Source organism: Lactuca sativa, chromosome 4 (assembly GCF_002870075.4).
Source record: "Lactuca sativa cultivar Salinas chromosome 4, Lsat_Salinas_v11, whole genome shotgun sequence".
NCBI classification, from domain to species: domain Eukaryota; kingdom Viridiplantae; phylum Streptophyta; class Magnoliopsida; order Asterales; family Asteraceae; genus Lactuca; species Lactuca sativa.
In genome coordinates, this window is record NC_056626.2 from 273,917,659 (window position 1) to 273,989,747 (window position 72,089).

The window sequence follows — 72,089 nt, forward strand, 5'->3', positions numbered from 1 at the left end:
ATAAAAAGAACGTCCAAATCTGACTTCGGATGAGGAAGTTATGAATTTTGGAAGAAATTCCTTAATCACGTCATTTTAATAAATAAATAATAAAAATAATTTCGGAATTTGCCAACGGAATCTAAACGAAAGTTGTAGATCATGGTCTCACCTTCGTGTGGATATAAAGAACGTCAAAAACGGAGTTCGTATGAGGGAGATATGAATTTTTGAAGTTTATTTATAATAAATATAAATTTAATTATAAATTCCCGGTAATATCCGAAGGGGAGTCATCGGATTGGACCGAAGTACGCCCTGCGTACCTTCGTACGCCCCGCGTACTGAGATCGAGGGTCTCGGATCGTCCACGTCGCACTATCCGAAGAATTCTAAACCGTCCAACCCGTCCGAAGCTCCGACCCATCCGACCCGCTGTCCCATCCGACCCGCCGTCCCATCCGACCTGCGTACCCAGCAACCCGTCCCATCCGAACCGAGGCAGTCGAGGCTTCGGTCATGCATGACGTACGCGTACGCGCTGCGTACGAGCGTACGCCCCGCGTTCGGAGGCGGTTCAGCCTTCCTATAAATAGGATGCGAGGCTTTCCAAAAATGTTGCTCATTTCTCTTCTCTCTCTCACAACCTTGCCTCGTTTTCCATGCCCGTTATAACCCGAAGCTCTGGTCTTTTTGCTCAAGTCCCGAGGGTCGATTTTACTCCCGAGATTCCCGAGAATCCCGAGAAAAATCCGTTTTCCGAGACGAAACTCTGCCCGGTTTTCCATCTCGCTTTCTTCAATCAATCAAGTGAGTTTCATACCCCTTAATCAACCTGTTAAATATTCTAAATGCTTTTATATGCTTTCAAAGGGGGGGAATACAAGTTAAATACTTATAGTTATTGTTTCAATCACATGTGATTGCACTAATCACATGTGATTAATAACTAGGGAAATCAGTGATTTTATCACTATTCAAACTATCTATCAAACTGTTTTACTTCTAAATGTTTTCCAAACCCATTTACTTTTCGAATTTACACTGCAACTGTGATTTAAACAAATGCTCCTTATACTTAATCTGTTTTAATCAAATCTACGCCTTCAGATTGTTTTATAGATTGACATCAAGTCAATCTTTCTTTAAAAATAATACTTATGTTTCAAATGTCTTATAAATACTTATTTATGTTTTTATATTATAAATTGCATGCCCATACATGTATAGATGTATAAATAATGTTTAAAGGGCTTAGGAAGGCCATCCACCCTATTTCCTTTTCCTCGATTTGGATGTGGTCTGGTGGGATTTTGGGTGACCATCCGAAGGTCGATTCCATGTTAAGTATATATCAAATATACATATATAGACATAAAAGTACTTCCATAATCATACGTACTAAACGCACCGTTAACAAGTTACCATCGGGGTAACACAGAATCATACTATTTCAACTGCTGGATCAATGAGTCAGTTCATTCATGAGTCTATACTAGGAAGAGAATATATACAACTATACTACAACAAGAAACATTTCATCACATATGCAAGAATACGATAACAAATGTGATCCACTGTATCGGAGCATGCCTTAAATGTCATGGCCTGAGTTGTAGCCAGAATTCTCTTGGAGGGAGAGCGTTGAGTTTGCGTATAGATCTATACTGGATTGACTATCCTACACCTTGCTGCTAGCTACAGCCGGACCTGCAGGTCTGCGGGTGCCAAACGTCATTCCGTTATTACGACCGTTCTTTATGTCGTTGTTATCAGTCGATAGTATGGTGCAAATATCACATTATACCTTAATATAAATCCGGTTTAAGGTAGTAGTAATTAGTACAACAGTAGTTCTTATTATACAAAACTACAGTACTAAATTGATTTACCCATTACATGTTTTGGTGATAATCTCACTTAAGCATTAATGTACAAACTATATTTTATCAAATGATAGTTATACTTGGGTAATTACACACTTTTACAACAGACGAGTTCAAAAACATTTAAGCCTCGGTAGAAGGTTACTTTTATAGAAAATATAGGATTTTCTGAGAGATTCAAACTTTTGCAAACACTTTTAAACATTTACTTACATTTTTACAAACTTATACATTGTGACAGGTTCAAACGTTTTTGACAACGAACACTGACACTAAAATACTTATGAACTCACCAGCTTAATGCTGATAAACTCTTTCAAAATAACTTGTATTCTCAGGTCATCAGTAGACAGGTACCGATGCCAGCTTTTGAGATGATGGAGCGTACTCAAGACTCATCATTTTATTATTTTGATTTACGTTATATTTTTGGTGTCTAAAACTGTACAGAACACGCATGTATTAAATTTATATATTTAATGCAATGGATGATGTTGTTTGCCTATTTACATTTACTGTGTTGTGATTACCTTACATGACGTCCTCCGCCCCAGAACGTTTCCGCCGTTCTTGGTTTTGGGGTGTGACATATTGGTATCAGAGCATTGTTTATAGTGAATTGAGTATATCAACCCATAAAAGATATACTAAACTATAAACCCATTAGGGTTTAAACTCTGACCAAGAGTCTATACTTTAAATAATAAAATATTTAACTAAGTATACTAGTCTGCATTCATACTAAAATAAGTGTCACAATGACAAGAACAAAAGTATTATGATTGTTAAATATCACAAGTGAGCTCGGGGATGTATGGTCAGTCCTGGGAATGGCATAGCCTGATCAACTATGCTGATCCTAGGACTGATTAGCACATGCCTTAGAATGGTTGTGATAGGTTAACAAGTCTAAAAACTTACCAACAATACCACAAGAAGATCAATAGAACTTAAACTTAAAATACTATAGGAGTATTTTGCGCTACTAGTTACACATATACTATATTCTTATACCTCTATTCTCGCGTAGATCTTGATGGCTAGATATCCACCATGGCGACCCGTACTTTCCCATTGAAGGCAATGCTGGGTGGATCAATGAAGAGCCCGAAGTTGAGCATCCAATCCCTTTGGATGATCACCTTGCAGAAGGCTTTTCAGATGGATCCGACTCCGAGCCTAAAGTCAACAACCTGAACCGCTGGAGTAGTGATCAGGGTCAACCCTTACAATACTTTGGGGACCGAACCTTTTACAACGTCAGCGATGGTGGCTCTACTGACCGGGCTCTGCCTGTCATTATCCGCAGAATAGCTCGTATTGTCGAGCAAGGTGGAGCAGCCGTCGACCGGGTCATAAAGATTGATGCCGACTCAGGTATCAACACAGTCAGCATCCGCCGTCTTGAAGAAGACATGGAACGGACCCGGAGGACAAATAAAACCCTGCAGTAGCAGTTGGCTGCCTCACGAGCTGAAATATTGGAACTTCGAGCTCGTCAGAGGACTCAGGATCGACCCATTCAAGAGGTGTTTCGTCAAGTATCCGACCGCAGTACTTGCCTGGGACTTTCCCATCGCCGTTGGTTGATGTCTAGTACATCTCCGTCTTTTAATTAAAGGATAGCCTTTAACATCTGTGCTCCAAGTAGCACTTGTGTGTAAAATGTTTCTAACTTTCCTTACTCAAAATTTGAAATCTAAGGACTATCAAACTTTTCTATATGGTATGATGTATGACCTACTGTTAGGTCGATTTTCCCTGAACTTATTACATCAGTAATACCAGTATTTTTGAGATCTATCTATCTGGGAAAAATCTATACACTTTTGTTTTCCTACTAATATTCCTTATTATGGTTTCAAACACTCTTTCAACTGTTGGACTATGGTTAGTTAGTCCATGTGTCACTCTCACGTTGCTTACAAATTGATTCTTACCATCTTTCTTATCTTTATAAACTTTTAGCTGAAGGATGCCTCCTCGCAAGTCTCCCAGGAATAGGAATAATCCTGCACCTCCACCACCTCCTCCGCCTCCGGTCATCGATACTGTAGCCCTGAATGCTGTCGTAGCTGCAGCAGTGGCAACTGCCATGGCTCAGTATCACTCTTCTGATGCCAGCAGAGGTGGAACCCCTGTGGAATCTATTCCGATCGAAATCCCTGTGCGCTCAAGGGAGTGCTCTTACAAGGATTTTACAAACTGCAAGCCGAAGCCTTTCTATGGCACCGGCGGAGTCATTGCTCTCTCACAATGGTTCGAGAAGACTGAATCAGTCTTCGAAATCTGTTCATGCCCTGCTGCGTGCAAAGTGAAATATGCCGCATGCACCTTTGAGGGTAAAGCCCTAACGTGGTGGAACGGCCACGTCAAAGCCCTAACTCTCGTCGTAGCCAACGACATGGGCTGGGAAACAATGAAAGACCTCATGACTGAGGAATACTGCCCGAGGGGCGAGATCCAGAAACTGGAGCAGGAACTCTGGAACCTGTCAATGAAGGGCACCAATGTGGTCGCTTATACTGCCCGCTTCAGCGAGCTGGTGGCCCTCTGCCCCAATATGGTTCCCACCGAGGGGAAGAAGATCGAGAGGTACATTTGGGGACTAGTGCCTCCGTATCAGGGGAATGTGCTAGCGTCAAACCCCGCTACCTTCGACAGTGCCAAACGATTGGCACAACGACTCATTGACCATGGAGTCAAAACCCCTGCAACCACAACCACCCTAGCCATCCCGGAACCCTCCAAACCCGCCGATACTAAGCGGAAATTCTGGGATGAAAGGAAGAAGCAGCAGGCTGCCAAAAAGCAGCAATTGGTGGCAATTCATGCCGCAGTAACCCCTACTGCTACTACTACTGCTCCGGTGAGTCGGTATGCTGGAAGTTCGCCCAAGTGCAACAAATGCAGCAACCACCACAACGGCCCCTGCCGTGAATTGCAGTGCTCTAACTGCAACAGGAAAGGACACACCGTCCGATTCTGTAAGTTCCCGGCACAACCTATCAACCAAGTCCCTGGCTCTGGCGCGAGCCCAACCTGCTATGGATGTGTTGAAGCAGGCCACTTTAAGAGGGACTGCCCCAAAGCGAGGAATGCGGGAGGAGCAGGGAGGGTACTAGCTATTGGCCACGGGGAAGCAGTTGCTGACCCAACAGTGGTGACCGGTACGTTCCTCCTCGATAACTCCTATGCATGCATTCTGTTCGATAGTGGAGCGGAGCGAAGCTTCGTAAACCATAAATTTGCTCGCATGCTTAATCAACCACCGCACGCACTCAAAGAACTATTCACAGTAGAAATGGCTAATGGAAAAACTTAAAATACGAGTAACATATACTTAGGTTGTACCCTAACTCTAGATAACCATTCATTTCCAATCGACCTCATGCCAGTCTCAATAAAAAGTTTCGACGTTATCATTGGCATGAACTGGTTAAGCCTTCATCGTGCCGACATCATGTGCTTCGAGAAAGCAGTCCGTCTAAACCTTCCGTCTAACGAAACTCTTATAGTCTATGGCGACAAACCCGGTGCAAGTCTTCGCATCATATCAAGTATTCAAGCACAGAAATACCTGCGTAAGGAATACCACGCATTCCTTGCTCACGTCGTCGACACGAACCTAGAAACGAAAGAACTAAAGAACCTCCCAGTAGTGAGCGACTTCCCCGACATTTTCCCAGAAGAACTACCCGGGTTACCTCCGCAACGACAAGTCGAGTTCAGAATCGACTTAGTCCCAGGAGCTACCCCAGTAGCCAAGTCGCCCTACCGCTTAGCACCAGCTGAGATGCAGGAACTCTCTGGTCAACTTAACGAACTGCTCAGCAAGGGCTTTATAAGACCGAGTTTCTCACCTTGGGGAGCACCGGTCTTGTTCGTTAAGAAGAAGGACGGATCCTTCCGTATGTGTATTGACTACAGAGAACTCAACAAACTGACGGTCAAAAATCGTTATCCTCTACCACGCATAGATGATCTATTCGACCAACTGTAAGGGGCGAACTATTTTTCTAAGATTGATCTGAGATCCGGATATCACCAGTTACGAGTGCTAGAGGAGGATGTGCCGAAGACCGCCTTCCGAACTCGTTACGGACATTACGAGTTCGTGGTGATGCCATTCGGATTGACCAATGCGCCCGCAGTCTTCATGGATCTGATGAATAGAGTATGCCGACCCTACTTGGATCAGTTCGTCATCGTTTTCATTGACGACATCCTAATCTACTCCCGAAGTAAGAAAGCACATGGCGATCACCTACGACAAGTTCTAGGGACATTACGAAAGGAGAAACTTTATGCGAAGTTCTCGAAATGTGAATTTTGGATCCGAAGAGTCGAATTCTTAGGACACGTGGTAAGCGAAGAAGGAATCCACGTGGACCCATCCAAAATTAAGGCCATTGAGAACTGGTCAGCACCGAAGACGCCTACAGAAATTCGACAATTTCTAGGTCTCGCTGGCTACTACCGCAGGTTCATTCAGAACTTCTCATGAATAGCGAAGCCTCTTACAACCCTAACCCAGAAAGACGTGGCCTTTGACTGGGAAGAGAAACAAGAAAGAGCGTTCCAAACGCTCAAACGAGCCTTGTGCACCGCACCAATACTATCCCTTCCCGAAGGAATAGAAGACTTCGTAGTTTATTGCGATGCATCGAATCAAGGGCTCGGATGTGTTCTGATGCAGCGAGGTAAGGTCATTGCCTACGCCTCGAGACAATTGAACACACACGAGGTTAACTACACGACCCACGATCTTGAACTAGGAGCAGTAGTGTTTGCTCTGAAGATCTGGAGACATTACTTGTATGGAACGAAGAGCACTATCTTTACCGACCACAAGAGTTTACAACACATTTTCGATCAGAAGGAGCTCAACATGAGACAACGACGGTGGGTCGAGCTACTTAGTGATTACGAATGCGATATTCGTTATCATCCGGGTAAAGCCAACGTAGTAGCAGACGCCCTAAGTCGGAAGGAATATTCTGGTCGCAAAGTCAAGTCATTATCGATAACCATCCATTCACACCTGACTAAACAAATTCAGGCGGCTCAACTTGAGGCCATGAAACCTGAAAATGTGTCAAGTAAATCCCTTAGAGGAATGGAAAAGAATTTAGAAGCCAAGGGTGACGGAGCTTTATATTTCATGAACCGGATCTGGACACCGAAACACGGTGGTTTCCGAGACTTGGTCATGACCGAGGCGCACAACACTTGGTATTCTGTCCACCCAGGTTCAGATAAGATGTATCGGGATCTTAAGAAGCTATACTGGTGGCCTAATATGAAAGCAGAAATTGCTACCTTCGTAAGTAAATGCCTTACTTGCGCGAAGGTTAAGGTCGAGTACCAGAAGCCCTCTGGCTTACTGCAACAACCAGAGATCCCGGAGTGGAAGTGGGAGCGGATCACTATGGATTTCATAACCAAGTTGCCCAAGACAACGGGTGGACTTGACACCATATGGGTCATCGTTGATAGATTGACCAAGTCTGCACACTTCCTGCCTATCAAAGAAACCGACAAGATGGAGAAACTTACGAGAACATACATTAGGGAAATCGTACGACTGCATGGTGTACCTATGTCCATTATCTCCGATAGAGATAGTAGGTTCACCTCAAGATTTTGGCAATCACTACAACATTCCCTAGGAACGAGGCTGGACATGAGCACAGCCTACCATCCTCAGACCGACGGACAGAGTGAGAGGACCATCCAAACTCTGGAAGATATGTTGCGAGCCTGCGTGATTGACTTTGGGAAGGCATGGGATACTCATTTACCCCTTGTCGAGTTTTCCTATAATAACAGTTATCACACGAGCATCAAGGCTGCTCCATTTGAAGCTCTCTACGGCCGTAAGTGCAGATCCCCTCTGTGCTGGGCTGAGGTGGGTGATACCCAATTAGCCAGGGGGCAAACTTCCGACAGTACTCTCACCGGTCCGGAGATCATTCGGGAAACAACTGAGAAAATCGTTCAGATCCGTGAACGATTGAAAGCCTCTAGAGACCGACAGAAGAGCTACGCTGATAAACGAAGGAAACCTTTGGAATTTCAGGTGGGAGACCGAGTCCTCCTCAAAGTCTCACCTTGGAAGGGCTTGATACGCTTCGGCAAACGTGGAAAGCTTAATCCGAGGTACATAGGGCCTTTCGAGATTCTTGCAAGAGTCGGCCCCGTAGCTTACAAACTCGAACTACCAGACGCACTTCGTAACGTACATTCTACATTCCACGTATCTAACTTGAAAAAGTATCTATCCGACGAGACTCTTGTAATTCCACTCGACGAGATCGAAATCAACGAGAGCCTCAACTTCGTGGAAGAACCTATAGAGATCATGGACCGTGAGGTCAAGCAGACAAAGCAAAGCCGTATCCCTATCGTGAAGGTTCGCTGGAATGCCAAGCGAGGACCGGAATTCACTTGGGAACGTGAGGATCAGATGAAACTGAAATACCCTCACCTTTTTGCTTAGTTATTTGTAATTTCTAACTTGCTTAAAAATTCTAATTTCGGGACGAAATTCCTTCTAACGGGGGGATGATGTGACAACCCGATATTTCGAGTCAATGTAATGTAAAACCGATCAAATTTAGGTCAAAATGTAACCTTCCAAAAATCTTATTCGGATTAAATAAAGTAGTAGGAATCATATCAAGGTTTGCGTACATAAAAAGAACATCCAAATCTGACTTCGGATGAGGAAGTTATGAATTTTGGAAGAAATTCCTTAATCACGTCATTTTAATAAATAAATAATAAAAATAATTTCGGAATTTGCCAACGGAATCTAAACGAAAGTTGTAGATCATGGTCCCACCTTCGCGTGGATATAAAGAACGTCAAAAACGGAGTTCGTATGAGGGAGATATGAATTTTTGAAGTTTATTTATAATAAATATAAATTTAATTATAAATTCCCGGTAATATCCGAAGGGGAGTCATCGGATTGGACCGAAGTACGCCCTGCGTACCTTCGTACGCCCCGCGTACTGAGATCGAGGGTCTCGGATCGTCCATGTCGCACTATCCGAAGAATTCTAAACCGTCCGACCCGTCCGAAGCTCCGACCCGTCCGACCCGCTGTCCCATCCGACCCGCCGTCCCATCCGACCCGCATACCCAGCAACCCGTCCCATCCGAACCGAGGCAGTCGAGGCTTCGGTCATGCATGACGTACGCGTACGCGCTGCGTACGAGCGTACGCCCCGCGTTCGGAGGCGGTTCAGCCTTCCTATAAATAGGATGCGAGGCTTTCCAAAAATGTTGCTCATTTCTCTTCTCTCTCTCACAACCTTGCCTCGTTTTCCGTGCCCGTTATAACCCGAAGCTCTGGTCTTTTTGCTCAAGTCCCGAGGGTCGATTTTACTCCCGAGATTCCCGAGAATCCCGAGAAAAATCCGTTTTCCGAGACGAAACTCTGCCCGGTTTTCCATCTCGCTTTCTTCAATCAATCAAGTGAGGTTCATACCCCTTAATCAACCTGTTAAATATTCTAAATGCTTTTATATGCTTTCAAAGGGGGGGGGGGAATACAAGTTAAATACTTATAGTTATTGTTTCAATCACATGTGATTGCACTAATCACATGTGATTAATAACTAGGGAAATCAGTGATTTTATCACTATTCAAACTATCTACCAAACTGTTTTACTTCTAAATGTTTTCCAAACCCATTTACTTTTCGAATTTACACTGCAACTGTGATTTAAACAAATGCTCCTTATACTTAATCTGTTTTAATCAAATCTACGCCTTCAGATTGTTTTATAGATTGACATCAAGTCAATCTTTCTTTAAAAATAATACTTATGTTTCAAATGTCTTATAAATACTTATTTATGTTTTTATATTATAAATTGCATGCCCATACATGTATAGATGTATAAATAATGTTTAAAGGGCTTAGGAAGGCCATCCACCCTATTTCCTTTTCCTCGATTTGGATGTGGTCTGGTGGGATTTTGGGTGACCATCCGAAGGTCGTTTCCATGTTAAGTATATATCAAATATACATATATAGACATAAAAGTACTTCCATAATCATACGTACTAAACGCACCGTTAACAAGTTACCATCGGGGTAACACAGAATCATACTATTTCAACTGCTGGATCAATGAGTCAGTTCATTCATGAGTCTATACTAGGAAGAGAATATATACAACTATACTACAACAAGAAACATTTCATCACATATGCAAGAATACGATAACAAATGTGATCCACTGTATCAGAGCATGCCTTAAATGTCATGGCCCGAGTTGTAGCCAGAATTCTCTTGGAGGGAGAGCGTTGAGTTTGCGTATAGATCTATACTGGATTGACTATCCTACACCTTGCTGCTAGCTACAGCCGGACCTGCAGGTCTGCGGGTGCCAAACGTCATTCCGTTATTACGACCGTTCTTTATGTCGTTGTTATCAGTCGATAGTATGGTGCAAATATCACATTATACCTTAATATAAATCCGGTTTAAGGTAGTAGTAATTAGTACAACAGTAGTTCTTATTATACAAAACTACAGTACTACAATGATTTACCCATTACATATTTTGGTGATAATCTCACTTAAGCATTAATGTACAAACTATATTTTATCAAATGATAGTTACACTTGGGTAATTACACACTTTTACAACAGACGAGTTCAAAAACATTTAAGCCTCGGTAGAAGGTTACTTTTATAGAAAATATAGGATTTTCTGAGAGATTCAAACTTTTGCAAACACTTTTAAACATTTACTTACATTTTTACAAACTTATACATTGTGACAGGTTCAAACGTTTTTGACAACGAACATTGACACTAAAATACTTATGAACTCACCAGCTTAATGCTGATAAACTCTTTCAAAATAACTTGTATTCTCAGGTCATCAGTAGACAGGTACCGATGCCAGCTTTTGAGATGATGGAGCGTACTCAAGACTCATCATTTTATTATTTTGATTTACGTTATATTTTTGGTGTCTAAAACTGTACAGAACACGCATGTATTAAATTTATATATTTAATGCAATGGATGATGTTGTTTGCCTATTTACATTTACTGTGTTGTGATTACCTTACATGACGTCCTCCGCCCCAGAACGTTTCCGCCGTTCTTGGTTTTGGGGTGTGACAATATACAGATATACGAGAAGCAATACATATACATGAATACGATATCAATTGTGATCCACTGTATCGGTGCATGCCTTAAATGTCATGGCCCAAGTTGTAGCCAGAATTCTCTTGGAGGGAGAGCGTGAGTTTGCGTATAGATCTATACTGGATTGACTATCCTACACCTTGCTGCTAGCTACAGCCGGACCTGCAGGTCTGCGGGTGCCAAACGTCATTATTTTATTACGACCATTCATTATGTCGTTGTTACCGGTCGATAGCATGGTGCAATTTATCACGATATACCTTAATATAAATCCGGTTTAAGGTAGTAATAATTAGTACAACAGTAGTCTTAATATACAAAGCTACAGTACTACAATGATTTACCCATTACATATTTTAGTGATAACCTCACTTAAGCATTAATGTACATACTATATTTTATCTAATGATATTTACACTTGGGAAATCACATACTTATACAATGAGCAAGTATACAAAATATCAAAGCCTTGGTAGAAGGTTACTTTTATAGAAAATATAGGATTTTCTGAGGGATTCAGACTTTTACAAACACTTTCAAACATTTGCTTACATTTTTACAAACTTATACATTGAGACAGATTCAAACGTTTTTACAAGAAACATTGACACTAAAATACTTATGAACTCACCAGCTTAATGCTGATAAACTCTTTCAAAATAACTTGTATTCTCAGGTCATCAGTAGACAGGTATAGAGGCCAGCTTTTGAGAAGATGGAGTGCATTCAAGACTCATCTCATATTATTTTGTGTTTCATTATTTTTGGTGTCTATAACTGTACAGAACACACTTGTATTAAAATTATATATTTAATGCAATGGATGATGTTGTTTGCTTATTTACATTTACTGTGTTGTGATACTATACATGACGTCCTCCGCCCCAGAACGTTTCCGCCGTTCTTGGTTTTGGGGTGTGACAGCCAGCGCCCGAACGGTGAACCCCCAAAATACCCTTACATTATGTGTTATTAGATATGATATGGTATGTTATGCATGCTAGAGTAGGCCAAGTATTCATATTAGGATTAGAGTGGCCTGATTTGTGATGCCATAGCCTAGGAGATTACTGCTGCTATGAGATGCCTTGAGAGTGAGTAGGTAGCAGTGAGGAGCTTATGAGAGGTCTACCGGAGGGTAGCTAATGTATAGCGAGAGTAGAGTACTTGTGATCCGGGATCCAAGGAGGAGGACTTGGGGTGAATGCTGATGCGGTGTGTTCGGTAGTATAGGGCTCGTACTACTGAAGACACCGGATTAGTGAGCAGTCCAAGTAAGAATCCTTAGGATATTGGAGGACGAGTAGGGTTGCGTTATCGAGTGCGAGTATGCTCGAACAAGTATCTGATGTTTTTATGTTGTATTTCAGAGACATCATGGTTGGGACATGACACACACCTGAGAGCAGCGGTGTCAGCAACGAGGAGATCCGTCGGTTGATTCATTAGGAGGTGGCTACGAGCATATGAGCTGAGATACCAGAGATGTTCGGGTCTATCAAGACCATGTTGATTGAGACTTTTGATGAGCGGTATGTCGCTCTTACTGATGATGTTGTTGTTGCAGCCACCGCAGCCGTCGCTGCTGCCAGGCCGCAGGGAGGTGATTCGTTGCTGTACCGGGAGTTCAGCAACACGAACCCACCAGAGTTTGATTGGACACAGGATCCAATCGCTGCGATGAGATGGATTGCAGATGTTGAGGGATGTTTCTACACTTGCTCGTGTCCAGAGTATTTGAGGGTGCGGTTCGCGCTGAACCAGCTTCGCCTGGGGGCGAAGGACTGGTGGAAGTTTGTATCAGCAAATTTCACCCCAGCTGAGCTTACTGCGGTGACCTGGGAAAGGTTCACCACCATGTTTCGTGATGAGTACGTTCCCCCTGTGGAAAGGAAACGACTGGCTCAGGAGTTTTTGACCCTCAAGCAGGGTACTAATTCAGTTACTATGATTACACGAAAGTTTAATGAGAGGGCGATGTTTTGCCCTGAGCAGGTGTCTACCGAGCAGGCATGCATGAGCCGTTATCTGAGTGTTCTGAGGAGAGATATTCGGGAGTTCATGGCGAACTCGACTTACCGGACATTTGCCAAACTCTAGGAAAATGCCCGGAAAAGGGAGATCGAGTTGGAGACTCAGGCCAGGGAGGAGGTGGAGTCTCACGGAAAGGATCGGCGGCCAGCACAGTCTCAACCGACAATCAAGCGGGCAAAGCCCGCTGATTCGAGATCTGGGGGTGCGAAGGGCCACACTTGTGGGAAGTGCGGCAAGAGACATGAGGGGACGTGCAGAGTGGGAGTATGTTACAAGTGTGGGAAGGAGGGGCATATCGCTAGGGATTGCCCCAAGGAATTTTTGGTTTGCTTCCATTGCAACCAGACCGTCCATCGGAAGGCCAAGTGCCCTCAGCTGCATCAGGGATTAGCGCAGGGATCTGAACCTGCTGCTAGGGCTACCGAGGTTCGTCCAGGAAGGCCGAGGCGCCGAAGGCTCGCGGGAGAGCCTTCTAGTTGACAGCGGAGGAGGTCCGCGCAGCACCCGACGTTGTGGCTGGTATGTATTCTCCCCTCTATTTATTTTGAGTCTGAGATATTATGCTTATATTATGATATGCGTAGGTACTTTTCTTGTGAATTTTATGCCTGCCTTGGTGCTATTTGACTCGGGAGCGAGTCAATCTTTTGTGTCGTTAGCTTTTAGTCGTCATATCAGTATTTGTCGAGAGGCATTGAGTCGACCTCTGTGAGTTTCTATAGCTAACAAGTGAGCGGTGTATGCCACGGAGGTGATTTGAGGATGTAGACTTGAGATCTTTGGTGTGGGGTTCCCGATTGCAATGGGGGACGTATGTGTCATAGTGGGCATGGATTGGTTGAGCCAATTTGGAGCTATTATAGACTGCGAGCGTCAGTTGGTGACGATACGAGACCCTAGTGGGGGAGTACTTACTGTGTACGGCGAGGGTACCCGTCCTGAGTCAGCATTTTGTTCGGCTGCTAGGGCGAGGCAGAGTCTACAGCAGGGCTGTAGTGGGTTTGTGGCCTATGTGATGGACACGCGAGTGGCTGCTGGGAGGCCAAGTTCGACTGATGAGGTCCCAATTGTGTGGGAGTTTCCCGATGTTTTCCCCGAGGAGTTGCCTGGTGTGCCTCCCGAGAGGCAGGTGGAGTTTCGTATCGATTTGGTACCGGGGGCGGAACCTATTGCCAAGGCACCCTATCGCCTTGCGCCACCCGAGATACAAAATTTATCCTTGCAGCTTCAGGAGCTACTGGGGAAGGGGTTTATTAGACCGATTAGCTCACCTTAGGGAGCGTCGATCCTTTTTGTTAAGAAAAAGGATGCTTCACTTCGAATGTGCACTGATTACCGGGAGTTGAACAAGTTGACGGTTAAGAACCGTTATGTAACACCAAAATTTCCAAAAACAAAATTTTTATTTAAATAATCAATTTAATATTAAAAACACTTGTTTAAAATCGTATTCACATTCGAATTACAAAACATGGTTTCATTTTCATTATAATAGAAGACCAGGATCCTCCAAAACACAACTCTTTCTTCGGTGTGTACAATCGAACCGTTGCCATCCCGCGTTACTGTGAGAACCTGAAACAACGTAACATAAACAACGTAAGCACGAAGCTTAGTGAGTTCCCCAATATACCTTACGCACATACGCCATCCGGCCCGGACCGTTCGGTCCACATAACATTGCCTTCCGGCCCGGATCTTTCGATCCACGTAACATTGCCCTCCGGCCCGGATCTTTCGATCCACAAGATAATTGCCTTCCGGCCCGGATCTTTCGATCCACAAGATAATTGCCTTCCGGCCCATACACATATATAACACATAATACAAATACTCTAACACATAAAGCACATATATCATATATCATACCTGACCTTTCTGTCACATAATACCTTGCCTTCCGGCCCATATATAAGCATGTATATCACGCGTAGCAACTAACTTTCCATTCATAGCATATAAACATAACACACAACATACTTGACCTTCCGGTCACACAATCATACCCTTCCGGGTGAGGTATAGTGAGAAGACTCACCTCGCGAACACTGGAAGATAGCAACTCCTAAAACCCCTTGCACTTGATCCTCCGAGCTACAAGCTCCCTGTAACATCATATATCCCTTATTAATACTTCTATCTTCCCCGTTAACTGACTCTAAGAATCACACCAGTCAACTCTGGTCAACAGTCCAATGTCAGCTCGACTGGACTCGGCGAGTTCCCTGGCGACTCGGCGAGTCTGGTCGTCCTTCCATCCTCTGAGATTCCCCTTCTACTCGTCGAGTATCCTCTTTGACTCGACGAGTCACTCCTGGTAGAATCGCGGGGCCACCCCGACTCCACTCGCCGAGTCTGAAGAACAACTCGGCGAGTCCCAGTGAATCTTCAAGCTACTCGCCGAGTCTGATCATCCGACTCGGCGAGTCCACGCCATGCAGTCGATCCAACTGCTTCCTGAGATACGTTTTTCCCGAGATACACACTCATGGGACTTCTGGACCTCTAATCATCCTATTACTAGGGTAGAAACCTTTGTATAACAACATACTAATCCATCAAATCACCAAATGGGTTTCATAAACCCTAAATTCGTGTACACATCAAAATAACAGGAATGATCCGAAACCTTACCTGAAAACATACTCTCTGTGTCCCCAAACCTCAGAACTCGACCTCCTTGCTCTTCCTTTGGCCAAAACCCTTCCTCTTCTTGCACCACAATTCCTTCAAAGTCAATAATGGCCTTCAAGTTTTGCTCCAGATGCCACAGTCGTCTAGGGATCTCCACAATCGGCCAAAAGACGTGAAATGACGACATACAACCCTTAAATACGACCCAATACGAAACGGCTAGGGTTTCTGCTGAACAGCGTCGACTCGCCGAGTCCATACCTGGACTCGTCGAGTCCAGTCGCGAACCCGCGACCAAATCTGCGACCCTACTCGGCGAGTCTGGCTCCAACTCGCCGAGTCTCCCCTTTAAAACACCCCAAAATGCAATTTAACAATACTTGAGATTTTGGGCTGTTACACGTTATCTGTTACCGAGGATCGACGGTCTGTTCGATTAGTTGCAGGGAGTGTCTTGGTTCTCCAAGATAGACTTGAGGTCGGGATATCACCAGATGAGGGTTCAGGATGAAGATATCCAAAAGACAGCGTTCAGGACTCGTTACGGGCATTACGAGTTCATGGTGATGCCATTCGGGCTCATCAATGCACCAACAGCGTTCATGGTTCTCATGAACAGAGTGTGCAGGCCGATGTTGGATCGTTCGGTGATCGTATTCATCGATGATATATTGGTGTATTCGAGATCCAGAGAGCAGCATGAGGAGCATTTGAGGGATATCCTCAGAGTTCTGAGATCGGAGAGGCTTTACGCTAAATTCTCCAAGTGTGATTTTTGGTTACGAGAGGTCCAGTTCCTAGGGTACCTCGTTAACCAGAATGGGATATTGGTCGATCCGGCCAAGATCAAGGCAGTGATGACTTGGGAGGTGTCGAGGTCACCCACCGAGATTAGGAGTTTCCTAGGGTTGGCTGGTTATTATCGGAGATTTATTAGGGATTTCTCCAAGATCTCCGTGCCACTCACCAAGTTGACCCGGAAGGCTGTTGCTTTTTCATGGGGTCCGGAGCAGCATACCTCGTTTGAGACACTTCGTCAGAGATTGTGCGAAGCCCCGGTGCTCGCTCCCCCGGAAGGGATGGAGGATTTCATGGTGTACTGTGATGCATCGATATTAGGGTTGGGAGTGGTGCTTATGCAGAGGGGGCATGTGATAGCATATGCATCGAGGCAGCTGAAGCCTCATGAGACGAGGTAACCCACCCATAATATGGAGTTAGGGGCAGTGGTGTTCGCCCTCAAGATCTGGTGTCACTATCTGTATGGGGTTCGGTGTACCATATACACAGACCACAAGAGCTTGAAGTACTTGATGGATCAGCCCAACCTGAATATGCGCCATAGGAGATGGTTAGATGTGGTAAAGGATTACGACTGCGAGATCCTGTACCACCCGGGCAAGGCTAATGTTGTAGCCGATGCCCTGAGCCGTAGGGCGGAGAGCGCCCCGCTACGAGATGTTTGCATGAGATTGACAGTGATGACTCCAGTGTTGGACACCATTCGAGGGGCCTAGGCGGAGGCCGTGAGACCGGAGAACCGCAAAAGGGAGCGAGTGATCGGGCAGGTATCATAGTTCGTTACCGATAGTCGAGGACTTATGACCTTTCAGGGTCGGGTTTGGGTACCGTTTGTGGGCGGAACGCGTACCATCTTGATGGAGGAGGCGCATAGATCGAGATTCTCGATCCATCCCAGGGCCACTAAGATGTATTTGGACCTGAAAAAAGAGTATGGGTGACCCTGTATGAAGAGGGATGCGGCATGGTTCGTAGAGAGGTGATTGACCTGTCGCAAGGTTAAGGCCGAGCACCAGTGTCCGCATGGTAAGTTGTAGCCATTGGAGATTCCAGAGTGGAAGTGGGAACAGATTACCTTGGATTTTATCACCAAATTGCCGAGGACTGCTAGGGGTGTCGATGCAATTTGGGTGATTATGGACAGGTTGACGAAGAGCGCTCACTTTCTTGCTATTAGTGTGAGCTCTTCTACTGAGAGGTTGGCAAAGTTGTACGTGAGGGAGGTGGTATCGCAGCATGGAGTACCGATCTCGATCATCTCAGATCGAGATGTGCATTTCACTTCCAGATTCTGGAAGAAATTTCATGAGGAATTGGGTACGAGGCTGCATTTTAGTACCGCATACCACCCAAGGACTGACGGGCAGAGTGAGTGGACGATTCAGACGCTCTAAGACATGCTTTGGGCATGTGTATTGGACTTCGGAGGGAGTTGGGACACGTATTTACCCTTGGCTGAGTTTTCCTATAACAACAACCATCATTCGAGCATTGGTATGCCACCCTTTGAGCTGTTGTATGGGAGGAGATGTCGGACTCCTATTTGCTGGGGGGAGGTAGGGCAATGTGTGATAGGTAGTACAGAGATAGTGCTTCAGACGACAGAGCAGATACAGCAGGTCAGACAGAGGTTGTTGGCCGCTTAGAGTTGCCAGAAGAGTTATGCAGATAGGCGACGATCCGAGCTCGAGTTCTAGGTCGGAGATTTTGTGCTCCTGAAGGTATCTCCTTGGAAAGGAGTGATCCGATTCAGGAAGAGGGGCAAGCTGGGGCGCCGATATATTGGGCCGTTTAGGGTGATCGCGAGGGTGGGCAGAGTAGCATATCGCTTGGAGCTACCTGCGGAGTTGGACCAAATTCATGATACCTTCCACGTGTCGCAGTTGAGGAAGTGTATAGCCGACGAGTCGGCAATGGTACCATTGGAAGATATCCATGTGGACGTGAGTCTGAACTATGTCGAGAGGCCAATCGCAATCCTGGATCGGAAGATCAAGGTTTTGAGAAACAAGGAGGTGCACTTAGTTCAGGTTCAATGGCAGCATCGGAGAGGGTCTGAGCTGACTTGGGAGCCGGAGTCGGAGATGCAGGATTAGCATCCAGAGTTGTTTTCGACATGAGACTTCGAGGGCAAAGACTGGTTCTAGTGGGGGAGAATTGTAACATCTCGAAACTCAGGTAAACTATTTAACTCTTCTATTTTTGTAAGTTGTCAAGATAAGTCCCTTAAGTTGAATATTGGACTTGTGAGTACGTTGGGCGTAATGAGGCGTATGCCGCGCGTACTCACGCGCTTATTTTGGACGCTGACTCGCCTGGGTACGCTGGGCGTACCCAGGGTTACGCTGGGCGTAGTGTGCCCAGATGCAAACCCTAATTATGGCTTCTTCACTATATAAGGAACATTAAGTCCTTTACTCCAGCCACCATACCTCATTGAGTGAACCCTAAGAGAGCACAAAACCCGTATTAAGTTTGTGTGTGTGTTCTTAAGCTTGAAGGTGCCTTTTTAAGGTGAAGAAGGAGAACAGGAAACCATTGTTGGAGCTAGAAGTTGGAGAGCAAGAGTAGATCCGAGTTCTATAGAGGTTATAGCTTCTTTTTGAGGTAAGAAGCTCAAAGCTTTCCTTGCCTTTCATGGGTTTTACTTTATGGACCCATTTTTAGGGTTTTTGGTTCAAAGGTGAAGACTTTTTGTGCAAAGGGTCTCCATAAGCTTAGATCTGGCCTTTCCTAGTGTATTATGTGATGAGAGTTCATAAAAATCCAATCTTGGTCATGGATATTAAGTCATGCATGAGATACGGACTTAATATGGAAAAAGGAAAGGTGTTTTGAGTGATAGGTGACCTTTACATCCATGCAAAGGCTTAAAGGTTTCAACTTTATGGAGTAAGTAACCTTAGAGACGTCAGACCTGGAATATGAGTTCATGTCTTAACCGTTTAAGACCAAAATCCACAAAGTGGCTGAACTGGGACTTATGCTGGGCGTAATCCCAGTACGCGCAGTGTAAGGGGTCGCGCACCCCGGTTCTGTGAAGGCACCGGGTACGCCCAACATACATGTTTGGTACATGCGGCGTAACCCGGAGGGTTGACTTTTGTTGACTTTTGGGGTTTGGTCAACTTTAGGGTATTTGAGCCATGAGAGGGGTAAAATCGTCTTTTACCCTCCTGAGAGTGCTAAGAGAGGGAATGGTCTAGCCTTGGGAAATGTGTTGATGCCGAGTGTTTATTTCATATGATTAGGCGGAGGCTAGATCCTATTTCACAGAGTCCGAGATTTCCGAGTTACCGAGTTACACGAGGTGTGTCTTTTCACTATACGTTACCTAGAGTGGTATGCATGTGTTGACCGGAGGGTCTTATGTGCTATGTATGAGATTATGTGCTATGAATGAGATTATGTGCTATGTGATATGTGTATGCTATATGATTGTATAGATCGAACCGAAGGGTCCAACGATACAGACCGGACCGGAGGGTCCAACGATTCAGACCGGGCCAGAGGGCCCAACGAGCTATGACCGGACTAGAGGGTCCAACGAGCTACGGGACTGGAGGGTCCTGCTGAGACACATCGACTAGAGGGTCGTACTATAGCCTCGAGTGGCGTATGTGTTGTATGCGGTATTTTGGGGAACTCACTAAGCATTTATGCTTACAGTTGTTGTGTTATGTGTTTCAGGTACTAGCGATGACCATGTAAAGGCACCGGCGTGATCCGTACACACATTCAGGAGATTTTATCTATGATCTTGGGATATGTTTTATTTGAGAACTACTGTGGAACATATGTTTTGAGAATGTTTTAAATATAATTTTGGTTGTTGAAAAATGAAAAATTGTTTTGAAAATTTACGTCGTTACAACATCTCCCCTTATATATATATATATATATATATATATATATATATATATATATATATATATATATATCTTTCTCCCTCCCAAACCTAAAGCATCCGCCCTAGGAGCAAGATTAAAGAGTTCTTGGATTTGGAACACCAAGATCATCATTTAAATTTTCGCCATCTTCACTCCCTACCTAACACCACCCCTCTCTGCTGCAATAATTATCGATCCGTACTTAACCCTTCTTCCGTCGTCGAATTCTCCACCAAAATATGGATTTGTTCCTTTTGCCTCCATAGCAATCACTTTCCTCACTACACCATCATCGAATACGAACCCAAAAAATGAGAGACTCTATAACTCCCCGATTCTCAGGTATTGTTCAAATAAAGTTTCTTGGTTTTGGCCCTACTCGACGAGTTGGTTGCCCTACTTGTCGAGTAGCAGCGGGTTTGGATCGCGAATTAAGTGACCGACTCGGCGAGTCCACTAGTGGGACTCGGCGAGTAGGAGCTGGCAAGTGAAACCCTAATTCTCGGGGTTTGTGTCCCTATTTAAAGGGGCCTTGGCTTACCTTGGGCCTCTTTACAGTCTTAGAGAGTCCCTAAGAGTCTGATTCGGGTGTGTGTGCCCTTGTGAGTGTGTGAAGCTTGATTTGAAGATTGTTGGAAGGAGAAGGCTTGAAGGAAGAGGAAGTTGGAGCGGGTAAGGTGTGGAATCAACACTATTCTCAGTTATCATCTTCCAAAGGTACCTTAAATCACCATCTCTCCTGTGGGTCTTTCCTTTTGTTGAGTTCTAGGGTTTTTATGGACCTTAAGGGTTGATAAGATGAACAATAGGTTGGATCTGAAGTTGTAACTTCAGATCTGAATCCTCTATAAGCTCTAGCATCATAAAGTCGCAGAATTGGTCATGTGTGAGGTCCCTCTTAGGCATGAAGCCCTACTAAGAGCTTAGATTTGGCATTTAGAGCCTTTAAAGCAATGCATGTATGTAAAGTTTGCAACTTTACGTGATAAGTATGCCCTAGAAGCCTAGATCTATGATTTGGAGCCACTGCTCAGAATAAGTCTGTATTGAAAAAGGACCAAATGGACTCGGCGAGTCACAGAGATGACTCGGCGAGTCTGATGAAGAAAGTCGTGAACTCGACGAGTTGGATGAACAACTCGGCGAGTTCGATGAAGATCGTCATGAAACTCGGCGAGTTGATAAACAACTCGGCGAGTCGGATGAATTTCCCCCAAGTGATGCATACGTGTGTACCCGTCGAGTTTTGTTTAGGAAACCCGACAAGTTGCTTTAGAGTTCAATCGAAAAACGAGGGAAACTCGACGAGTGGACAGGAAGCCAAGGAAGCTCGGCGAGTAGCCGAGGGAACTTGGCGAGTCATGTCAACATGGACTGTTGACCTTGACTGTTGACTTTGACCATTGACCATGGGTTGACCCGTTGACTTTTGAGGACAGTTGTGGAAGGATTAGAAACTTACGTATGCAGTTCGTGATAAATATAGGTGGTGGAGTTCGTGACAGTGACCCGAGGGTTGGAGCTTATTTCTGTGAGTCGACATTGCAAGATGAGTTTCCTCACTATACTCAAGGGTCTAAGGCACCAAGGCTGGCCCTTTTGGATTGCTATCTGGTTATGTTAGGCTAACGTTGTCTGTTGGATTGGTATCCTAGTGGGTAGGATAATACTATACGATATGTGATATGAACTGTTAGATAGGCATCCTGATAGATAGGATGGTATTATGTGCTATGTGGTATGACCCGTTAGGTCAGGTATTGTCTATATGTTGTTATGTGATTATCTGTTATGTGTGCACTTGTTTGTTTAGCGGTTGAGGCTTATCTGCTTTGTGCGAAAGCCGACAGACCTGGGCATTCCAACCTGTTGGTTGTGGGTCGTGAGTATTCCATCCCGAGGATGATTGGACTCATAGTATGTGGCATTCCATCCTATTGGTTGAGGGCCTGGGGTATTCCAACCTGATGGTTGACTGGACCCATTGTATACTGTGTTGTGATAATTAGTATATCTGCGTGTATGAGTATTTTGGGGGAGCTCACTAAGCTTTCGAGCTTACAGTTTCAGTTTATTGTTTCAGGTACATTCGGGGATCGAGACAAGGCGAAGGCATGATCGTACCGCTCCTCATATTTTGTGATCCATTCCTGGGGAAAACTCTGATAAAGACTATTTTGGAAAGAATTTGTATTAACTATAACTATTTGAATGTTTTGAAAATTTTAAAATTTGGTCTAATTTCCATGGGTGTTATAGACTCCCTTCCTAAACTATTCCTCAAATACTTTTCTTCACGATAAATACTTGTGTGATTGAAGAGAAAATCAAGTTTTTAACTTTCAAGGGTTATTAGGGAGGTTCTAGATAATTCTCTTGTCGGTTTGATTACTTTGGGAGGTATGTTTTGCATTCATGATTTGGTTTTTTTTACAGAGTTCCCAAGGTTTATGTGTTTAATAGGGCCAAAGAGATTACTAAAGATCAAGTTTTAGACTAGATGTGTTTCTTTCTAAAGAAACCCAAACCAAGCTCCAAAGGGTTGTTGCTGGAGAAGGTGGTGGAGGAAGTGGTAATGATAATGACTTGGCGGGCAATGGCTAGAGGAAACAATTTCAATCGCCATTGATAGAGCTCTAACGATCACATGAGTATTGGTCTGTATATTGTAGAATTTTTTTGGAGTTTGTTCGTGAAGAAAAGATTTTAGAATGATTTTCTGGATGAATATATCCTGCCACTAATGGTGTTCCAAACTTTGATTGATTCTTTCTCACTGAAGATGGTGCTGAGGAGATCGGGACCGAGTTGCAGGTAAAGGAATTTTTTGGGTTTTTATTTTCTATGTGTATTCATTCCTTCGACTTCTAATTTGAGGTTTGTCATGTTTGATTTTAAGGATTAATATTCTAGTTTCTTATTCCTTTTGGATTGAATCTGATTTACATATATGGCTTAAATATGAGTTTATTTTATAGATAATAATATTTTTTTTGCAGATAATTATGTCTATCTTCATCTCCATGACTTTGTATGGATTTTTTGCGGACGAAGCTGGTGGGGATGGGATGAATATTTGATATATATATATATATATATATATATATATATATATATATATATATATATATATATATATATATATATACCCTCTTTAATTTTTTTAATTATTATCTAGGTTTGGACAAAAAAATACATTATACATCACCATTTTTACGGTTTTGTGTTATATTTATATTTATTTGAGTAAATTATATGAATGGTCCCTATGATTTGGGGTAATTTGCACGCTTGATCTTTAAATTATTTTTTTTAACTTACGCAATTGGTCTTTGTTTTACCTAAAAGAACTATTATTTAAATATGAAAAAATGATGGAGTATGAAAGATAAGGTGAAGGGGTGGAGTTGAGGGTGTGTTTATTTAAATAAATTAAAATATTAAGGGCAAAATAGTCTTTTTAAATAAGACAAGGACCAAACGCGTAATAAAAACAAATAATAAAACCTTTCAAATTAAAAAAATAAGATAGGACAAAAGGAATAAATTACCAAAATGATAAGCGATTCATATAAATGTAATTTATTTGACTAAATTACACGAATGGTCCCTATAAAACTCAAGGTCTGCCTTCCCCCGAGCAACAATAATCAAATCATGCCAAACGGATTCAAACATCAGTATGTTTAATCCCTACAACTACTAAACAACCCCCAAATCTCTCTTGATCTACGATTTCTCCACCCAAAATCACACAACTTTCAACCTGGGTATTCGGTTGTTGTCACTTATACGGGTGTGGTGAGAGAGGGAACCAACGAACAATGCAGGAATGGCTCAGCACAGGCAATCAGGAGGCATCTTCTTCGACAAACTCCGAAACGATCAGGTTTCAGTTGGGATTCGTGCCGCCGCCGCTCCCAACTACAAACAATCGCGAACTAGTCATCATCGGCGCTTCAGGAGCCGAAGGATTTCTGTCAGCGCTTTCGTGCTTGTTACTCTAACTCTCATTTTTCTCATATCTGCTTCTGCTTTCTTCTTTCTTTCTAAAGATGATAAAGGTATCTCTCTCGACTTTGCTTGGAGGTTTATATTCGATTTAAATCTTAATCATCAAAATTTATTACCTAATTGGACTTAGACCTGTGGCATTAGTTGGGAATGTTGATGGAAAACTTGAAATACTAGAAAGTCAAAAATATTGTATCTACTCCTTGTCTAAAGAAGATGTTAACTTCACTGGTTTTTTTTTTTTTTTTTTTTCTATCCGACCAAATCCAACTTAGATTTTTACAATTACTGGGAAAATGCTGAAAAAGGTTAAAATAGTAGAAAGCTTAAACTTAAAACAGATAGAAGATGTATTGTTCTTTATGAGAATACAAGGGGAATGATGAGCTGAACAAGGTACCATCAAGCTAGATGCTTGATGGCAGATTATAGAAGATGTTAACTTATAGGGCTTTAGATGCTTTCTCCTTGTAACACAGTGTATATTATATGCATGTTTGTTAAGTGAGGTCTCATCTGAAGATGAAGCTTGGGAAGGGTGGTGTAAAATTTTATCTTTGGAAAATGGCTAATTTTTTTTTTCTTGGATGCAGATAAGGATGAGTACATAGTAGAAGGTGATGAGTTTGGGAGTGATTTGGACTTCCTTGCAAACGTGACACGTACAGAAAGATCAAAAATAGTGAAGTTTGGGCATGGCAATGGTTTTGTTGGTCATGGTGGGGACTCTCGGTATTGGGACAGGGATGATAGGAGAAGAGATGATGATTATGGTGAGGATTTAGTGGGTAATGGTAGTACTAGTACTAGTATAGCATCAAAAAGATATGTCTCTGAAGATAACAACAAAAGGAGGTCATCGGATCACAAGGTAGCTGGTTTGTATAATGAAGCTGGGCGAAACGAGCTGAAGATGTATGAAGCAGAGTATGAGGCTTCTTTAAAAGGTGTTTCAGTGTCTAAAAAGGAAGCTAAGACCATGAATCAGCTGGCAGATTCTGAGGAAGATGATGTGATTGTGGATGATGAGTATATTGATGAGATTGATATGCATGACATTCGACTTGAAGACTATAATGACCACCACTCTGTTGGAGGATCTTCAGGCAAGGATGTACATGTACCAATTCATGGTTTGCCTGTGGATGCTTTAGATCCAGACAAACTGAGAGATACTACTTCCATGCAATCCTCAAGAAGGGCTATTTCTGAGAGGAGGATTGCTTCCAAGAAGAGGTCAAAGAGGCGGAAGTATTCAGGTAGGTGTAAGTAATTACTTATCTGATCTTGCATTTAATCTTTGTTTTGTGATGGATGATACATGAATGACTTTTTCTTGCAGGTGCTTGTGAAATGAAAATTCTTAACTCTACCATGAAGGCTGTGGAGCCTCCACAAAGTCTCAAGTTTGCAAGATTTTCCTTGCAGTACACGGAAATAGAAAGTAAGATTAATAGGTTGGAATCATGGGAGCCCAAATTTGGTGGGCATCAGAGTTTGGAAGAAAGGGAACAATCTTTCGTTGCAAATGATCAGAAACTTAATTGTGGGTTTGTGAAGGGTCCTAAAGGGTATCCTAGCACAGGATTTGACTTGGCTGAAGATGATGCAACATATATTGCTACTTGCCATATTGCTGTCATTTCATGCATATTTGGAAACTCCGATCGTTTGAGATCACCCATGGGGAAAACGGTATCCTCTTAGTCTTTACATGAATCATAACTATATAGCTTTTGTTCCCCATCAACCATTGTTTGTTTGGATAAATGATAACCAAAATTCAATAACAGATAATGAAACTAAAATATCAGATATATCATATATATAGATCTAAGAAGCTTTTGATTACTGAATGAAATAAACGTACAACAATCTGAAAGGAAATCAAAATGATTATCCTCCTGCCCTAATCAGAGAGTTTCTCCAAAGAGACAACCCCTACCCAAGACTCAAAATGCAATCCACTACTCCTATCACTATCTTATTTATGCTATCCTTCATTCAGACAATTCTTGATAGGGTGCAAAATAGATAATAAAAGATATTACAATTAAGACCCTGCACTTTAGCCATATGTTGATATATGAGCCGTTCTCTATCAGATAATGACGGCATACGTGGGGGAGATAAAAGGAAAAGATAAATGATTGTGATAACTTAGGACATCATGATGGAAAAGCCCTGACTTTTTTTTATTAGTTATTTCTTTTTGCATCAAGTCAAAAACAAACACCGATATATTGCTCACCTTATTTAGTTGTGTCCCTTTTAAGTTCATCAAGTAAAAATAAAAAACACCACCTTACTCATGTAACATTGACACAAACGGTGGTTAGATTTACTTGACAAATGCAGAACAGTCACTTCTAACATGAAGTTTTCTTACCCCTAGAAATTTGAAATTTATCTCTAGTGGTTAATGTGTTTTATTCTAATACTTGCTCCATTGTCAAAAGTGAGATAACACTTAATTACAAAAGTTTCATGCATGCATTTATGGGCTTTATACATGTCGATTAATGTTAGATAACTTAGGAAGCATGGACATATCATCTCATATGATAATGACTACCATACAGTTAGCTAGGAAATTTATGAAATACTTACTTTTGAAAAATTTATGCTTCTTCCTTATAAGCCATAAGTACTTTGGGATCCAAGAAGTGTATATTAAAGATAACAAAAGGTACATGCTTTGATGTATTCTCTTTTAATCTTTAATATTAATCAGTTGCCAAAATTTTATCACATTCTTATATATAGATATGCACACACACACAAATATATATAGTCCCTTTTACCCTCTGTCATCATTTACTTGACTAAAGTCCATGGTGGATATTTTGAACAATAAAGAAGTCGTTATCTTTACAACTAGGGTTGTTGACATAAGTACATTGGGGAGTAACATATCTGCTCCAACTGTTGTATTTTAAAAATAATTTTTATTTTTGTCCATATTTTATGTGCTAGAACTTCTTCTTGGGGAGTGAGTTGGCTCTTGTCGTCACTCTTTGATTACTCTCTTCAATCAATGTAAATGGTGCCCCTTTATTTGGGGTTTCTACTTTGTTAGCCTTATAGCCTTCTGTCGGAAACAAATATGATGCACAAAATGAGGCAGAGATAATTTTTACATTTAGTTTTCTTTTGTTTGCAACACTTTGCCTTTCCAAAAAAGTTTGTATATAAGTTGTTTATTGCACCATATGGATATTGTTGCTATTATATGCAAGTAGTGAAATATTATATAGATAGGTACCTAGTATAAACTATGTGTTTTCGTAAACACTAAAGTGGGGAAGTTTGTGAACTAAAAAGTAATGCCATCAATAATATTTTACAACGATGTCAGTGGAGTGGACCAATAGTTGAATATGTTTTGAAAAATGGAATGCTTATGGGACATCCCAAATTGCACGACAAAGTTTCATATGAATAAGTAACTACACGTATAGTTTCCGTGTTATTTGGTTTGAGGAAAATACCACAAAACATAACATTATCCTCTTTCTGTAGCAAACACCCAAATTTTTATATAAAAGCATACCTATTTTTTTGATTTTTAAAACAACATAATATGTAATTTCTTTTTTTATCCCCATGAGGATATACAAGTTCTATGATTACATGCCAAAGTAACAGGCAACACTATACATGGCATAGTCGGGTGTTACTACATCCCAATCCCACACTAATAATAAAAGCCTACAAAATGTTGCCATCTACTAAGCATGTCTTCTAAGAGCTAAACTTTCTCCTTTCCCTTACCCGTTTGTTCGGACGAACAATAGAAACGTGAATCACATACAATCTTAGTGAGTAACTTTTTCAAGTTCCCTACAACATAATATATATAATATATCCACACATGCCAACATTGCAACACAATAAGCATAGTTCCACATTTAAGTCCATATATAAGTAAGATGCACCATATGAAACAGAATAAGAAACATGTACAATTGCCACATCATCATCATCATAGGATCCTACACTTCATTCCCAAGTAAACTATCTAATATGAACCCATCAGATACGATACTAGGCACGTATCAAGCCATAAACCTAAATGTAGAACTTATTACCGAAAGCCAACTTGTAGTTGTAGGAGGAGGGGACACTTAGACTTATAAGTTACAAAAACATTACCCTTATTGAATCAAAAACATTACCCTTATCTCAGGATAGTTATGTAATGTTTAAACACTATCCCACCTTTATGTCTTGAAGAGGTTGTTGTAAAGCCCTTTCAGAGTTGGTCCTTCCCTCCCTCCTTAAACAAACAATTATCCATATCAAATGTCACAACAACCTATTGAATCAAATTCCCCACACTCAGCAACAAATCAACCTACCCTCGTGGTCTAACAAAAATGTTTATATAAACTCATGAATATAATGATATTTGTTTCCCTTTTAGCTAATATTTACCAATTATCAGGTTAGAATCCAATTTCAAACCCTTTCCCCAAAACAGTTACAGACCACATGAGCCTTAGTTTCCAATATCGTCAATCTTTGATGTGCTGTGAATTTCATTCAACATCACCATTCCTAAGGGACGGTGGATAGAATATAATTTCATTTTATACCCTCATTATATATATATATATATATATATATATATATATATATATATATATATACAAACACAATTATAACTAAATATAATTTATGATAAACAAAAATATTTAAATATAAATAACTTTTTTAAGAAAATGTTTTTATTATCGATTTCCAATCCATTTCCTGACAGCCAAACACGATATAAAATGTTTCCTTGAGATCCGAATTCTAATTTCATCCAAAAAATATTCTACAAATCGAATGCCCCCTTTTACAATAATATGGCATCTTATGGTTTTATTCATGTAATTCTTTCTTTAATCAATAATAACATACACTTACACTTAGACTTGAGAGTAGCATGTTTGAATTAAATAAACAGCATATGAAGGTGGTTATTGCAGGCAGGGATTGAGTTTTGTTGTTTCCTGATTCCAGGTTTCTCGGATTTCAAGGAAAAATGTATGTTTCGTGATGTTTGTAGATGATATTACTTTACAAACTCTTTCCTCAGAAGGACATATGCTGGACAGAATGAGTTACATTGGTATATGGAGAATTGTGGTTGTTAAGAATCTTCCATACACTGACATGCGCAGAGTAGGAAAAATACCTAAACTTTTGGCACACCGTCTTTTCCATAATGCAAGGTCCGTAAAATTACTTATTTCTGTTCTTTCTATTACAACAACAACATTCTACTTTGACTTTAATTCTACTTTGATAAACCTACACAATTATATATATATATATATATATATATATATATATATATATATATATATATATAGCATTATGCTTTGGGTTTTATGCAGAAAAGTCCCATTATTTCGGGATAAAGTCCTAAAAGTTTTTTTTTTTTTTTTTTTTTTTTTTTTGAACAGAAAAGTCCCAATTATTTAACATTTTGCTAACGAAAAAGTTCTTTTTTATATTTTAACAGGAAATGATAGATTATGTGATTTTCCCTAAATAATGAGACTTTTCTGTTCAAAAAAAACTTTTAGGACTTTATCAAAAATTTCCTGAAATATTGAGACTTTTCTGCAAAAAACCTTATGGTTTTAACTTTTTTTTTCTTAGGACATAAAATTTACCCGTGAAAATTGCTTTGTCTTCGGATGATATTGCTAAAAATAATTGCATGGATTTCTCAAAGTAGAATGCTGATAGATGATACAAGTATAAATGTATGATGTCATATTAAAGAAATCAATGAAAGTATGTTGCTATTTCTGGCATTTAGCCAAATGATAAAAAACATAGATTTACGATTTTACCTGGATAGGATAAAATGACCCATTCCAATCTGAATTTCTTTTATGTGTGGCATCACGAGATGGAGTCAAATTAAGAACATAGATTAGTGTCATGAGGACTATAGAAATGGTGTAAGGATATGACAAGTCTAATGTAACCAACTGATTTGATATGGCATTAGCTGCAAAGCTTGAACCCATTGCTTTCGTTGTAATCACTCAATTATTTTGTTGGATAATTGGCAGCTTAAAGTTGAGCAGTATCAAATTATAAAATTAGTCGACTAGTTTTCTTCTTTCTAAACCTGTCAGCTTTAGTTGTCTGACTATCTAAATGTTTATCTTGCCTGCCATTATTCATCATGCTTATGCTCATGCGTTTAGAGGTTCTATCGCAAGGAACCATGTTATGTTATGTTATGTATAACATCTTCTTATTTTGATGAGTGTCTAATCATCATATCTCAAGCAAACACTTGTTGTAAAGCATGCCATAAGGGTGTTGTAGCACAGTTAAGTTAGTAATTCGAGAAAGAAACAGGTAGGTCTCCAAAGCCGAGTTCAAGACTCGATACTTTTATTCATAATCAAACAAAATATATATATATATATATATATATATATATATATATATATATATATATATATATATATATATATATATATATATATATATATATTAAAATTAAAAAAAGACAAAACAGCACAAATGGTCCCCGTGGTTTGCTCAAAATTGCCACTTTGGTCTAAAAAAGTTTGGACTAGCACCAGAGGTCCAAACTTTACATTTTGTTGCTTGTTTAGTCCATTCTATTCTGATTTTTTTCAAAAGGACGGATTTGCCCCTGTTAATATGATTTTCTTTTTTGTTTTCTTAATTGTTTTTTGTGATTCTGATTTTCAGATTTAAAAAAATAAAAAATAAAAATAAATCACTCACTCTCTCTCTCTCCAATTACCCATCTTCCTGAAAATCGTCCAGATGAACAAAAAAAAACACCTAGAACAAATTGTTGAACACATCAATTCTCAATGGAGATGGAGAAAAGAGAATGAGAAATCATATCTAAGGTTAGTCTTCTCCATCTGTTTTTAGATATGTTCGTCTTCTCCATCTGTTTTCATATCTATTTGTGTTCTTCATCACTGTCAGGATCAACACCACACCCTTCTCAGTTCATCTTCACCATCTGTGGCTCGATTTTCAGTGTCACCGAAAAACCCACCCCAACCACACCCTCCACTCCTCCAGTACCACGGTATCAGAAGACGAAATAGAGGGCAGATCGAATAAGGGAGAAAGAAGAAAACAAAATCGTGAAAACGAAATCAGATCGAGTTCGTGGGTTCTTGGGCTCTTCATCTGAACACACAGACGGTGATCTGAAGACGAAACGACAGAGGAAAAAACCCTGAATCGAAATCTGCTTCTCTACTTCATCTCTCTGACGATAGTCTTCAGTCTTGAGCTCATGTCTCTGATCTCCTCCTCAGACAAGAACAGATCAGATCTGAGCCAGTGAAGTCTGAAATCTTTCTTCAGATCTGTCGATCTGAAACCCCTCCTCCTCTTCATATCTAGTCATCAAACTTTCTTTCATCTTTTTTATTCCTGTAAACAACCATCGAAGCATAAATCCAATTACACAGTCTTGATTTGTTTAACATTTATAATTAAATAAAAGAAAAAGAATATTTAAGTATATATATATATATACACAGAGAGAGGGAGGGAGGGAGGGAGGGAGGGAGAGAGAGAGAGAGAGAGAGAGAGAGAGAGAGAGAGAGAGAGAGAGAGAGATTTAAATTAATAAAAAACTAAAAAAAGCAAGGGCAAAATCGTCTTTATATAAAAAAGTTTAAAGCAAATCGGACCAAACTCGCAATAAAATGAAAAATTTGGACCTCTGGTGCTAGTCCAAACTTTTTTGGACCAAAGTGGCAATTATGAGCAAACCACAGGGACCGTTTGTGCAGTTTTGTCTTAAAAAAAATACTAATAGATATCCTGATTTTAAATACAACAGTACCTAAAATAAATTGAATATAATTACTACATAGTCGATAACCTTGATGAGTTGGGGAGCCATGTCATTACTCCCCTCCCAAACAAACAAGCACCTTGTCTTCAAGGTGGAAATCTGGGCTCTGCAGCTGAGTATTGGTGTAATTGTGGAGGGTCTCTAATTCCCCATAATTTTCTTTCTCATCCTCATTGCTGTGGGCAAGCATGATGAAGGTTGCTTCCAAGACCTGTTCTAGAAATGAATAAGATGAGGGACAACATTTCCTTAATAAATGCCATGGTAAGGGTAGATTAGTCATTTCCGGAGTCGCTCCATTAATTTGTTGTTGTAATCAGTAACTAGTTCTTTGGGAGAGATCCAACCAGTAAGTAATAAAAATAAATCATTGATTGTTCAATCAGCTAAACATAGAAACAAAAATATGATAGACCCTTGTTGAATCTATCGTATACTCTAGACATACTAACAAAAATACTTGATAATATTAAGATAATTCCCAATCATTCGAGAGGAAAGGGGCTCTCCAAAAGAACAAAGTTCTAGTTCATACCAATTCTATAACAAAAGGACTATATACTTACCACTAGAGACAAGACAAAAGGAAATAACAACCAACATAATCAGGTGCTGTCCCCACTAACATTGTTTCCATTCAAAAATTGGCTGCAGACCAACATATAGGAAAATAAATAAATAAAAGACTGAAATACCCCTTGGATCATTTCATTCCAGCACAACCAGGCAAAAAGTTACCCAATTGCCCTTTCTACCCTCTTGCTATGAATCAGTAAAGTCAGGGGCTTATCAAAATATCAAACACCTTTTAATACCTAAATTTCATTTACATACACAAATATTACATCATGTTGTCATTGATGCTCGTGCTTAACCTTATCCTCTTTTGTAATTTGGTGATAGAAGCTTCTTGTAAGGTTTACATTCATTGACTGATTGACTGTGGTGTGGTATTATTGTAAGCAATTTCAGTAGAGGTCCCAAATCCATACATAGACTATACATAGGTTTTGTTGTTTGGTTTGGGAAATTCGCCACCAAAAGCTTAGGGTGCGTTTGGTTGTAGAAAACTGTTTTCATTTTCCAAGAAAATGTTTTCAGAAAATAAAGTTGAGTTTTCAATGAAAATTTTAGAAAACGCGTTTGGTGGAGTTTTCATTTTCCATCTTGGAAATTTAGAAGACAGAAAATTTTCATTTTCTTGGAAATTTTTTGAAAACCGAATCAACCAAACGCGTTTTCAAAATATTCATGGAAAACTAGAAAATTTTCTGCAAGCAAAGACACTCTTAGCAACTGCTTCAGTGCTACTGAACCAAAAGCTTTAGTTTAAATAAATAAAAGTGAGGCGATTGGTTATATATATATATATATATATATATATATATATATATATATATATATATATATATATATATATATATATATATATATATATATATATATATATATATAACATTGTTAGTACACTAGTATGGTGTAATATAGAGAAATGATTATGAAAGGAGGTTGTTGTGTTGTGAAATTTCAGGTACTCAATTTGGTTGGATAGCAAGCTGCGGCTCCAACTGGACCCTTTACTGGTATTGGAATATTTCTTGTGGCGAAAAGGGCATGAGTATGCTATTTCAAATCATTATGATCGCCATTGTGTCTGGGAGGAAGTTGCTCAAAATAAGAAGCTCAACAAGTACAATCACACCATCATCGATCAACAATTTGCCTTCTACCAAGCAGATGGCTTAACAAGATTCAATCCATTCGATTCTCAAAAGCTTCTCCCAAGCAGTACGTCTTCTCTTCTCTTTCTAAATATTTTCCTCATTTACCCATCACAATCACAATCTACTTTTACTATTTTATTCATTTAGCCTGTTGTTTTTGTATATCAAGTTTCTTTGATAACAAAAATAGTGATAAAATGTTTATATTATTTATTTTGTCCCAGATAACCAGAAAAATTGTTGTCTGAAGCAATCAAAACAGGCATAATGGTTTTCTGAATCTCACTCACTTTCCTATTTTATTGATTTAGCCGCTCGACTATTACTTTTACTACAAAATTATTATGATAACTTTTTTAAATCGATAAAAAGTAATAGTTGAGTTGCTAAACCGATAAAAAGGGTGAAAGTGTGGTGCTTTTCTACATTTTCTCACAGTATTTTTCAAACGGTCAAAAAGTGTAATAGTTAAATAGACAGCGAAGTGGGTAAATGACGAAAGTAGGTTGTGGTTTTGGCATTAGTCAAATAAAATAATATATATACTTTTTTTCAGATGTACCAGAAGGTTCTTTTATTGTAAGGGAACACACGCCAATGTCAAACTTGTTCTCGTGCCTCTGGTTTAACGAGGTTGAAAGGTTCACACCTCGTGATCAGTTGAGCTTTGCATATACATACCACAAGCTAAGACGGATCAACCCCACCACCCCCTTTTACTTTACCATGTTCAAGGTTAGATCTTAGCCTTAGTGCTTAATGCTTATCATATAATATTATTACTATTAAATATGCACCAACCTAATTTCATTCCTTTCTTTCTTTCTATCAAATCTACCCACTTTACTCATTCAAATCCACAGCATTTTTCTTTTCTATAATTGGATAGACTTTTACATAGTATAATAATGTCTTAATCGGAAAAAAAAATCAAAGTACAATGCTATAATTGCTTAAAATTTTTCCTTGATAAAAAATAAATAGATAGTGGAAGTGCAATGTTGAAATAGAATGAAATGACAGTAGGGAAGGGGTGCTATAACACACAAATAAAGGAAAGAAAAGTATTGACATTTTGGTTGTTTTCCATGTGTTGTTGGGTGGTGTTTCTTTTTGACTTTAACAACGGACTTTATATATGTTTATTTTTCAACAAAGAGAAACAGATAAAAATGTTGGTTGCTGCTATTTTAGGAAATATTTTTAAGCTGATGAATATTAATATTAGTTAACCTTACAACAAACAAACAGGACTGTGAAAGGCGAAAGATAGCAAAGTTGTTTCGCCACAGGTCAGAAGAGAGTAGAAGATATATGCTGATTGGACAAGAGGCAGAGGCAGAGGCAGAGTGAGTGATGTGGATGATAATCATATAAGCGCCTTTGTTTGTTTGTGTCTACTTATTACGGAGTGGAGGGAGTTGTAGATATACATACTAGAGGCGTACACTGTTTTTGGGTGGTGAACTGAAGATGGCCATACATACATACATACATAAATCATTTGTGTATTTTATTTTCCATCTCAACACCCAGACACCACCTCACACACACCTACCTACCTACCTGGCTGGCATGCTGTATTAAGCGTGGTGTACATTTTTTCTTTCTTTGTGGTTTTATTGATCGTAGATAGTTGGATGCTATTTTACGCAAGCGTTTTGGACTGTTATTTTTCTTCATTCAAATTGGTGGAGTTTGTATTTGCTTGGCCTTCTTGGACCGGCTTGGCTTGGCTTCTCTTTGTTTTTCCTTGTTCAATGCTTTATGGTAAGTAAGGGTTTCAAAAACAGGTGATAAAAAAAACCTCATTTGGTGAACATAAATAATAACATAATCAAATCTATAAAAATAATAGACTTACAAACACTACATATCAAGTATTACTGAAAAATCGATAAAAACAAAAAATTATAGTATTAATCTATAAAAGTTTATAATATACAAAAAATGTCAAAAAAGAAAAATGCATTTCATAATTTAACAAACTAAATAAAAAGAAAAGAATCATGAAAATTTAAAAATACGTATACAATATGTACTGTTTAAGTTATTGGTCATTAGCTCATATAGAAGACCTCGTGCATCGTCTTCGTCAATGCATCTTCTTTCCCTATGCATCTTCATCCGTTCTTAGTAATGGCAGACCTACCATTTTAATTCTAATTTTATATGAAATTGCAACTAAAAATCCCAATATCGATAAGTAATGAAGCCGATACACAATACATATTAATTACCTTGGCTTCTACACTCAAAGCCTCGAAAAGGTAATTTTTTTTTATACATTCTAAATTTTTAACTGTTCTGTATTAGGGATAATGACTTAAAAGGGTAATGTATTTTTCGATTTGTACACATTTGGTCAATGATTTTTTTTTTTCGTCCATATTTACCTCTTCAACTTGTTAAACTATACACATTCAGTCACTGTGACCAGTTATTCCAGGTTAGCCGGGAAAAATGACTTAATAGGGTAATATATTTTTCATTTTGTACATTTTTAGTCCTTAATATTTTTGTATATATTTAGTCTTTAATATTTTTTTTGTTTCAAAATAAGTCATTTTTTGTACTCATTTAATACTTATGAATTATTTCCTTAGGTTTTTTCAAGACATCTTATGTGGGACAATCAATGATGAGGTGTTTTGGGTTGTTGATGCTTATGTCAAACGCGATCTCGACTGTTTGTGTAACATCTTGGTTTCGAGGTATAACATTTCTTTATGTGATAATGAGGTTGCCTGGGCGACTCGACGAGTTGGTGCCTCAACTTGACGAGTAGAGTTGCGATTCGGTGACGTGGATTAGTGAGCCGACTCGACGAGTCAGCGCTGCCGATGGAAACCCTAAATTCTTGGGCCTCTGGCCTATTTAAAGGCACTTATAGCCTCATTGCGACTATCCTTTCCCTGAGAGCAAACCCTAAGCGTCCCCTTAAGCAACGAGAGTGTGTGATTAACTTATTGTGAGCGTTGGTGCATTTGGTGAAGAGGAAGGAAGGATCTTAAGCAAAGGATCAAGAAGGTGTGGTTAGATCTGAGGCTATAGCAATCCAGAACATCTAAATGAGGTATCCAACTTCACCATTCTCAATTCTTTAAGTAGATCTTTTGTTTGTTGAATCCTAGGGCTTCTTCTTCCCTAAAACATGAGGACCTTGATTGATTCATGATCATATATAGAGAGAGAGAGAGAGAGAGAGAGAGAGAGATGGACTTCAGATCTGGACCATATGAGGACCTTAGAGTCCAGATGTCCCTGCTTTATTCAACCATAATGAGTGATTTGAGTGAGAAACCATTGTTGAGGTGAGATTTGACATTTTGAGCTCTTAATGCCATGTATGAACGTAAAGCCTGTGACTTTGCGTGATAAGGGAGCTTAGGGAGTATAAATCTAAAGTTTGGGTGGGTTCCCTTCTTTGGAATCGTCTGAATAAGATGAGAGTCTGAATGGGCTCACCGAGTCAAGGGGCTGACTCGACGAGTCGGTTAGGGTTTTCCCGATTAAGCAGAATCATGCGACAATTCGGCGAGTTGGGGGTCAACTCGACGAGCTGAGCTGGACTTCGACAAGACTTCTGAGGAAACGAGTGGACTCGACGAGTCACAAGAGTGCACTCGGCGAGTCGGGTCAAACATGGACCGTTAACTCGAGTTTGAGTTTGGTTGACTTTAGGGTTGGGTCAACCATGAGTAATGGAGACCATAGAGGGGTAAAATGGTCTTTTATCCACTTCAAGAGTTAGAGAGAGAGAGAGAGAGAGAGAGAGAGAGAGAGAAAGAATAGCCTTTGGTATATTTGAGTATGATTAGAGTATTAATTAGAGATAATTATTCTATGTGTTAGGCGGAGGCTAGTCTGAGATCCCATGTACGAGATTATACTGGCCAACTTATGAGGTGAGTCTTCTCACTATACATCTGAGTAGTAGTTACTATGTGACCGGAAGGTCTTCATAGAGATATTGGACCAGAGGGTCCTCATTATTGACCAAAGGGCCTCATTGTTATTATGTGATAATGAATATTGTGCATATTGTCTTTGTGACTTATGTTATTATATTATTTAGTGTAAATGTTGTTATATATGTTTACGCTGAGTTAGGTGATATTTATTATACAACATGCTTTGTGATTATGATGTGTTTTGCTGAGTTAGGACCGGAGGGTCCACCCGAGTAGTGGGACCGGAGGGTCTCCACTAAAACACATTGACCGGAGGGTCATTTCGAGTTAGCCTCGAGTGGCTAATGAGATGTGTGTTGTATTTTGGGGAACTCACTAAGCTTCGTGCTTACCGTGTTATGTGTTATGTGTTTCAGGTTTTCTCAGGATCGCGGGAAAGCACCGACTTGATTGTACACACCAGTGAAAGAGTTATGCTTGAGGATCCTGGATTTTAATTAAACAGTTATGAGGTTATGATTTTGTAAAGTAAATAAATGAGGTATTTTGTGAAACGTGTTATGAGAACTACGAGAATTTTAATGAAAAAAAATTGTTTGAAAATTTACGGTGTTACAGCTTGTGTGACATCCCCAATTTCACGGCCAGAAAAGACCGATTTGTTTATGCTTTGTTTTATAAAATCAGAGTAATCATTTGATTAAAAGAGTTGCAGAATTTGTTCCCAAAATAAAATATGATAAAATAAAATTTATCAAAGCATTTCTTAAAGAAATGCATTTTTCATTAAATAACAAAATCTCGGGATGTCATGTTCCGATACAGACCAAAAGCATAAACAGTATAAAATAGACCGTACAACAGTTATTTATAACTACCGATCTATAATCCAAAATCTCTCGTCAAGTCCACCAACTTATACTCTTGTGTCATTACCTATAATGTAAAGAAAACTGAGTGGGTCAGGCTTGGGAGCCTGGTGAGCATATAGGGTTTTCAACCCACAATAATATAATTATTATATTCAATCATCAAACAATCAACCCAATTACCCATCCCCATTATCTTTGTTTAATATTCCCTAAAGATATTATCCTAAGGGTCATCTCCTATATCATATTTACCTTTCATCTCCTTACATCTTATTTCCTTATAAGGATCATCACCTACATCGCATAGACAATACTAAATCGGGGATCACTCCCTCAATATGTGTATAGTAAGGGTTAGGGTATCATCGCATGATTACGCAGCCACAGCATCGCCTGGACTCGTAAATCATAATAAGGGTTAGACTATCATCGCATGAATACGCAGCCACAACATCGCCTGGACTCGTAATTCATAATAAGGGTTAGACTATCATCGCATGAATACGCAGCCACAACATCGCTTGGACTCGTAATTCATCACCTATCTATCATCACCTAATTACATCACCATTATATCCTCACCTACCTCTTATCACATTATTTTATCACACACCAACTATTTCATCTACCCATGTTCTACCCAACATATTTGTAGATATAAATTACATATACAGTTTAAAACTATTTAAAAACTCGTAGAAAACATTCATTCAACATCCATCTCAAGTAAAAAACAATGTATAAACACATAGCACGTATTTCATAGCAAATACTTCATATCTATGTGTTAGAAGAAAGTAACTACACACTCACACCAAACATATACTTAATACATTCAAACAATACTTGTATTAAAATCGTGTTTATGAAAGGGACTATACACTCACCTGATCAGAAGATGATCGGACAACACTACGGCTCTAAGAGTAGCAGCTCTTCGGTGAAATCGGGATCACTTCACACACCGGGCTTCTCGCGGGCAGAGCTTCGGCTTGGAAACTCTTTTCTTCTCGGGATCTTCGGATTTCGGGACTTGATTCGGGTCTCGGGATGAAACCGGGGCTTCAGCGGTACTTCAGGATGGCTATAGAGGGTATCGGGAGTGAGAGAGAGGAGCTGGAGCAACCCAAACTCGGCTGACCCTCGATTTCTATTTATAGGGCCATTTTCAGGTCTCATGTCGTGAGTTTTAAGTGCTCACGTAGTGGGGCTTGATCGTCACTGCATGCATCATCACAAGTGGGGTCTGACAGAGTCCAGGTGACGTTTTTTTGAGTTCACGCCGTGAACACAGTGTTCACGTCGTGAGTTTTGACACAGGATCGGATTTCGTGCCCCGAAGTTCAGAAATTCATAACTTTCGCATACGAACTCCATTTTCATCGTTCTTTATATGCACATGTAGGTGAGATTATGCTCTACAACTCTCGTTTAGACTTCGTTGGCTAATTTTGAATTTATTTTTAATATATTATTTTTAGTAGGTCGAGACAGGAAAACTCCATTCGAAATTCATAACTCCTTCATCTAAACTTCGTTTTCGTCTGTCTTTTTATCGTTACGCTACTATTAACGAGATCTTCGATTCTCGTTTAGGCTGTGTCGGCTAAAAACCGCTCGATCTAATATTCGAATTTCGGGCTGTACACTGCTAAGCCGAAACTTCGAAAAATCATAACTTCCTCATACGAAGTAAGATTTGGACGTTCTTTTTAGGCACGCTCTCGGTTTAACGTATTCTACGACGTTCGTTTAAATCGCTAAGGCTAAACATCACTCTATCGTAAGTTCACTTTTTACGTCATTCAGCGGCGTGCCGGTTTTGTCGCGAAACTTCGACATGTCATAACTTCTTCGTTATAACTCGGATTTCGGCGTTCTTTATATGGACGGAATCCTTGTAACATATACTAAAACTTATTTAAGATTATTCATTATAAATAATCTTCTATCAAAAAGTCATTTTTGACGCTTATTGTTTCTAAATTGACTAGCTCGGATCCACGGGCGTTACAACTTGATTGCATATGTCTTGTGGTTTGGCTTAAGTCTTGTATTTTGAACGTCGTAACTTCGTTATACGATATCATATTTTAACGATCTTTATATCCAAGTGTTCATTTTTTCAGTAAGATTACTCCTATTAAAATGTAATATTTTTATTTACGATTTTATAAAAAACATCCATACATGCATTCATAAAAAAACGTATGGACAGGGGCAGGCGCAGAAATACATAGTAGGTGATGTCGAGATGAAATAGACGTTATTGATACATGAAAAATAAGTATAAATGTAAAAAAAATTTCCACCGCGGACAGAAAAAACAGGTGTTGCCGGTGCAAAACCAGGACCAAACTAAATCTGCCCCTGTGTATGGATATAAAAATCGTAAGTAAAAATATATTACTTTTTAATGGGAGTAATATAAATTAAAGTTGTAGTAGACTAAAATACGAACGCATGGATATAAAGATCGTTCGCATGTAAATAAAGATCGTTAAAATCCAAGATCGTATGAAGAAGTTATGGCGTTCAGAACACATGACCTAAGCAACCAAGTAGTCGAGATCGCGATGAACTTATATCAAAAGGCCCAAACACTTCATTAATGAATGTCCCACGTGAGATTTCGTGAGAAAAACCTAAAGAAATCATTCATAAGTACTGAATGAGTATAAAAATAAAAATGACTTATTTTGCAAAAAAAATATATGAAGGACTAAATGTGTACAAAGTGAGAAATATATTACCATATTAAGTCATTTTTACCGGCTAACCTGGAGTAGGCGGTCATAAGGACTGAATGTGTACAGTTTACAATTTGAAGGGGTAAATGCGGACGAAGAAAAAACTCAGTGACCAAATGTGTACAAATCGAAAAATACATTACCATTTTAAGTCATTATCCCTCTGTATTATCACCTTGTTAGTGATAGTATTAGGGAAATTATGCATAATACACGTCCACAACTTGAAAAAAAAATAGTAATATGGAAGAGCCATCTTATAGACCTACGTTATTTAGATATGAATATATTTAAATATTTTATTATGATTTAAATCCTCTTATTCTAAAATTCTAGCTCAACCTCAACTTCTTAGGTGTGATTTCAATCATGGTCATATGCTCAAGTGGAACTCCAATTATTATACGAAGATGGAAACAAAACATTAATGTTTGTTAAAATGTGATACTCAAAAGAAACACAAATCTATTAACGTTGCATTGTTTTACACCCAAACTAGACTAATGTGCATAAACAAATTGATAATCATTGATGTATAACAAACTTATAACCAAGGGGCACAAACAATAAGCAAAATCAACACAAAAAAACAAAGAGCAGAAGTTAACTAAACATGCTTACTATTACCATTGCAATGCTTACATCTAAAACAAACCATCCACAATAACAAATTTTAAAATAAAAACATAAATCAATAATAAAAGATAATTAAAAAAACACATTGTAACACCGTAAATTTCAAAACAATTTTTCATTTAAAATAATCGTTAAATTCTTAGAAACACTTGTTTAAAATCTCATTTATAAACGAATTACAAAACATAACTCCTTTTTCACTTGCATAGAAAACCAGGATCCTCCAAAACATGACTCTTTCTCTGGTGTGTACAATCAAGCCGGTGCCGTCCCATGAACCTGAGAAACCTGAAACACATAACACAAAACACTGTAAGCACGAAGCTTAGTGAGTTCCCCAAAATACCACACATAACACATATTAGCCACTCGAGGCTATAACTCTGTGGGTCCGTGGACCCTGCTCTGTGAACCCTCTGGTTCTAACTCTGTGAACCTTCCGGTTCTAACTCTGGGAACCCTCCGGTTCCAACTCTGTAAACATGCACAACATAAATCACATAGAAATAATGCAGTACAACACATAACATACATAGCATACAAATACTTTGTCACATAACTCTGGTTACCTACTCAAGGTAAAGTATAGTGAGAATACTCACCTGGCAAGCAGAAAGCAGATATCCCCACACTTGAATCTCGAACTCGCCACTGCCTAACACGTAAGGCAAACACTCTCATGAATATAACTCTCGAGACTAGAATCAACCCTCTCATGGCACCCTCTTAAGGGTAAAAGACTATTTTACCCCTCACTCAGCCCAAAGGCCACATTGCTGACCAAACTCTAAGCTAGCGATCAACCCTTGGTCAAGGACAAGGTCAAAGCCAACCCCTGACTGGCCCTACTCGCCGAGTCAACCCTATGAATCGCCGAGTTCCCATACTCAGAACTTCACTCAATCCACGACTCAACTCGTCGAGTCACCCCGAGACTCGCCGAGTCCCACAACTCTGAGTCCTCTCGCACACAACTCACCGAGTCATCCCTTGACTCGCCGATTCTCGACTCAACCAGAAAATATTGGGACTCTTCGACAAGACTCGCCGAGTCCAAGAACAGACTCGCCGAGCCTTGGGCTTCCTTCATCCTACTCGCCGAGTTGTTCATACAACTCGCCGAGTTCCAGGCAATCTTCATCCAACTCGCCGAGTTGTTCTTCCAACTCGTCGAGTCCCAGCTCATCTTCAAGCAACTCGTCGAGTCCACTCATGTGACTCACCGAGTACCACCGGTCTGAATCCATTCAGAAACACTCCAGGCCATGCAATTGATCCAAAACATAGATCTAGCCTCCTACAACTCATCCATCACGTAAAGTGGCAAACTTTACGTGAATCCAAAGAGATCTAGGCCTTATTCACTTTAGAGCTAGGGTTTGGGACATGATAGCTTCACTAAACACTCCAACACAGGGACTTTCATGCTCTCTGATTCTTCTTCATTCCAGATCTGAGGTAGCAACCTCAGATCTAACCTCTAGACTTCCAATTACAACCATAGACAAGTTCCCATAAACCCCAAAATGAATAAACAACATACAATCAGTCCAAGAACGAGATATTACCTCCAATGGACGCCCCAACTGCAATGTAATTCGAATCCAAGCAAAGCCCCTTGCTCCAAGCCTTCAATCTCTCAAGATTCCTTCAATAATCATCTCCTTCAAGCTCCTAATTGAGATATAATCACTCCCACACGAAGGCTAAGGGTTTCTGGGTTTGGGGATGAATAATGAGGCTGAGAGTGGGCTGATATGTTCCTTATATAGGGCTCAACCCCAGGAATTAGGTTTTTCTCCACTCAGCGCCTACTCGCCGAGTCCTCCTTACTGACTCGCTGAGTCGGCTACTTAACACGCAACCCAGTCGCGACCCTACTCGCCGAGTCCATCCTTGGACTCGCCGAGTCACTATTTCACAACTTACCCCTATTTTCCCTTCAACTCTACTCCTGATATTTCGGGATGTTACAATTCTCCCCCACTTATATTAGGCTTCGCCCTCGAAGCCTACAGCAACTGAACTCCAAGGATACTCCCACAACGCTCCACCTGGCCTTAACCGGCCCAGGTCTCTCAAGGCATACATATCGAAACTCGAACATACTTTCCCCTCCTTCACGGTGTCTTGATCACCGTCTCGAACCGGGCATCGACTGTACCCCTGATCATCACTCTCAATAACCGAGAATTGCCCAAAATGCAACTCTGCTCTAAATCTCAACGATCACTCGACCCATAAGGGTTAGGAAACCATGAACCACCGGATCTCCGATCCAATCCCACTCTATCCATTCCGGAACGACTGAGAGACCCATTCTCACTCTCAGAGCAACTCTCACGAGTTCTCCTCTTGCAATCACATACACATGCTGAACTAGCTCCAACACCCTCAGGTTGGAAAACCCGATACACTGATGATATCCTCAAACACCCCCCCAGGATGAACCACTGATACATACCCAATACCCTGATCAGAATCACACTGAGAGTCCAGGATTCTCTCACTGGATCCCTTCCGAGCCTCCTGGCTCTACACCTGCGGAATCCCTTCCGCGTCCTCAACAGACATCCCATCATGATGTCATTCCATACCACTGTAACAGACACCGCGTTCAACCCTCATACTCTAAATCATCCATTCGCACTACGACCTTCACTTCCGTGAACCAACACTTCCCCCCCGGGGGTTACATACCTTTCTCTTCCCTTACCTAGGGAAATCCACTTGACAACCTTGCCACTACTCCATGTATCGCACATGCTCTGGATCTGCTCGCAAGGACTCTCGGGTCCATGCGTTACCTCTCCTCAACAAATGAGGGTCCGACACCTCCTCCTATACAACAGCTCAAAGGGCGGCATACCAATGCACTAATGATGGCTGTTAATATAGGACAACTCGACCAAGGATAATTACGTGCCGCAGCTACCTCCGAAATCTAATACACATGCCCGAAGCATGACTTCGAGCGTCTGAATCGCTCACTCGCTCTGAAGTGTCCTCAGACAACCTCCTGATAAGCTCTAGCTCATTTCTCATATCCCTCTTCGAGACTGAACACCAAGTAAGCTTTTGACTCCACAGCTGAGCCTCCAAAGGTCTCCCATAACATGATCCAAACATCTCACTAACCTTTTCCCCGTGACCACTATCACTGCCCAGTGACACGCAAGTCACGAAATCCTCTTTTCCTCATGCGAGAAAATACGATCCAACCAAGGATCGTCTCAACTCTGATCTCTGGTTTCTGCTGCGCATATCCCTTGCGCATCTCACCGCATCTCCCGACAGAGACGGAGACCCCAGTCTCGCCCCCGATTCAACATCCAGGCTCCAAAAAGTCAATACTAGGGCTACTCAAACCCAAAACTCTTCCACATCATACATTGTTCGGAAAACATTCCATCATCACATTCTCTTGCCATCTAGTGAGTACTGCGGCTCCCCGCAGTATCACAACACCCTCTGGCTAGTGAGTACTACGGCTCCATGCAGTATCACAACACCCTCAGAATAGTGAGTACTACGGCTCCCCGCAGTATCACAACACCCTCTGACTAGTGAGTACTACGGCTCCCCGCAGTATCACAACACCCTCTGACTAGTGAGTACTACGGCTCCCCGCAGTATCACAACACCCTCTGACTAATGAGTACTACGGCTCCCCGCAGTATCACAACACCCTCTGACTCCACTAGCTCGTGCTCCGAAGACTATCATCAACGGCTACCCATACTCGACTCGAATATCCATCACAGACTCTGGAGGCAATCAACATAACAAATGCCCACCCTTGCGAAAATCCACTCTCTCAAATAATCTCCCTAGATGCCCATACTCGAAGGGCTCCCACTAGATCCATAGATACCTGATATACCACAAGTCGATTCAATTCAAGATTCACGAGTAACTCCGAAATAAAGATATCATACCCAGATATCTCGGAATACCCCAACAAAACATCACAAGATCCTGCCACAACCACTGATCTCCTGCCCCAAGCATCATATAGACACAATAATACATTTCCTCTGAACCCCATAATTAGATCTGCATTTTTTTTTTCCAAATTGCAACCTCGGTGTATCCAATTTCTCAATTGGAATACAAGAAAACGCTAACGTTGCTAAATACGCTGATAATTCTCCAAACCCATTTTCTACCGCTCAAAATCCAAACAAGGATACACATACTGACCCGGGAGTTGGCTGCCCAATCATTCTCTATCTACTTGCAACAACACTGACCACCAAACACCTGCCATGGAGACATTCATCATTCTCAACAAGTACTTCCCGCATTAACTCACTCTGACCCCTTTCCTCAATCACCGACATCTCTGGTCTCATGATTTCTTACAGCAGATCTCTATACTCCACTTATAACTGCTCCTGACAAATCTCTGCTTTCTTACATACTGTACCCGGTTCTCCCCCACTTAGGGTTCGAACCATCACCAATTAGCACGCAACCAACCCACAACTATTTTTCACCAGCGAAATCGCACCTGCCCCAGGAAAGTGCTACACAACGCCCGATAATTCCTTCTTAAGGAAATCAATCGACCTCATATACTGTGAACCTCTGATGAACTCCTCAAGAACTTCTCATCACGACTGCCTCTAGTCGTTCCAAATCTCATACCAATCTAGCACTAAGCATCTCAACTGCTCAATAACATCCCTGGCTCATAGACTGAACCGCAAAATCATCGTACCTCTCACCTCAACTCATCAACCAATGATCCAACACCGGGATCGTCCCAAGAACAGGGACCCACTCCCATATTCAACACCCAACATAGATAGGAAACTCTTTGCACTGCTAAACTCGACTGAACTCCCCACTGATACCACCACAACACATCCTACTATACTCGAATAGGTGTAGTGTGGTCCTCGACTACCTCAGTCCCAACTGACTGTCTGCTCATGATAAGTCACCGCCTCGCGGCACACATGCTACCTGATACACTGGGGGAAAAATCATCATCAATGACGACCTGCAGGGTTTACCCCCAACCCAAAACTCAACATCATGCTTCTCATATTTGCACATGAACATAATCAGAACCACCTAGATCATAGAAGGTGACATCTCCTTTATCGACTGATCGCTCAACTCAGATCAAAATTCTCCCTTCTCATTGACTCCTTACTAAAATACTCTGAGAGGCTCTCGATCTTCCTCTCAAGGGACGCCTCTCTGAACTCAATCATAACCGGATAGCCGGAGAACCACAAACATCTTTCCCTATGAACCATGGTATTCATTCCATGACATCTCTTCTCAATATGCTCCGGCGTATGGTACTCGAACCATAACACCACTCCTCAATCCGCTTCGATGTATGGTACTCGAACCATAACATCACTCCTCAATCTGCTCCGATGTATGGTACTCGAACCATAACATCTCTCCTCAATCCGCTCCGATGTATGGTACTCGAACCATAACATCACTCTTCAATCCGCTCCGATGTATGGTACTCGAACCATAACATCACTCCTCAATCCGCTTCTTAGGACCTTCAGAATACTCCCTGTTTCAAGTATGGGTCCTCTGCTTTCAGTAGTACGGGCCCATACTACCTGCCACATCTACCCATACTTTCCACACGGACCATCCCAGAGCTCCTAAGTAGCTGCTCGACCTGATTTGTCACCAATCCCATCGCGCGTGCTCGCTCCCCAGCGAAATTCTCTACTCTACCAGCGCACTCATCTGGCTAGGGTTACTCCCTAGGCTCTTCCGTTGTCCTCCCACTTCTTTGCTATCAGCTGCTGAAGAACTCCCTGTGATGCCAGCCATCTACCTCCTGAATATCGTCATATTCACTTGGTAGCTGACTCCCATCATCGAGAGTTCCACAAAGCACAAAGCAAGCAGCATTCGAGCATCGAAGAATACATAGGTCCCCCTCTCTGTGATAACTCCACTTTCTCGGCTTTTCCTCGGAAGTACCACTGAACTCTGCAACTCTACCCCTCATGGGTTCTATGTGACAATCGTCAATTTTCAGTCAAGTCAAAGTCAACTAAAGTCAACAAGTCAAACCGGTCAACTCAAGTTGCCATGAGTACTAGAGTTACGTTATGTAAATTCTAAACAACTCTCTATTCTAATGAGAGATCATAAATCGAAAAGTGTGTTCACCTAAATCTCCTTAACCTAAAACGGTGGTACGTGGAGAGCCAAACCGATAAAACAATGTTACATACTCACCGGGAGTATGCAAGATCCCTAATCAAGGCTTAACGGGGTTTAAGGACCTTGCAGTGCGTAGCCGGACACTCAAAAAGGTCACCAATGAAATCTCTCCCACATATCTCTAAGTATGTGAAACCTCTCCCAAATCTCTCCAAGAATGTCAAATCTCTCCCAAATCTCCCTAAGTATGTGAAATCTCTCCCAAATCTCTCTCCGTATGTGAAATCTCTCCAAGTATGTCAAATGTCTCCCAAATCTCCCTAAGTATGTGAAATCTCTCCCAAATCTCTCTCTGTATGTGAAATCTCTCCAAGTATGTCAAATCTCTCCCAAATCTCCCTAAGTATGTGAAATCTCTCCCAAATCTCTCTCTGTATGTGAAATCTCTCCAAGTATGTCAAATCTCTCCCAAATCTCCCTAAGTATGTGAAATCTCTCCCAAATCTCTCTCCGTATGTGAAACCTCTCCAAGTATGTCAAATCTCTCCCAAATCTCCCTAAGTATGTGAAATCTCTCCCAAATCTCTCTCTGTATGTGAAATCTCTCCAAGTATGTCAAATCTCTCCCAAATCTCTCTAAGTATGTGAAATCTCTCTCACGTATCTCTTTGTATGTGAAATCTCTCCAAGTACGTCAAATCTCTCCCAAATCTCTCTGAGAACGAGGAATCTCTCTCAAATCTCTCTCGAAATCTCTCCCCGACTTTCTATAATCACTCGGGGCATCCCGACCCTCGAATTTGGCGAAAAATAGCCCAAGAACGGAAGTCTACGCGAAAAACGGACTTAAGGAAACGAACCCTCCGAACCGAAAGTACTATTCATGAACCGAACCGAAAGCACTATTCATGAGCTGAACCGAAAGTACTGTTCATGAGCTGAACCGAAACCACTGTTCATCCGAACCGAACCCAGCTTAGAAAGAAGGTCCGAACCGAACCCAACTTGGAAGGAAGGTCCGAACCGAAGCTACTGTTCATTACTGTTCACTACAGTACCCTCGGTTCTGGCTTCCCTTCGGACCGAACCAACCGCCTGCACTTCTCGCCTTCGCTTCGGACAACTACTTCTCGGACCGAGCATCGCTTTCGCCTCCCGCCTTCTGACTCAGCCTGGCGCGTCCGAACCAAGCCCCATCCGACCGAACTTCGGCCCAGAGAACCGAGCCTCGGCCGAGATCCGAAGGGTCTCGCTGGGCAGCTCGGATTTCGCCTATTTTTGCATTTTAAACCCATTTTTAATTATTTTAACATAGGATTTTCACCCAAAACTTTATTTTTAATTATAAGACCCCTAAATTAATGATTTAATCACATTTTAAGGATAAAATCTTATTAAAAAGGAGTTGGTAAAGTACAAAAAGAAGAGTGTTGACCTTACCATATTTTATGACACAAGCAACCCCATTCCCACTCCATGACTAACCCACACTCCTCCCCACCATACCTTGTACTTTTTACCACCCTCACAAGCCATCTCCATGTTTTGAGAACTGGATATCCATCCTCTCTCCTCATTTCTTTCATTTGTTCTCATTTCACAAGAAAATCAAACTCCTTTCTCTCTCAATTTCTCTCTCTAGAAATCCGAGAATTCAAGGGCTGATCTCGAGAGTTTCCTCCACCTTTGGTAAGCATAATCCATTTCCTTTAAGATTATCTCAATTAGTTCCACTCAAACCATGGGTATCTTACACAAACTCCATTATATTTGTGTTAGAGCTTCGAATCTTCAAGCGATTCTTCAAGTGTTCTTGGGTTGAACGCTTCTCTTCTTCAACACTTATCTACTGAAATCACACAAGGTGAGTTCATACCCCTACATTTTCATGCTTTCTTAAGTTTTTAGGGGGGGGGGGGGGGGGGGGGAATACAAGTTAAAACACCAAGAACATAACTAAAATTTTCTAACAGCTTTCATCAGAAAAGTTGGACACCATTCACGGACTGTTTTGGACACCTTAAACATTTTAGTTTTCAAAACTGTTTTAGGTGCATGTAGTTCCACTTCTTAGCTTTAAAATGACTACTTGCACATCTCCATACAATTTTTCTACAATTTATGGTGATTTTTACAAAACTGCCTATCATTTCAAACACCAATCCGGACCAGTCTGTGATTATGGACTTTTTCACCTAAGTTGCAGGTCATTAAAAATCATGGTAAAAATTATGAGTAAACTAGACACATTTTGGGAACTCCCAGAATTTACGGATTTAGTTTTCGACTTCGTATGATTTTTCTATAAATTTTCAAAAACAGTGTAGAAAGGCTGAAAATTTGTTAACAGCTTGTAATTTTTACAACACTTTGTATTATGTTGAGCAAAGTGTATAAGGTCAAGTTCTAAGTATTGAATGTGATACGTTGTAAATTTTATCATCATAAACTGAAAATAAGTCATTCATGATAAGATTATTCATTCATTTAGAACATGTATATATATAAACTATAATAAGCATAGTTTAATGGATTTCATAATCCTAACGCTTTTTCATAAAAGAGTTCTTATATATTACAAACGTTTTGGATAAAACTATAATAGGTATAGTTTTCGATACATCACATAACACACACGTACGAAAAGGGTACATTCATACAGAAAGGTTTTACACTCCCGCATACAACTTGTAAACTTGTTAACCTAAATTGTGAGACATTCTCTTTCCGTACGTTCGAGTGCGGAATATAAAATCCTTTACGTTATAATCAGAGTCTCCCGGAGGGAGAACGTGATAGTTATATATAGATCTATATTGGGCTTGACACCCCACACCTTGCTGCTAGCTACAGTTGGACCTGCAGGTCTACGGGTGATAATTGTCATTTCAGTTATTCGACGCCTGAGAAACGTCGTGGCAGGTTCATTTCGTCTTAAGTATGATTATAGCGGCTCACATAAGGATATAACAATACATAAAGTTTACGGGATTTTTATAAAACTTTAATGGGTTTTTATGTCGGTTTTAAAATCACTTTTATCTCGATAAGTACCGATATTACTGTCTACATTCGGTTTTTGGTATTTATGACTACACATCATTTGAAACCACATTTATAGCTTTAAGTATAGGCGATACTTGTTATTTTCTCGGTCCTAAGACTTAGGACTACATATACATCAAGTATTAACAAACAATAGAAGTTTCGGGAACATCATTTAATTCAAGTGCGTTTATGTCAATTTAAGCACATTTCATTTTCCTTTAATAAGAAAGGTTACTTATACATTTTGGTCATTGGTTATGAGACTACATTACATAAACTTTATAAAGAAAATATCGGATTTTCTGAATACATATCATATCATTTTTACAAGGAAAACGGTCTATTTCTCCAATAAAATCTCTTATGAACTCACCAACCTTTGTGTTGACACTTTTTCAAAACTACTTGTATTCTCAGGAATTCAGTGAAAACAGGAAACCAACAACGTTTTGAGGATGGGACGATAAATCGTCAAACAATTCATTTTGTTTCATAATGTAATTGATTCGATTCATGTAAACTTGTACATTGGAGTAACTTTTCAGTTATATTTATGATGGTTGTATTTACTTTGAGCACTATTATACTCGTTGTTGTGATACTCTACATGAAGTCCTCCACCCTCGAACGTTTCCGCCATCCTTGGTTTGGGGGTGTGACAGATTGGTATCAGAGCATTGTTTATAGTGAACTCAGTATATCGAACCACATAAGATATACAAACTATAAATGCATTGGGACTAGAGTCTCTGATTTTATGTTTTCAAAACAACTATACTTTTAGAAATAAGTAGTTTCTTATTAAAAGTATACACGCATGCATACATATTAGAGTCACGTCGTTCTAAAACAAAACAAAAGTAATGATTGTTGGATATCACAGGTAAGCTCGGGGATGTATGATCAGTCGTGGGATTGGCATAGCCTGATCAACTATGCCCGTCCGAGGAGTGATTAGCACATGCCCAAGAATGGTTGTGATATGACAACAAGTCTAAAAACTTACCAACACTACCACAATGAAATACCATAGGGGTATTTGGTGTTATTATAATTACTTATCTGAGAACTAAATAGATTTTTATCAATAGGTCAATAATTGCTTAGTGAGTACATTAAAATTTTATGTACCCAGGACGTCATAGACTTAGAATCTGTGGATCTTTGCTTTACTTCCTGTTCTCGTTGGATTGGGGATTTAGGGTTAGGGTCGCTTATTCGAAGGTCTATCCTGTCCCAAATACATATGACTAGTATGCACTAAACAATGTATTGAAGTACCTGATAAAGATCATCTTATAATTATCTAATTAGTACATCTACTTAGTTATTTCTTCTTATATCCCCATTTCTCGCGAAGATATCATGGCCGGATTTCATCCCCATGACGACCCGTACTACCCTAACCACAACAATACTGAATGGATCGGAGAGGAGCCAGAGAATGATCACCCAATCCCTGTGGATGGTCACCAAGCTGAAGGCCTTGCTGACGGTTCCGACTCTGAACCTGAAATGGTGAACCTATCCTCGATGACTCGTGTTCCAAATCCCAACCCTCGACCGGCTTTTCAGGGCCCGATGCCTCCTTGGGTAGAGTGTTTGGAAATCTGGAGCGAAGAGCAAGACCAACCTATGTCGTTCGATGGAGATCGAAGCTTCTACAACATAAACGAAGGAACCCCAGCAGATAGAATTTTTCCAATCCTGGTCCGTAGAGTTGCCCGAGACGAGATTCAGGGCAGAACAACTCCCCATAGTATCGCAGAGGTTGATGCAAATGCAAGAATAGATACAATCCGCACCAATCGCCTTGATCACACTCGTGAAAAGTCTGCGAAAGACTATGAAACCCTGCTGCAAGCACTGGCTGAATCACGAACCGATGTCATAAAACTCCGAGTACGCCAGAGGGTGTACGAAAGGCACATGCATGATATGGAGCGGCAGCTAGCTAAACTGAGAGATCACAAGAAAAATGACCGCCGCCAGTAGTAAATGCCTTACTTCATTTCATGTTAAAAAGGAATCGTTATCCCTATCTATGCCCTATGAGGTATTTCCTATGAAACTATCTTGTACTGTAGGTACCTTTAATGAGGCCTTTAGGCGGCCAAGACACCCCTGCTTTGATATGATATAAGACCCTCTACAAGGTCAATCTTCCCTAATTTGTTACATCTTAAACATCAATGGCGTATCAACCAGCCGAGTTCTGTGTCACCCTTTTGTTCAAACACTCCCATCATGCTGCGATAGGAGCCTGCCTAAAACCCACTCTATTCAAGTTGTAAGACTAGAGTAATCTAGCTCCGGAATCGTTCCTGATCTTCTCTCCAAGGTTGGATCATGTTATTCACCAACCAATGGAACCCGGTTTCAAACAACCAACATCAAAAGATCACTACCTGAACTTACTTCTACTCTGCATTAGGACTGCATCATAGGGATGCAGGTCAAATCTTCGAGAACATGCTCCAATCAGTCGTAATAAGGACCTAGCCTGGGTCAACTATAAGGCTCCACCTGGATGCAGAACTACTAAAAAAAAAAAAAAAAAAAGAAATTTCATGGGTTACCATATAAAGACTCCCGTTATGAATTGTTGTCAGAACGCCCTTAACGACCAAATTACGTTACAAATCAATATAAGATAAAGCTTAGTTAGAAACTCACGACGTGTAGCCATTCTAAAAAAAAAAAAACTCAATATCATCTCACCCTTAATCATTTTGTTGAGAAGTTCCTTCATCGTAGACTCATGGTTGCAAATCATACCAGCACTAATGCACCGGATCCCATCAGAACTCCCCAGCCAAGCGTGTTTGGACACACATGATTCTAAGATGGGTAAAGCTTGACGCCCGTGTGAAACCTACCCCTACCCACTGCTGTAACCCTATTTCAAGAATGTTAGCGGAAACACTAGGAGTAGTATAGTAATGTGAAAAAATTTATATGCGTTAATATAAATTGTAAGGATGCACTTAAGATAATCATTTCCACTAACGAAGATGTTTTTCATCGTGAAACAGAACTATGTCTTCACCAAGAGGAAACCAACCAACTAGCAAGGTGCCAACTCTGCAGATAGACGCTGCTACTTTTCAGGCTGCAGTCACGGCAGCCGCGGCAGCCGTCATGGCACAGTTCAATGCTAACAACGCCAGCAGAAATGGAAGCGGTGCTGACAATACAGATAATGGTAATATTCAGGAACACCAGCGGGTGTCCGCCAGCAAAAATACCTCAGGTCTCAAACCTACGAACAAGAAGAGAAAGTTTTGGAACATGAAAGAGCGCCACCAATCACAAAAATCCATTAAAAGACAACAACCTATGGCCACCCCTACCATCACAACAGCAGTCACGACGCAAGCCCCGATACTAGCCACAGGATCTACCACCCAAACGTCGGCCATACCATATGAGGGATCTCTCCCAAAGTGTGTCAAGTGCAGTTTCCATCACACAGGAGCTTGCCGAATCTTAAAATGTGATAACTGCAACAGGAAAGGACATACCACCCGTTTCTGTAAAGTCCCGACCCAGTATCTCCCTTCAACCACCAGCATCAGGGCGGACCCAGTATGCTACTCATGCGGTGAAATGGGACACTTCAAGAGAAAGTGTCCAACCAAGAAGAATGACGGAGGAGCCGGAGGAATGTAACAAACGAACCGGCAGGATCAGTAGGAAACCATATTAGGACTTTTGTAATGTTTCCCAACGACAAAAACGTTTAAGTACTATATGTTTGTAATGAAATTGTTATGCTTGCTAAAGTCACCGTCTTTCTAAAAGTAGTTAAAATACTCTCTCGTTTAAATCAAACCAAATACATTCATATATGATCTAAAGATCATTACCTCTAAGATGTGATGACTTTGTACATACATCGGGGTTAATTTATAATCGAAATACTGAAGTTTTGAAACAAATAATTTCATCCCGACTCCTAATCCGTGTCTAATAGTAAGAGTTGAGTGGGGCCACCCACTCGACGATTCCCCAACATCAGATCACATACGACGTTCATATACCATTCGATCATAGGGAGACCTGTCAGGGGTCATGATGTCAAATATCATTACTAATTCTCGAAACACACCTGCCGCCAGTACTAGGCACTGTGGTATAAATCATCTACGATAATGATAACATCAAACAAAGTTTATCACCCTAAAAAGAAACACAAGATACTCTATCACTCTAGTGATCTCTTCTTGCGAATACAGCTTAACTCGTTTAATTTAAAAAGATATTGCTGTCATCATCCAATTTTCATTGATATAGCCCTCATCTTCCCAATTTAACATCTAGAAAAGGACCTTTCACCTAACCCCTCCAAACATCGAAACCTTCGCCTCTCATAAACATCCAGCTCGAACCTATGGATTATCTTTTGCTACGGAACCCCAAAACACACATCAGAGGAGTGTTATACTTCCGAAACCTTATCACAAGTGCTTACAGGAGACCCTTGGGAATGTCACGCATGTAGCAGACAAGGTCCAAGCACAGAAGCTTGGGAAAGACATGGCACGAGTTCTGCCATGAACTTCGGGCCAAGGTAGCCCAAGAGGGCGAGTAAATGTCCTACCATCTAAGAAGGCCTAATCGTGTAAACCAAACCCACATGCTTCCTACAGAGCTACAAGAACTCTTAGGTCAAACCTGTCGAACTATTCAACAATAAAATTGAAGAACCAAGCTTTTCACCCTGGAAGGCTCAGTTCCTATTCTTCAAATAGAAAGGCAAATTGCTCATAGTTCCATTAACTTCAGAGGCCCTGACAATATCTCCAGTAGAAACCTTCACTATAAGCCTCACTTAAACGAATAGGCCGACCAACCACAAGGAACGAGGTACCCTTTAGGAATCAGACCTGAGATCTGAATATCACCAGTCGCGAGTATTGGATAAGGATGTCCGAGGACAACCCTCCAAATTCGATGCGGACGCTGCAAGTCTGTAGTGATACCCCTCGGATAGGAACAACCCGTTCGCAGTATTCATAGGGTGTGCCATTCTTCCCAGGATCAGTTCATCGTTGTCGTTGTAAGTGACTTGCTTATCTACCCTCGTAGTAAGGAGAATTACTAAGTTATTTGTTATGATTTCCTCACTTATACATTCCCCAGTTATATATAACGAATACCTGGTAGATAATAGCATGTGAGAATTCTGACTTAGTTTCTTTTCCTCGTTGGGATGTGAAACTGAAGTAGAATCACACATTTTACTATCCGCCCAGTATTGGTTATATCATAATGTGTATGAGCTAAGATTTCGTGTATAATAACTCATCTCTTAGTCAGAATCAAAATAATGTAGAGCCAACCTTAGTCACTTATAAACTCCTTGCCTAAATTCAAATTTCGGGACGAAATTCCCTCTAACGGGGGGATGATGTGACAATCGTCAATTTTCAGTCAAGTCAAAGTCAACTAAAGTCAACAAGTCAAACCGGTCAACTCAAGTTGCCATGAGTACTAGAGTTACGTTATGTAAATTCTAAACAACTCTCTATTCTAATGAGAGATCATAAATCGAAAAGTGTGTTCACCTAGATCTCCTTAACCTAAAACGGTGGTACGTGGAGAGCCAAACCGATAAAACAATGTTACATACTCACCGGGAGTATGCAAGATCCCTAATCAAGGCTTAACGGGGTTTAAGGACCTTGCAGTGCGTAGCCGGACACTCAAAAAGGTCACCAATGAAATCTCTCCCACATATCTCTAAGTATGTGAAACCTCTCCCAAATCTCTCCAAGAATGTCAAATCTCTCCCAAATCTCCCTAAGTATGTGAAATCTCTCCCAAATCTCTCTCCGTATGTGAAATCTCTCCAAGTATGTCAAATGTCTCCCAAATCTCCCTAAGTATGTGAAATCTCTCCCAAATCTCTCTCTGTATGTGAAATCTCTCCAAGTATGTCAAATCTCTCCCAAATCTCCCTAAGTATGTGAAATCTCTCCCAAATCTCTCTCTGTATGTGAAATCTCTCCAAGTATGTCAAATCTCTCCCAAATCTCCCTAAGTATGTGAAATCTCTCCCAAATCTCTCTCCGTATGTGAAACCTCTCCAAGTATGTCAAATCTCTCCCAAATCTCCCTAAGTATGTGAAATCTCTCCCAAATCTCTCTCTGTATGTGAAATCTCTCCAAGTATGTCAAATCTCTCCCAAATCTCTCTAAGTATGTGAAATCTCTCTCACGTATCTCTTTGTATGTGAAATCTCTCCAAGTACGTCAAATCTCTCCCAAATCTCTCTGAGAACGAGGAATCTCTCTCAAATCTCTCTCGAAATCTCTCCCCGACTTTCTATAATCACTCGGGGCATCCCGACCCTCGAATTTGGCGAAAAATAGCCCAAGAACGGAAGTCTACGCGAAAAACGGACTTAAGGAAACGAACCCTCCGAACCGAAAGTACTATTCATGAACCGAACCGAAAGCACTATTCATGAGCTGAACCGAAAGTACTGTTCATGAGCTGAACCGAAACCACTGTTCATCCGAACCGAACCCAGCTTAGAAAGAAGGTCCGAACCGAACCCAACTTGGAAGGAAGGTCCGAACCGAAGCTACTGTTCATTACTGTTCACTACAGTACCCTCGGTTCTGGCTTCCCTTCGGACCGAACCAACCGCCTGCACTTCTCGCCTTCGCTTCGGACAACTACTTCTCGGACCGAGCATCGCTTTCGCCTCCCGCCTTCTGACTCAGCCTGGCGCGTCCGAACCAAGCCCCATCCGACCGAACTTCGGCCCAGAGAACCGAGCCTCGGCCGAGATCCGAAGGGTCTCGCTGGGCAGCTCGGATTTCGCCTATTTTTGCATTTTAAACCCATTTTTAATTATTTTAACATAGGATTTTCACCCAAAACTTTATTTTTAATTATAAGACCCCTAAATTAATGATTTAATCACATTTTAAGGATAAAATCTTATTAAAAAGGAGTTGGTAAAGTACAAAAAGAAGAGTGTTGACCTTACCATATTTTATGACACAAGCAACCCCATTCCCACTCCATGACTAACCCACACTCCTCCCCACCATACCTTGTACTTTTTACCACCCTCACAAGCCATCTCCATGTTTTGAGAACTGGATATCCATCCTCTCTCCTCATTTCTTTCATTTGTTCTCATTTCACAAGAAAATCAAACTCCTTTCTCTCTCAATTTCTCTCTCTAGAAATCCGAGAATTCAAGGGCTGATCTCGAGAGTTTCCTCCACCTTTGGTAAGCATAATCCATTTCCTTTAAGATTATCTCAATTAGTTCCACTCAAACCATGGGTATCTTACACAAACTCCATTATATTTGTGTTAGAGCTTCGAATCTTCAAGCGATTCTTCAAGTGTTCTTGGGTTGAACGCTTCTCTTCTTCAACACTTATCTACTGAAATCACACAAGGTGAGTTCATACCCCTACATTTTCATGCTTTCTTAAGTTTTTAGGGGGGGGGGGGGGGGGGGGGGGAATACAAGTTAAAACACCAAGAACATAACTAAAATTTTCTAACAGCTTTCATCAGAAAAGTTGGACACCATTCACGGACTGTTTTGGACACCTTAAACATTTTAGTTTTCAAAACTGTTTTAGGTGCATGTAGTTCCACTTCTTAGCTTTAAAATGACTACTTGCACATCTCCATACAATTTTTCTACAATTTATGGTGATTTTTACAAAACTGCCTATCATTTCAAACACCAATCCGGACCAGTCTGTGATTATGGACTTTTTCACCTAAGTTGCAGGTCATTAAAAATCATGGTAAAAATTATGAGTAAACTAGACACATTTTGGGAACTCCCAGAATTTACGGATTTAGTTTTCGACTTCGTATGATTTTTCTATAAATTTTCAAAAACAGTGTAGAAAGGCTGAAAATTTGTTAACAGCTTGTAATTTTTACAACACTTTGTATTATGTTGAGCAAAGTGTATAAGGTCAAGTTCTAAGTATTGAATGTGATACGTTGTAAATTTTATCATCATAAACTGAAAATAAGTCATTCATGATAAGATTATTCATTCATTTAGAACATGTATATATATAAACTATAATAAGCATAGTTTAATGGATTTCATAATCCTAACGCTTTTTCATAAAAGAGTTCTTATATATTACAAACGTTTTGGATAAAACTATAATAGGTATTGTTTTCGATACATCACATAACACACACGTACGAAAAGGGTACATTCATACAGAAAGGTTTTACACTCCCGCATACAACTTGTAAACTTGTTAACCTAAATTGTGAGACATTCTCTTTCCGTACGTTCGAGTGCGGAATATAAAATCCTTTACGTTATAATCAGAGTCTCCCGGAGGGAGAACGTGATAGTTATATATAGATCTATATTGGGCTTGACACCCCACACCTTGCTGCTAGCTACAGTTGGACCTGCAGGTCTACGGGTGATAATTGTCATTTCAGTTATTCGACGCCTGAGAAACGTCGTGGCAGGTTCATTTCGTCTTAAGTATGATTATAGCGGCTCACATAAGGATATAACAATACATAAAGTTTACGGGATTTTTATAAAACTTTAATGGGTTTTTATGTCGGTTTTAAAATCACTTTTATCTCGATAAGTACCGATATTACTGTCTACATTCGGTTTTTGGTATTTATGACTACACATCATTTGAAACCACATTTATAGCTTTAAGTATAGGCGATACTTGTTATTTTCTCGGTCCTAAGACTTAGGACTACATATACATCAAGTATTAACAAACAATAGAAGTTTCGGGAACATCATTTAATTCAAGTGCGTTTATGTCAATTTAAGCACATTTCATTTTCCTTTAATAAGAAAGGTTACTTATACATTTTGGTCATTGGTTATGAGACTACATTACATAAACTTTATAAAGAAAATATCGGATTTTCTGAATACATATCATATCATTTTTACAAGGAAAACGGTCTATTTCTCCAATAAAATCTCTTATGAACTCACCAACCTTTGTGTTGACACTTTTTCAAAACTACTTGTATTCTCAGGAATTCAGTGAAAACAGGAAACCAACAACGTTTTGAGGATGGGACGATAAATCGTCAAACAGTTCATTTTGTTTCATAATGTAATTGATTCGATTCATGTAAACTTGTACATTGGAGTAACTTTTCAGTTATATTTATGATGGTTGTATTTACTTTGAGCACTATTATACTCGTTGTTGTGATACTCTACATGAAGTCCTCCACCCTCGAACGTTTCCGCCATCCTTGGTTTGGGGGTGTGACAGATTGGTATCAGAGCATTGTTTATAGTGAACTCAGTATATCGAACCACATAAGATATACAAACTATAAATGCATTGGGACTAGAGTCTCTGATTTTATGTTTTCAAAACAACTATACTTTTAGAAATAATTAGTTTCTTATTAAAAGTATACACGCATGCATACATATTAGAGTCACGTCGTTCTAAAACAAAACAAAAGTAATGATTGTTGGATATCACAGGTAAGCTCGGGGATGTATGATCAGTCTTGGGATTGGCATAGCCTGATCAACTATGCCCGTCCGAGGAGTGATTAGCACATGCCCAAGAATGGTTGTGATATGACAACAAGTCTAAAAACTTACCAACACTACCACAATGAAATACCATAGGGGTATTTGGTGTTATTATAATTACTTATCTGAGAACTAAATAGATTTTTATCAATAGGTCAATAATTGCTTAGTGAGTACATTAAAATTTTATGTACCCAGGACGTCATAGACTTAGAATCTGTGGATCTTTGCTTTACTTCCTGTTCTCGTTGGATTGGGGATTTAGGGTTAGGGTCGCTTATTCGAAGGTCTATCCTGTCCCAAATACATATGACTAGTATGCACTAAACAATGTATTGAAGTACCTGATAAAGATCATCTTATAATTATCTAATTAGTACATCTACTTAGTTATTTCTTCTTATATCCCCATTTCTCGCGAAGATATCATGGCCGGATTTCATCCCCATGACGACCCGTACTACCCTAACCACAACAATACTGAATGGATCGGAGAGGAGCCAGAGAATGATCACCCAATCCCTGTGGATGGTCACCAAGCTGAAGGCCTTGCTGACGGTTCCGACTCCGAACCTGAAATGGTGAACCTATCCTCGATGACTCGTGTTCCAAATCCCAACCCTCGACCGGCTTTTCAGGGCCCGATGCCTCCTTGGGTAGAGTGTTTGGAAATCTGGAGCGAAGAGCAAGACCAACCTATGTCGTTCGATGGAGATCGAAGCTTCTACAACATAAACGAAGGAACCCCAGCAGATAGAATTTTTCCAATCCTGGTCCGTAGAGTTGCCCGAGACGAGATTCAGGGCAGAACAACTCCCCATAGTATCGCAGAGGTTGATGCAAATGCAAGAATAGATACAATCCGCACCAATCGCCTTGATCACACTCGTGAAAAGTCTGCGAAAGACTATGAAACCCTGCTGCAAGCACTGGCTGAATCACGAACCGATGTCATAAAACTCCGAGTACGCCAGAGGGTGTACGAAAGGCACATGCATGATATGGAGCGGCAGCTAGCTAAACTGAGAGATCACAAGAAAAATGACCGCCGCCAGTAGTAAATGCCTTACTTCATTTCATGTTAAAAAGGAATCGTTATCCCTATCTATGCCCTATGAGGTATTTCCTATGAAACTATCTTGTACTGTAGGTACCTTTAATGAGGCCTTTAGGCGGCCAAGACACCCCTGCTTTGATATGATATAAGACCCTCTACAAGGTCAATCTTCCCTAATTTGTTACATCTTAAACATCAATGGCGTATCAACCAGCCGAGTTCTGTGTCACCCTTTTGTTCAAACACTCCCATCATGCTGCGATAGGAGCCTGCCTAAAACCCACTCTATTCAAGTTGTAAGACTAGAGTAATCTAGCTCCGGAATCGTTCCTGATCTTCTCTCCAAGGTTGGATCATGTTATTCACCAACCAATGGAACCCGGTTTCAAACAACCAACATCAAAAGATCACTACCTGAACTTACTTCTACTCTGCATTAGGACTGCATCATAGGGATGCAGGTCAAATCTTCGAGAACATGCTCCAATCAGTCGTAATAAGGACCTAGCCTGGGTCAACTATAAGGCTCCACTTGGATGCAGAACTACTAAAAAAAAAAAAAAAAAGAAATTTCATGGGTTACCATATAAAGACTCCCGTTATGAATTGTTGTCAGAACGCCCTTAACGACCAAATTACGTTACAAATCAATATAAGATAAAGCTTAGTTAGAAACTCACGACGTGTAGCCATTCTAAAAAAAAAAAAACTCAATATCATCTCACCCTTAATCATTTTGTTGAGAAGTTCCTTCATCGTAGACTCATGGTTGCAAATCATACCAGCACTAATGCACCGGATCCCATCAGAACTCCCCAGCCAAGCGTGTTTGGACACACATGATTCTAAGATGGGTAAAGCTTGACGCCCGTGTGAAACCTACCCCTACCCACTGCTGTAACCCTATTTCAAGAATGTTAGCGGAAACACTAGGAGTAGTACAGTAATGTGCAAAAATTTATATGCGTTAATATAAATTGTAAGGATGCACTTAAGATAATCATTTCCACTAACGAAGATGTTTTTCATCGTGAAACAGAACTATGTCTTCACCAAGAGGAAACCAACCAACTAGCAAGGTGCCAACTCTGCAGATAGACGCTGCTACTTTTCAGGCTGCAGTCACGGCAGCCGTGGCAGCCGTCATGGCACAGTTCAATGCTAACAACGCCATCAGAAATGGAAGCGGTGCTGACAATACAGATAATGGTAATATTCAGGAACACCAGCGGGTGTCCGCCAGCAAAAATACCTCAGGTCTCAAACCTACGAACAAGAAGAGAAAGTTTTGGAACATGAAAGAGCGCCACCAATCACAAAAATCCATTAAAAGACAACAACCTATGGCCACCCCTACCATCACAACAGCAGTCACGACGCAAGCCCCGATACTAGCCACAGGATCTACCACCCAAACGTCGGCCATACCATATGAGGGATCTCTCCCAAAGTGTGTCAAGTGCAGTTTCCATCACACAGGAGCTTGCCGAATCTTAAAATGTGATAACTGCAACAGGAAAGGACATACCACCCGTTTCTGTAAAGTCCCGACCCAGTATCTCCCTTCAACCACCAACATCAGGGCGGACCCAGTATGCTACTCATGCGGTGAAATGGGACACTTCAAGAGAAAGTGTCCAACCAAGAAGAATGACGGAGGAGCCGGAGGAATGTAACAAACGAACCGGCAGGATCAGTAGGAAACCATATTAGGACTTTTGTAATGTTTCCCAACGACAAAAACGTTTAAGTACTATATGTTTGTAATGAAATTGTTATGCTTGCTAAAGTCACCGTCTTTCTAAAAGTAGTTAAAATACTCTCTCGTTTAAATCAAACCAAATACATTAATATATGATCTAAAGATCATTACCTCTAAGATGTGATGACTTTGTACATACATCGGGGTTAATTTATAATCGAAATACTGAAGTTTTGAAACAAATAATTTCATCCCGACTCCTAATCCGTGTCTAATAGTAAGAGTTGAGTGGGGCCACCCACTCGACGATTCCCCAACATCAGATCACATACGACGTTCATATACCATTCGATCATAGGGAGACCTGTCAGGGGTCATGATGTCAAATATCATTACTAATTCTCGAAACACACCTGCCGCCAGTACTAGGCACTGTGGTATAAATCATCTACGATAATGATAACATCAAACAAAGTTTATCACCCTAAAAAGAAACACAAGATACTCTATCACTCTAGTGATCTCTTTTTGCGAATACAGCTTAACTCGTTTAATTTAAAAAGATATTGCTGTCATCATCCAATTTTCATTGATATAGCCCTCATCTTCCCAATTTAACATCTAGAAAAGGACCTTTCACCTAACCCCTCCAAACATCGAAACCTTCGCCTCTCATAAACATCCAGCTCGAACCTATGGATTATCTTTTGCTACGGAACCCCAAAACACACATCAGAGGAGTGTTATACTTCCGAAACCTTATCACAAGTGCTTACAGGAGACCCTTGGGAATGTCACGCATGTAGCAGACAAGGTCCAAGCACAGAAGCTTGGGAAAGACATGGCACGAGTTCTGCCATGAACTTCGGGCCAAGGTAGCCCAAGAGGGCGAGTAAATGTCCTACCATCTAAGAAGGCCTAATCGTGTAAACCAAACCCACATGCTTCCTACAGAGCTACAAGAACTCTTAGGTCAAACCTGTCGAACTATTCAACAATAAAATTGAAGAACCAAGCTTTTCACCCTGGAAGGCTCAGTTCCTATTCTTCAAATAGAAAGGCAAATTGCTCATAGTTCCATTAACTTCAGAGGCCCTGACAATATCTCCAGTAGAAACCTTCACTATAAGCCTCACTTAAACGAATAGGCCGACCAACCACAAGGAACGAGGTACCCTTTAGGAATCAGACCTGAGATCTGAATATCACCAGTCGCGAGTATTGGATAAGGATGTCCGAGGACAACCCTCCAAATTCGATGCGGACGCTGCAAGTCTGTAGTGATACCCCTCGGATAGGAACAACCCGTTCGCAGTATTCATAGGGTGTGCCATTCTTCCCAGGATCAGTTCATCGTTGTCGTTGTAAGTGACTTGCTTATCTACCCTCGTAGTAAGGAGAATTACTAAGTTATTTGTTATGATTTCCTCACTTATACATTCCCCAGTTATATATAACGAATACCTGGTAGATAATAGCATGTGAGAATTCTGACTTAGTTTCTTTTCCTCGTTGGGATGTGAAACTGAAGTAGAATCACACATTTTACTATCCGCCCAGTATTGGTTATATCATAATGTGTATGAGCTAAGATTTCGTGTATAATAACTCATCTCTTAGTCAGAATCAAAATAATGTAGAGCCAACCTTAGTCACTTATAAACTCCTTGCCTAAATTCAAATTTCGGGACGAAATTCCCTCTAACGGGGGGATGATGTGACAATCGTCAATTTTCAGTCAAGTCAAAGTCAACTAAAGTCAACAAGTCAAACCGGTCAACTCAAGTTGCCATGAGTACTAGAGTTACGTTATGTAAATTCTAAACAACTCTCTATTCTAATGAGAGATCATAAATCGAAAAGTGTGTTCACCTAGATCTCCTTAACCTAAAACGGTGGTACGTGGAGAGCCAAACCGATAAAACAATGTTACATACTCACCGGGAGTATGCAAGATCCCTAATCAAGGCTTAACGGGGTTTAAGGACCTTGCAGTGCGTAGCCGGACACTCAAAAAGGTCACCAATGAAATCTCTCCCACATATCTCTAAGTATGTGAAACCTCTCCCAAATCTCTCCAAGAATGTCAAATCTCTCCCAAATCTCCCTAAGTATGTGAAATCTCTCCCAAATCTCTCTCCGTATGTGAAATCTCTCCAAGTATGTCAAATGTCTCCCAAATCTCCCTAAGTATGTGAAATCTCTCCCAAATCTCTCTCTGTATGTGAAATCTCTCCAAGTATGTCAAATCTCTCCCAAATCTCCCTAAGTATGTGAAATCTCTCCCAAATCTCTCTCTGTATGTGAAATCTCTCCAAGTATGTCAAATCTCTCCCAAATCTCCCTAAGTATGTGAAATCTCTCCCAAATCTCTCTCCGTATGTGAAACCTCTCCAAGTATGTCAAATCTCTCCCAAATCTCCCTAAGTATGTGAAATCTCTCCCAAATCTCTCTCTGTATGTGAAATCTCTCCAAGTATGTCAAATCTCTCCCAAATCTCTCTAAGTATGTGAAATCTCTCTCACGTATCTCTTTGTATGTGAAATCTCTCCAAGTACGTCAAATCTCTCCCAAATCTCTCTGAGAACGAGGAATCTCTCTCAAATCTCTCTCGAAATCTCTCCCCGACTTTCTATAATCACTCGGGGCATCCCGACCCTCGAATTTGGCGAAAAATAGCCCAAGAACGGAAGTCTACGCGAAAAACGGACTTAAGGAAACGAACCCTCCGAACCGAAAGTACTATTCATGAACCGAACCGAAAGCACTATTCATGAGCTGAACCGAAAGTACTGTTCATGAGCTGAACCGAAACCACTGTTCATCCGAACCGAACCCAGCTTAGAAAGAAGGTCCGAACCGAACCCAACTTGGAAGGAAGGTCCGAACCGAAGCTACTGTTCATTACTGTTCACTACAGTACCCTCGGTTCTGGCTTCCCTTCGGACCGAACCAACCGCCTGCACTTCTCGCCTTCGCTTCGGACAACTACTTCTCGGACCGAGCATCGCTTTCGCCTCCCGCCTTCTGACTCAGCCTGGCGCGTCCGAACCAAGCCCCATCCGACCGAACTTCGGCCCAGAGAACCGAGCCTCGGCCGAGATCCGAAGGGTCTCGCTGGGCAGCTCGGATTTCGCCTATTTTTGCATTTTAAACCCATTTTTAATTATTTTAACATAGGATTTTCACCCAAAACTTTATTTTTAATTATAAGACCCCTAAATTAATGATTTAATCACATTTTAAGGATAAAATCTTATTAAAAAGGAGTTGGTAAAGTACAAAAAGAAGAGTGTTGACCTTACCATATTTTATGACACAAGCAACCCCATTCCCACTCCATGACTAACCCACACTCCTCCCCACCATACCTTGTACTTTTTACCACCCTCACAAGCCATCTCCATGTTTTGAGAACTGGATATCCATCCTCTCTCCTCATTTCTTTCATTTGTTCTCATTTCACAAGAAAATCAAACTCCTTTCTCTCTCAATTTCTCTCTCTAGAAATCCGAGAATTCAAGGGCTGATCTCGAGAGTTTCCTCCACCTTTGGTAAGCATAATCCATTTCCTTTAAGATTATCTCAATTAGTTCCACTCAAACCATGGGTATCTTACACAAACTCCATTATATTTGTGTTAGAGCTTCGAATCTTCAAGCGATTCTTCAAGTGTTCTTGGGTTGAACGCTTCTCTTCTTCAACACTTATCTACTGAAATCACACAAGGTGAGTTCATACCCCTACATTTTCATGCTTTCTTAAGTTTTTAGGGGGGGGGGGGGGGGGGGGGGGGGGATACAAGTTAAAACACCAAGAACATAACTAAAATTTTCTAACAGCTTTCATCAGAAAAGTTGGACACCATTCACGGACTGTTTTGGACACCTTAAACATTTTAGTTTTCAAAACTGTTTTAGGTGCATGTAGTTCCACTTCTTAGCTTTAAAATGACTACTTGCACATCTCCATACAATTTTTCTACAATTTATGGTGATTTTTACAAAACTGCCTATCATTTCAAACACCAATCCGGACCAGTCTGTGATTATGGACTTTTTCACCTAAGTTGCAGGTCATTAAAAATCATGGTAAAAATTATGAGTAAACTAGACACATTTTGGGAACTCCCAGAATTTACGGATTTAGTTTTCGACTTCGTATGATTTTTCTATAAATTTTCAAAAACAGTGTAGAAAGGCTGAAAATTTGTTAACAGCTTGTAATTTTTACAACACTTTGTATTATGTTGAGCAAAGTGTATAAGGTCAAGTTCTAAGTATTGAATGTGATACGTTGTAAATTTTATCATCATAAACTGAAAATAAGTCATTCATGATAAGATTATTCATTCATTTAGAACATGTATATATATAAACTATAATAAGCATAGTTTAATGGATTTCATAATCCTAACGCTTTTTCATAAAAGAGTTCTTATATATTACAAACGTTTTGGATAAAACTATAATAGGTATTGTTTTCGATACATCACATAACACACACGTACGAAAAGGGTACATTCATACAGAAAGGTTTTACACTCCCGCATACAACTTGTAAACTTGTTAACCTAAATTGTGAGACATTCTCTTTCCGTACGTTCGAGTGCGGAATATAAAATCCTTTACGTTATAATCAGAGTCTCCCGGAGGGAGAACGTGATAGTTATATATAGATCTATATTGGGCTTGACACCCCACACCTTGCTGCTAGCTACAGTTGGACCTGCAGGTCTACGGGTGATAATTGTCATTTCAGTTATTCGACGCCTGAGAAACGTCGTGGCAGGTTCATTTCGTCTTAAGTATGATTATAGCGGCTCACATAAGGATATAACAATACATAAAGTTTACGGGATTTTTATAAAACTTTAATGGGTTTTTATGTCGGTTTTAAAATCACTTTTATCTCGATAAGTACCGATATTACTGTCTACATTCGGTTTTTGGTATTTATGACTACACATCATTTGAAACCACATTTATAGCTTTAAGTATAGGCGATACTTGTTATTTTCTCGGTCCTAAGACTTAGGACTACATATACATCAAGTATTAACAAACAATAGAAGTTTCGGGAACATCATTTAATTCAAGTGCGTTTATGTCAATTTAAGCACATTTCATTTTCCTTTAATAAGAAAGGTTACTTATACATTTTGGTCATTGGTTATGAGACTACATTACATAAACTTTATAAAGAAAATATCGGATTTTCTGAATACATATCATATCATTTTTACAAGGAAAACGGTCTATTTCTCCAATAAAATCTCTTATGAACTCACCAACCTTTGTGTTGACACTTTTTCAAAACTACTTGTATTCTCAGGAATTCAGTGAAAACAGGAAACCAACAACGTTTTGAGGATGGGACGATAAATCGTCAAACAGTTCATTTTGTTTCATAATGTAATTGATTCGATTCATGTAAACTTGTACATTGGAGTAACTTTTCAGTTATATTTATGATGGTTGTATTTACTTTGAGCACTATTATACTCGTTGTTGTGATACTCTACATGAAGTCCTCCACCCTCGAACGTTTCCGCCATCCTTGGTTTGGGGGTGTGACATTCTAACTGGGTACTCTCACTCATCACATACTCAAAAGCATAACACATATAACAACAAGTCCTAGGCTAAGGCATCACAGATCAGGCTACTCTAGTCCTAAGATGTGAAATACCTAGCCTGCCTCTAGCATGCAATAATATCTCATAAAGTGCATCATAAATATCTCATAACACAAAAATAAGGGTATTTTGGGAAATCACCGTTCGGGCTCTGGATGATTGTACACACTGCTCTTTCTTGCTTTCTTTTTGAACTCTTATTCACTTTTTAGAAAATTATTTCTTTGAAATTTTTTCTTACTTCCTCAGTTTGAGTCCAGATTTACCCGAAGACGTAGCCGAATCCCTCAAACCAAGGCTCTGATACCAAATTGTAACACCGTAAATTTCAAAACAATTTTTCATTTAAAATAATCGTTAAATTCTTAGAAACACTTGTTTAAAATCTCATTTATAAACGAATTACAAAACATAACTCCTTTTTCACTTGCATAGAAAACCAGGATCCTCCAAAACATGACTCTTTCTCTGGTGTGTACAATCAAGCCGGTGCCGTCCCATGAACCTGAGAAACCTGAAACACATAACACAAAACACTGTAAGCACGAAGCTTAGTGAGTTCCCCAAAATACCACACATAACACATATTAGCCACTCGAGGCTATAACTCTGTGGGTCCGTGGACCCTGCTCTGTGAACCCTCTGGTTCTAACTCTGTGAACCTTCCGGTTCTAAGTCTGGGAACCCTCCGGTTCCAACTCTATAAACATGCACAACATAAATCACATAGAAATAATGCAGTACAACACATAACATACATAGCATACAAATACTCTGTCACATAACTCTGGTTACCTACTCAAGGTAAAGTATAGTGAGAATACTCACCTGGCAAGCAAAAAGCAGATATCTCCACACTTGAATCTCGAACTCGCCACTGCCTAACACGTAAGGCAAACACTCTCATGAATATAACTCTCGAGACTAGAATCAACCCTCTCATGGCACCCTCTTAAGGGTAAAAGACTATTTTACCCCTCACTCAGCCCAAAGGCCACATTGCTGACCAAACTCTAAGCCAGCGATCAACCCTTGGTCAAGGACAAGGTCAAAGCCAACCCCTGACTGGCCCTACTCGCCGAGTCAACCCTATGAATCGCCGAGTTCCCATACTCAGAACTTCACTCAATCCACGACTCAACTCGCCGAGTCACCCCGAGACTCGCCGAGTCCCACAACTCTGAGTCCTCTCGCACACAACTCACCGAGTCATCCCTTGACTCGCCGATTCTCGACTCAACCAGAAAATATTGGGACTCTTCGACAAGACTCGCCGAGTCCAAGAACAGACTCGCCGAGTCTTGGGCTTCCTTCATCCTACTCGCCGAGTTGTTCATACAACTCGCCGAGTTCCAGGCAATCTTCATCCAACTCGCCGAGTTGTTCTTCCAACTCGTCGAGTCCCAGCTCATCTTCAAGCAACTCGTCGAGTCCACTCATGTGACTCGCCGAGTACCACCGGTCTGAATCCATTCAGAAACACTCCAGGCCATGCAATTGATCCAAAACATAGATCTAGCCTCCTACAACTCATCCATCACGTAAAGTGGCAAACTTTACGTGAATCCAAAGAGATCTAGGCCTTATTCACTTTAGAGCTAGGGTTTGGGACATGATAGCTTCACTAAACACTCCAACACAGGGACTTTCATGCTCTCTGATTCTTCTTCATTCCAGATCTGAGGTAGCAACCTCAGATCTAACCTCTAGACTTCCAATTACAACCATAGACAAGTTCCCATAAACCCCAAAATGAATAAACAACATACAATCAGTCCAAGAACGAGATATTACCTCCAATGGACGCCCCAACTGTAATGTAATTCGAATCCAAGCAAAGCCCCTTGCTCCAAGCCTTCAATCTCTCAAGATTCCTTCAATAATCATCTCCTTCAAGCTCCCAATTGAGATATAATCACTCCCACACGAAGGCTAAGGGTTTCTGGGTTTGGGGATGAATAATGAGGCTGAGAGTGGGTTGATATGTTCCTTATATAGGGCTCAACCCCGGGAATTAGGGTTTTCTCCACTCAGCGCCTACTCGCCGAGTCCTCCTTACTGACTCGCCGAGTCGGCTACTTAACACGCGACCCAGTCGCGACCCTACTCGCCGAGTCCATCCTTGGACTCGCCGAGTCACTATTTCACAACTTACCCCTATTTGCCCTTCAACTCTACTCCTGATATTTCGGGATGTTACACACATAAATCTTGTTAGGATAAACAAGGATAAGAACAACAAGAACAAATAAGTATGCTATTGTTTGGAATATTAAATAAAAAAATTAATTAACACACACACACACACACATATATATATATATATATATATATATATATATATATATATGGTGAATATTAACAAAGATAAGAATAACAAGAACAAACGAGTATACTATTGGAAGAGCCATCTTATAGACCTATGTTATTTAGATATGAATATATTTAGATATTTTATTATGATTTAAATCCTCTTATTCTAAAATTCTAGCCCAACCTCAACTTCTTAGCTGTGATTTCAATCATGGTCATATGCTCAAGTGGAACTCAAATTATTATACGAAGATGGAAACAAAACATTAATGTTTGTTAAAATGTGATACTCAAAAGAAACACAAATCTATTAACGTTGCATTGTTTTACACCCAAACTAGACTAATGTGCATAAACAAATTGATAATCATTTATGTATAACAAACTTATAACCAAGGGGCACAAACAATAAGCAAAATCAACACAAAAAACAA

At 40.5% G+C, this 72,089-nt stretch overlaps 1 protein-coding gene and 2 long non-coding RNA genes across 4 annotated transcripts; all 3 read left to right on the forward strand.

Moving 5' to 3' along the window:
* The first annotated feature begins 24,028 nt into the window (after positions 1 to 24,028).
* On the forward strand, positions 24,029 to 35,807 carry LOC111887651 (probable hexosyltransferase MUCI70). Of its 2 annotated transcripts, none has more exons than XM_023883819.3 (7): positions 24,029 to 24,470; positions 25,014 to 25,685; positions 25,763 to 26,115; positions 29,431 to 29,642; positions 33,825 to 34,081; positions 34,574 to 34,752; positions 35,269 to 35,807. In XM_023883819.3, the coding sequence occupies exons 1-7, from the start codon at positions 24,239 to 24,241 to the stop codon at positions 35,368 to 35,370; spliced, it is 2,007 nt and encodes a 668-aa protein (XP_023739587.1). In that variant the 5' UTR covers positions 24,029 to 24,238; the 3' UTR covers positions 35,371 to 35,807. The 2 variants fall into 2 exon arrangements, with proteins under 2 accessions (XP_023739587.1, XP_023739588.1); XM_023883820.3 differs by having other exon boundaries at positions 24,030 to 24,470; positions 25,014 to 25,679.
* Positions 29,882 to 31,944, forward strand: LOC122197403 (uncharacterized). The gene is made up of 2 exons (XR_006190887.2): positions 29,882 to 31,322; positions 31,405 to 31,944. It is a non-coding gene; the product is annotated as an uncharacterized LOC122197403 (long non-coding RNA).
* An 816-nt stretch (positions 35,808 to 36,623) lies between the features above and the next one.
* On the forward strand, positions 36,624 to 38,560 carry LOC122197770 (uncharacterized). The gene is made up of 3 exons (XR_006191444.2): positions 36,624 to 36,731; positions 37,014 to 37,093; positions 38,348 to 38,560. It is a non-coding gene; the product is annotated as an uncharacterized LOC122197770 (long non-coding RNA).
* The last annotated feature ends 33,529 nt before the right edge of the window (positions 38,561 to 72,089 follow it).

Excerpts from the sequence above, each read along its gene's own strand:
- LOC111887651 (XM_023883819.3), top strand. The coding sequence starts at position 24,239 with ATGGCTCAGCACAGGCAATCAGGAGGCATCTTCTTCGACAAACTCCGA. Across the intron at positions 25,686-25,762 it reads GCGGAAGTATTCAGGTAGGT|GTGCTTGTGAAATGAAAATT; the intron begins GTAAGTAATTAC and ends TTTTTCTTGCAG. Across the intron at positions 34,082-34,573 it reads TCAAAAGCTTCTCCCAAGCA|ATGTACCAGAAGGTTCTTTT; the intron begins GTACGTCTTCTC and ends ACTTTTTTTCAG.